This window comes from Meriones unguiculatus, chromosome 5 (assembly GCF_030254825.1).
Source record: "Meriones unguiculatus strain TT.TT164.6M chromosome 5, Bangor_MerUng_6.1, whole genome shotgun sequence".
Lineage (NCBI taxonomy): Eukaryota > Metazoa > Chordata > Mammalia > Rodentia > Muridae > Meriones > Meriones unguiculatus.
Window position 1 is genome coordinate 45,554,785 of NC_083353.1, and position 72,089 is coordinate 45,626,873.

General features: G+C 42.9%; 1 non-coding gene and 2 pseudogenes across 1 annotated transcript; 1 reads left to right on the top strand and 2 right to left on the bottom strand.

Moving 5' to 3' along the window:
- Positions 1-27,855: 27,855 nt before the first annotated feature.
- LOC132653985 (sperm motility kinase-like) lies at positions 27,856-28,759 on the bottom strand (annotated as a pseudogene).
- A 10,966-nt stretch (positions 28,760-39,725) lies between these two features.
- Positions 39,726-39,832, bottom strand: LOC132654476 (U6 spliceosomal RNA). Its single transcript, XR_009592117.1, has one exon. It is a non-coding gene; the product is annotated as a U6 spliceosomal RNA (small nuclear RNA).
- Positions 39,833-65,817: 25,985 nt separating this feature from the next.
- Positions 65,818-66,724, top strand: LOC132653986 (vomeronasal type-1 receptor 94-like; annotated as a pseudogene).
- Positions 66,725-72,089: the final 5,365 nt, after the last annotated feature.

A 72,089-nucleotide genomic window follows, 5' to 3' on the forward strand; every position in this document is an offset into this window, starting at 1 on the left:
GAATCTTCACCAACCCTTTATCTGACAGAGGGCTAATATCCAGTATATATAAAGAACTAAAGAAGCAGAAAAGCAATAAACCAAGTAATCCAATTAAAAAATGGGGAACGGAGCTAAACAGAGAATTTTCGAAAGAGGAACATTGATTGGCAGAGAAACACTTAAAGAAATGCTCAACCTCATTAGCCATTAGGGAAATGCAAATCAAAATAACCCTGAGATTTCACCTTACACCCATGAGAATGGCCAAGATCAAAAACTCAAGTGACAAAACATGCTGGAAAAGTTGTGGAGAAAGGGAAACCCTCCTCCACTGCTGGTGGGAATGTAACCTTGTACAACCACTTTAGAAATCCATCTGGTGTTTTCTCAGACAAATAGGAATAGCACTTCCTCAAAATCCAGCCGTACCACTCCTAATCATATATCCAAAAGAGGCTCAAGTACACAATAAGGACATTTGCTCAACCATGTTTGTAGCAGCTTTATTTGTAATAGCCAGAAGCTGGAAACAACCCAGATGTCCATCAATGGAGGAATAGATACAGAAATTGTGGTATTTTTACACAATGGAATACTATTCAGCAATCAAAAGGAGGAAATCATGAAATTTGCAGGCAAATGGTGGGATCTAGAAAAGATCATTCTGAGTGAAGTATCCCAGAAGGAGAAAGACAAACATGGCATATACTCGCTTATATAGACCTACAAGATATGATAAACATAAAGAAAACTACACACCTAAAGAAGATAATCAAGAAAGCAGACACGGGCGAAGATGATCAATCCTCATTTAGAAAGACAAATGGGATGTGCATTGAACGGATAACAGGGGTTTACCGCAAAAGGCATCTGAAAGACTCTATCTAGCAGTGTTTCAAAGCAGAGACTAAGACTCACAACCAAACCTTCGGCAGAGTGCTGGGAATCATATGAAAGAAGGGGAGTTAGTATGATATGGAAAGGATAGGAGCTCTACAAGGACCAAATATATCCAGTTACAGGATCTTTTCTGAGACTGACTCTCAACCAAGGACCATCTATGGATATAACCTACAACTTCTGCTCGGATGTGGCCCGTGGTAGCTCAGTAACCAAGTAGTTTTCCAAAGTAAGGGTAACAAGGACTATTTCTAACAGGATCTCAAAAGCAGGCTCTTTGACCTCCCCACACCCCCAGGGAAGGAGCAGTCCTGTTAGGCCCCAGAGGAGGACTTTGCAGCCAGCCCTGAAGATACCTGATAAAACAGGGTCAAATGAAGGGGGAGGAGGTCCTCTCCTATCAGTGGACTTGGAAAGGGGCAGGGAGGAGACCAGGGAGGGAGTGTGGGGTTGGGGAGGGAATGAGGGAGTGGGATACAGCTGGGATACAGAGTTAATAAAATGTAACCAATAAGAAAAATAAAATTAAAAATAAAAGTATGAGCAAGTCATTACGGATTATGGATGGGAGGTAGCCTGGGATGGGGCTGTGAGGAAAAGGTAGTTTAGAGGGTAAATATCTGCCTGTCCTGGGTGAAATAGGACTGTTATAAAATCTATCAGGTGTCTGTGTCTTTTATTGATTGTGATACAGGTCAGGTGTACTGCCGTGATAATTATAGGGACAATAATAAACATTATTATACCGTACAGTTAAAATAACAGCAACAAGTTAGGGCTGTCATAAACTTTCTGATCCCTTTCTCAGGTCTGGCAAGGGGACTCAAAGTGTGTGCTCAGCCCTCCCCAGATGGTTGTTATCCAGGACAGAGTGAGTGAGATCAACAGGCAGGGAAGATCCCCACTGGGAAGCACATTTCCATGCTCCCCTACAGGAACCTGTCACCTTCCACAAGCAGTAAAATTGCAGGCTGTAGAGATGCATTAAATTCTCCCTCAGCCTAAGCTGTTCAGGATCTCCTCAGGCCACAGTCCTCCCCTGCTATGTCCATCTGGGTAAGTGCTCTGCACCCAGGGCAGAATCAGAAGGTGGTAGGGACCCAGGGAGTCTGTGGGAGGAGGAGCCCTGGGCTACTGGGCTGTGGGAAGTTTTCAGCATGTGCAGAGGAGACACTGAGCTGTGACACCCCTCAGCACAGGGGACTGTGCTCTGCATGGACAACAAGAATACTTTTCCTCTTGGGATATTTCCTGCAACTCCTAAAATTAGTTAATTTTTTCTTTGGAAACATCATTGTTTCATATTTACATTTTGTTTTAATTAAGCAACTCACAGTGAAGAACTACATGAATTATCCTTATATGTAGAATATTTTAGTGATTTAATTTGTGTACCTATTATAAAAATTGATGTTTTTAATTTCATATCTTCATTAAATCCTTTTAGTTTTGTTATATTCTTAACTGAAACAAAACTATTTGTGATGTAAGTCACTCTGTATTTTGAGTAATTAAAAGTAATTCCAGTGTGTTTGGAAGGAAATCTCCTTACTGTATCAATATCTAGTAGAAAACATCGCCTACTCAGTTTCAGGAATTTCACGCAAATGCTCTTGGCTCGTGGTACACTACACAGTAAAACACGTCCTCTAAGAGGACGTCCTTGAGGAGGCGCTGGAATGCTAGAAATTTTATACACAGTGGATAGATGGCAGTTTCCCCTGCTGTTGCCTAAAGAGCCAAGATCCAAACCCCAAGAGCTTGAGAGGAACAAAAGTAAAAAGCCTGAGAGCACAGGGGACTGTGTTCTGCATGGGCAACAAGAATAGTTTTCCTCTTAGGATGTTTCCTAAAACTCCTGAAAGTTGGCATCTCCATTTTCTCCTTCTCTTCTTGCCTATTCCGTTTTGTTTCTGACATCTGATGAAATTGACATTGAGTAATCAAACGGATCTATTATATAAAGAGCATGGTAATGCAATGGGAATCACTCAGTAAAATGTATTTACAACTCTGCTGGTACATAGAACTCAGCATATTAATCTTGTAGAAGTTTCACCTTTCCTAATGACTCTTTGCCATTCTATTTTAGAAAATCTCAATTTAAATTTTTTAGGTTATTTTGTTATGTGTGTTACACTTTTTGGGTGTTTGTTTTGTTTGATTTTGCTGTGTCTATATATTTGTATTGCATGCATGCCTGCTGCCTGAGGACCTCAGGAGTTTTTGGAACCCCTGGACCTAGAGTTGCAGATGGTTTTGAGCTGCCATGGGAGAGGTGAGAACTGTACCTGGGGCCTCTGTCAAAGCAGCAGGTTCTCTCCACACCAAGCACCTATGTTTACAGTCTTTAACTGGCCATCCACCTTAGCTCTCATTTTTTAAAGTTACTTTTCATCTTACGTATTTTGTGGAATGGGGTAGGGTGTGTATGTCACAGGACACATCTCGGGGTCAGAGGACCACTCTTTGGAATTGGTTCTTCCCTTCTAGAATGTAACTCATCATGACTGGAGGGCAGCACTTCTGAACACTGAGGCTCCCTCATTTCTCCTGCTCTGAGCATTTACTAAGCTGGTGCATCGGGTTTTGTAACTCAGGCACTTTTGCTTTCCCCTCATATCTCACATTACATATAAAATGAAAGCATCTTACACCCTTGATATTCAAATGATAATTATTTCTTTACTATTTGACTTCATTTTTATATTATTGCATAATTTAGGATTATGATACTTGAATTAAACTAAATACTTGCATTGCATGAGAAAGAACTTTCAAGAAGACCCTTCATCAAATCTTCTGATGTATATCTGAGGCTTTGGTCACCTGAGTCTGAGAAGCATCACTGCTTCCTCAAGGAGGTATGAAATCCTACACACCTGTGCAGCCCATCATTTAGGATGAGTTGGATAATTCTTCTTTCATTAAAACCTCACAATGGGAATGGCCCTCAATCTATTGTAATTATAATTCTTAATAATTGTTTGCTTTCAAATGTGGAAAGAGACAAAACTTAGAACACATTTTTGGCAGCTTCTGATAACTGATCACTTCTCATGTAGGATTTTGTTCTGCTGTGACATCAAAACATATTTCAGATGCAGTTACAATGTGAGATTCACAAAGAAGGCCTAAATGGCTACCAGGATGCTTTGGAAAGGATTGCTTGGGTAGTCTATTGTGTTCCTACATACTATTCTCTGTTTGGGGCTGCGAGAAACCAAACAGATGTTTTTAAAACTGTATTAACTATCCCAAGTCACAAACATAAGGAACCTTCATGAGAATAAAGCCAGCAGCCTACACTTCCAAAGAGTTCGCCCTGTGCAGGGAACACCATGCTTGGTATGTAGACTTCATCTCCTTACAAATCTCCCTGACACAGTCACACAGATGTCATATGTTCTAACGATGTAGCTCAGCCCCAGACTGCTCAGGGTCACACACAGGATATGGCAGGAGTGAGTATGATGTAAAGAAGTCTGGATTCAGAGTTTCCACTCCTAAGGCTCCCTGTAGATCCACATGAAGAGCACAAAGTCTGAGGTAAATGAGCAGAAGAAAGAGACTGGAATAAAATGACTCTGGGTCTGTTTAAGACAAGGGCACAGCTTCATCTGAGGATCTTATTTCTACTTTCTTGCAATCATCATTGAACTTCACCAAAACCTGCAGAGCTGCTCTGTGTCTGGCAATCAACATGATGCAGATGAAAGACAAGTAAGACATTGCTTTTGCCTCAGGAAACCTCAAATAGGAAACAGTAGGAAAAGAAATATTTTCTTGACACATGACAATTGTAATGTGGGAGAAAGCTTCTATCTGGATGGGGCACATAAGTGTCGGAACAATGGAGAGAGTGGGCATCCCTTCTGGGCACTTTGAGATGAAGGCACTCTTAAGGGGTATAAGGCAGAGCTGTGAAATAAACATCTTTCTAAGGAGAGTGGAGCTGCCATTGTCTGCAGCTGATGAGCAAGGCTAGATTGGTGATAAGGAATCTTCTTGCTGTCCTCCCCTCACAATTGCTACCTGCTTCTTTCAGCCTTAAAGTGAACAAAATCAACAAACTGTCAGGTAACACCAAGGTAAGAAACACCATTTATGCTGGAGCTGGGATTGGGCTCTCAGGCAACAGCTTCCTTCTTCTCTTCCACATCCTCATGTTTATTCCTGGGCAGAGGCCCAGACTCACTGATCTGCCCATCAGTCTCTTGGCCCTAATCCACATACTGATGCTGCTAGTCGTGAGTTTAGTAGCTTCAGACATTTTTATGCCAGGGAAGAAATGGAGTGACTCCACATGCAAATTTGTTATGTTCTTGTACAGGTCTTTTAGGAGCCTCTCTCTTTGTGCCACTAGCCTGCTCAGCATCCTCCAGGCCATCACCCTCAGTCTCAGAAGTTCCCGTCTAGCAAAATTCAAATGTAAATCTCCACACCACATGCTAGGTTGCCTTCTTTTCCTGAGTATCTTTTATTCATCCATTAGCAGTCCCCTTATAACGTACATAACTGTAACGCCTAATCTGACCTCATCTGGTTTTACATACCTCAGTCAATCTTGCTGTGTTGTGCCCATGAGCTACTCTGTCCATCACACATTTTTTATATTGTTGACCTCCAGGGATGTCATCTTTGTAGGTCTTATGACCCTCTCCAGTGGGTACATGGTGATTTTCCTATGCAGACATAAGAACCAGTCCCAGCTTCTCCACAGTGCCAGCCTTTCCCTCAGACCATCTGCAGAACAAAGAGCCACACGGACCATCCTGTGCCTCATGAGTTTCTTTATGGTGATGTACACCTTGGACAGCGTCATCTCCTACCTAAGAAGTATAGATGTTGATCTGATTTTGTTTTGTGTCCATATTCTCACAGTCCATGGCTATGCCACAGTCAGCCGTTTTTTGGTTCTCAGTACTGAAAAGCACATAAGTAACATTTTTAGATCCATTGTATGGAAGGATGGTCAACATCATATTACTCAGGTATAGGTAAGATTCCTTAAGATAAGCCAGTATTCTGGCATTAGAGCCATGAATTGTAATGTAGTTTACATGAGCTTCAGGTTAAATGAAATTACAGATTTGTCTTTTTGCTGTTGTTAAACCTATTTCTTATGAGATGTGTGGATGCTACACATAAAAGACAAACCACATGCCAGATACATGAGTCTTTTGTACTTCCCAGTGTGTCTTTTGGGGAGACATAAAGTGACTGTCTTGTTAGGGTCTGGATTATCCACATCAATTTATAATACGTGACAGCTTATGATAGTCTTCATTTATTCAAATCCCGCAGCTATCTCTGTTTTGCCAAATGAGGTTTATAAATAGTTATTATTATAATTATCAAGTATCCAGAAATGTTCAAATCACTTAGCATACACATACACACACACACACACACTCAGAGTGAGAGACAGAGACACAGAGAGACAGAGACAAAGACAGACATAGAATCTATGTATAAAATGCAGTCCTGATGATGGATAAACAGAGTTCAGCTTCTCTGCACTGGAGTGTTACTCCAGCTTTAAAAGAGAAGGAGATTCTGCACATGGTCCCACACAGATTGGCATGAAGCCACTGTACTGACTGCAATGAGAGTCTAGTCAGAACAAATTCTGTGTGGACTACTGGGAGCAGGAAGAACTTGGAAGCTTTCTAGGAGTGGAAACAAAAGCAGACTCTCATCCTCAGCTCAGGAGGGAAGGCCATGGGCGACTTGCTGGGTGGAGGCAGACTGTAAAAATGTAATCAACGCCAAGCAGTATGCTGAAGATGGGAAATTCTTGTGTTGTGTGTGCTTTACCAAAATAACAATGTGTTCAGTTACCTTAACCAAGCAGTGAAGTATATTTTCCCTGAAATAATAAAGTGAACAATGGGGATGGAGAGATGGTTCAGGAGTTATAAACACTGGCTGTCCTTGCAGAGGACCAAAGTTCAATTCCCAGCCTCTAGATGAAGGCTCACAACTGTTAGTAACTCCAGTTCAAGAGGATCTCATGGTTTCTGGTCCGGCAGGCACCAGGCATGCATTCATGCACACAAAATGAAAATAAATAAAACTACTAAAGTAAAACAGAATTTTAAAAATGAAAAAAGTAAAAATATTATTTTTCAAGTTTTAAAACATGATAGATTTTCTTGAATAAAGAGGGTTTTCTCATAGTCCTCATCTTTTTAAAACTTCTTTCTTCATTATACTTTATTTAATTTGTATCCCCCCACGTGGGTCCCTCCCTCCTCCTTTCCCAATCCCCATAGTCCTCATCTTAATCTCAGGTCCTCAGAGCAAGCAGAGGAGTTCATCTGTAAGACCTGGAGTGTCACTGCTCAGGAGTTCAGGATGGCACCCTTCCCAGGAACTCTCACAGACCACAGCTCGATGCCAAAGCAAGAGGTTTTATTGCTATCGAGATAGGGTCGCCCCTCCAAAGACAAGAGACGACCCTGGACATGCATACCACAGGGTTTTTATACCTGAAAATCAGATCACTCTGCTCTATAGTTTACAGATGGTTGTAGATAGTTTACAGCTGGTTGCTTCTCAGAACAGTTCACCCCGCCCTTCAAGAGCACTCTGGGCATGGCTTCAATTCAAATAATCACAGTTGTTTCTCATTCCCAGGTGGCCCCTCACACCTTTGAGATCCAGGTTGCATCCCAGCCTGTGTTCAGCCTTTGAGCAATCTTCAGGCCTGCCAGCCTTGGCTACAGTGAAGTAAGGCCAGCCTGGGCTATATTATAACCTTCCCCAAAAGCAACAGAATTTAATTTGAAAAAGCTCTCAGTCTCCTCTCAGCTCCAGTGCTATTGTAATGCCAAGTTAATGGGACCCTCAGAGACGAAACAATGCAATAGCAAAAGAGCTTTATTAAGAGAACACTCAAACTCAGGAAGCAAGTCTCACTGATGCAGCAGTAGAGAAGTGGGACCTTGAGCCCTGAGTGAGCAGGGTTTTTAAAGGGAAAGTCTGTGATCAGGAGGTTTCCATGAGAAAAACAGGAGGTCACATGTTTCTAGAACAGCAAATGGGGGAACTATGCCTTGACATTACAGGATTAGGTAAAAGTTAGAGGGCTGATGTGACCTCTGAATCACAATTGCCTAAGGCATATGCTTCTCTTAGGCACAATTGCCTAAGACTTATGATCACAATGGCTATTCTTTTAATCTATATCTGAAACATGGGGAGAATTTTCCCACATGATTCTCAACCAATTCTCATTGATTATTGCCAGGGAGATTGTCTCTATTTTCTATGAAGTATTTATTCTGTGATATTTCCTGAAAGCTGTTGCTAGGAGAGTTAACTTTGTTTTCTGCCAGGTGCACATTTTGTGATATTTCCAGGTACCTGAATTCAGCTTCAGGTTAAGATGGCTCTTTATTTCAAAAATGGAGTTATACTCAGGCTAAGTATATCCAGGCTAACTTAAACTCTTTATTTTTCCCTTGCAATCCTTCCCTTGCGGAAGGATTTTCTTTTCTGGTCAAATTTGTTGAATGTTCTCTAGGCCTCATGTATTCTTATTGGCTTCTCCTTTAACTTGGGGAAATTTTCTTCCATGATTTTGTTGAAAATATTTTCTGGTCCTTGGAGAAGACAGTCTTCTTTTTCCTCTATTCCTATTATTGTTAGGTTTTGTCTTTTCATATTATCTTTGATTTCTTGGACGGTCTGTGTCAAGAATTTTTTGGATTTAACATTTTCTTTGACAGATACATCGATTTGTTCCATTTTATCTTCTACACCTGAGATTCTTTCTTCCATCTCTTGTAGTCTGTTGTTTATGCTTACCTCTGTAGTTCCTGTTTTCTTCCCTAAATTCTCTCCATTATTTCCTCCATTTGTGTTTTCTTTAATATTTCCAGTTCTATCTTCAGGTCTTGATTTGTTTTGTATACTTCCTTCACCTGTCTGATTGTATTTTCCTCTTTTTCTTTTAGTTCCTTCAACTCTGTTTCTTTTACTTCTTTCAGTGATTTAATTATTTCTTCTCTGAAGGCTGCAAACTGTTTGGCTGCATCTTCCCATATTTCTTCATGGATGGCCATAATCCGCTTGTCTTTAACTTCCTCCCTTTCTTTATTAATAGCCATGATCTGTTTGGTTTTATCTTCCTATAATTCTTTTTGTATTTTATTTGTTTCCTCTATTATCCTCTTCATCAGCATAGATGTAAGGTCATCTTCTTGATTTTCTATGATGTTGGGTTGTCCAGGGCTGCTCGCCCCTGGATGGCTGGGTTCTGGAGATGCCGTATTGCTCTGTCTTTTGTTGGTTGAGCTTTTACGCTGACCTCTACCCATTGGGCTGTACTAGGTGTTGGCTGTTAGTTTCTGTGCTTCCTGGAGTCCTGATGTAGGGAGAACCCCCTTGGCCTGAAGATGATTTTCCTGAAGGAGTCCTCCTCTGCTTTTTGGTTATGGTCACTGTATGGCCAGTGTTTCTCAGGAATTGCCACTGCTCACTTTAGGTGTATAGCCTTGAGTAGTAGCTGAGTAGTAGCTGAGGTCTTTGTTGGGCAGGGGGGCTCTCCTCTTACCCATATAAGTGCTCAAGACAGCTGCCCCACTGCTGGGTTTCCCGTTATAAATTTAGTGAGCTGCTGCTATTGTTACAGTTTTCCAGGTACAGTCCTCTTGAAGAACCTGCTGATTCCCTAGCTGTGGGGTTTTCTCCCAACAAGGAAACTCAGTCTGTTATCCTGGAGCACACAGTTCTGTCCGGGAAAGTAAGAGGGGCGCCCATCAAGTCTCTGGGCCAGAGGCTGAGTGTTCTGCTCTGGGCCTGGAGAATGTACACCTGGGTTGAGTTGGCGCCTGGGGGCGCCGCTTTGGTCTGGAGGCTGGGTGCCTCAGTCTGGACCAGAAGCTGTGTGTCCCTGTCTGGGATGTTGGCTGCAGGCACTGCTCTATTCTGGACACTGTGGGTGCAGCCCTTTTGAAGGACCACGGTTTCCCACAGTTTTGACAGTCTAGCTAGGGGTAACTGGTTGATCCTTGGCACAGTATCTGAGGGCTGCTGTAATGGCTCTCTGGCTTTTCTAGGTCTGAGGATGCATCTGTGTGCCCCAGTGCCCTAGGGGTACTCAATAATGGTGGCTGAGCACAGCACTCTTGCCTGCAGTAGAAAGCTAGAGCCTAGACCCTGCATGAATCCAGAAAGTCTTTTGGTGCTGGGTGTCCTGAGCGTTAGACCTGATGATCCCCCCGGCTGGGGATTTCCTCCTGCCAGGGACACCCAGGCTTTGCTTTGGGGACTGCCATTCTGTCTGGGGTGGCGGCGAGTAGAACCCACCAGCACAGATGCCCGCCCGTGGCTCTGCTTTTCTGGCCTTTGGGAGCCTGGGCGTCTACCTAAAGTGGGTAATTTTCCCAAGACCTTTTCAGGCTGGTGGTATCAGCTGAGTGCTCTGAGATCAGTCCAGCCATTTCCCTCCCTGTGGGTTTGCACCCAATGATGAAATTGAGTCTCTGGTGCCCTGGGGCCCACAGTTCTATCTGAGGCAGCGAATCAGGTGCACAGGCAGGGCTCTATGCAGGCGCCTGGGTCCCTGGCTCTGGCTCTGGCTGGCTCCAAGGGAGCCCGTGGAACCTGAATATTTTCCAGGGGATGTCTGGGTGACCTAAGGTTGATCCCAATTGTTTCCTGCTCCGTGGGGTTATCTCTCAACTGGAAAATCCAGTCTGTGATGTGTGGGCCCACAGTTCAGTCTGGGACAGTGACCGGATCATGCTGGAGTTTTGCTCTGTGCTGGCGACCAAGCTCCTGGCAGGACCAGGGTCTCTTCTGTGGTTTACTCGGGTGAGTTAAAGCTGATTGAACCCCCCCCCACCTTGGGGTATCCTCTCATCTGAGGAACACAATCACATGTGTTTTATGGCTGCGAGTTCTGCTTGCTGGTCACTGTGCCGATCCTGCTATGCTGCTGTTCAGAATGAGAGTCCTCCCAGCGCCGCCATCTTGGCCGCCCCTACAATTTTCTTAATTGGTTCAAATCATATGGCTTTGTTTCACTTGGTAAAACTAACAAAATAAATGCCAAAGTCTTTTGTCTTCCCCCAAAGGACTGAGAAATTGTTTCAAGTTCTCTGTTAGAATGCCCACTGTCATTGTCTATAATACCTGATAAACTTTAAAATATTTCATAACCTGAAACATAACTTTTTAAAACTCGTTTTTGCAATATCAAAATAAGGTACCCTTTTAGAAATGAAGTCACAAAATATAACCATAATTTTAAAAGTCAAAACCAGATTTTATCAATGCAAACAATTCAGTACTTTTAAAATCAATACCAAGTATATTATTTTGATGTTGGCTGCCAGTAAGAAAAGTTCTTGTAATCAAACACATGGAGGTGCAGTTTTAATATTTTATATAAATTTAGTTTTAAACATTATTATTTTTATTAACCTTGTTTTTAATACAGGACCAGAATTATATAAAGTCTTAATATATTTAATAATCAATAATCAGACATCAAAATATACATAGAACATAGTAAACATATATTTAAAACAAACAGACAAAACTATAAAACTAATTTTTACTCCCTTTAGCATTAATTTCAAGGGAGGAACATCTTGTTCCCTGTTGAATACTATTTTATGACCATAGAGGCTTGCAACTTTCTTCCCTGAGAAGCTGCTGTGGATACTTTAAGAGCCTCTTGTAGGGAAAGTAATCATCAGTATGGCCTTCATCTGTGGTTTCAACTCCTGTAGTGTCTGGGACATTTTTGTGCATTTCTGATATAATATGTCCGCACTCCTCTATGGCAGACAAAACTTTAAAAAGCTGCTGAAATCATCCCAGGTGGGCTGGTGGGTGAAAAGAACAGTTTCAATGAGATCAATCAAATCCCTAGAATTGTCAGAGAACTTGGATTCTGAGTTCTCCAGTCATCTGGTTCCCCGAGGGATAGGCTGCCAAGGGGCTCTGGGTTTTTGGTGCTGATCCAGAACCTGGATAAAGGGCTGGAGCTCGCTGAGTAGTAGGAGGAGGAGGGGTTGGAAAATTATTTCCATGGTTGTCTCAACCTGAAAAAGAGAGTAAAGGGGGTGTGAGGGTGCCAAGGCAGTGGCCTCTGGTTTTGTTTAGTCTGTGGAATTAGGATTGTTATTGGGGGTCAGAAAGGGCTTAATCCATGGAGGTAGATGAATCATTAGGTCTTTCCAGACTACAATATATGGAAATTGGTCTGGGTGCCCACATTTTTGCTGAAAAACACCATTTTCCACTGCAAGGATGGTGGGAAGATGGAAAGTTCCTTCTGGTGGCCAGCCCACATTAAAGGTGGGCCATTCTGAGCTGCAAAAAGTCATCATTTTTCCTCTCCTCACATCAACTGAAAGACCGTGAATTCTAGTCTCAACTTCTCCAAAATGTGTCAGAACCAAGTCAAGGGGTTTGGAAGTATTCTGTCCCATATCATCAGCCAGTCTTTTCATCAAGAGAATTCAGGATAATGCAAAAAAAGTAAGGAGAGCAATTTCAAAAAATAGTAAATCACATATACACAAAAAAGAACGAGCCATCCCAGACAAAAAACAAACTAAAGGCAACAACACACAACCTATACCTGGGCTAATATCTAAAATCACTAAAGCAAGAAGAGCTATGGCTTCAAAGGCAACTGCAAGACCACAAGCAATTAATCACAAAAATACAAAAGTAACTCCTGCCACAACACCAAGAAAAAGAAAATTAATCCTACACAGAAACAAAGTAAAACCAAAAACCTGGCATTTCCTGTACTTCTCTGCCACAGAAGTCCCAGAAACTCTATGAAAACCAATCCTCACTCTGGTTTCCCTATCCCAAGATTTCCAGGGAGGCAAAAACTTACAAGGCCAAAAATGTCTTTTTGACCCCTGCAGCCCTGGACCTCAACAGGTCTCTCTTGTCCACTTTTGGCCACCTCTACAACACCTCAAGGCTTTTCAGATCAATGAACAGAAACAAACACTTAAAGCAGGCAGACAACACAAAACAGATTTACCCATGGGATTAAGTTCTCTGGGTCGGGAGTCCTAGAGGTCCTGAGGCACCCTGGACCAGAACCCAAATGTAAGGCCAGGTTCAGGAGATCCTCAGAGCCCCCGGGAGACAACTCGATACAATAGCAAGAGAGCTTTATTATGAGAGCAATCAAACTCAAGACTCACTGATGCACCAGTAGAGAAGTGGGACCTGGAGCCCTGAGTGAGCAAGGTTTTTTAGGGAAAGTCTGTGATCAGGGAGTTTTCATGACAGCAAACAGGGAAGCACATGTTTCTATGACAGCAAACGGGGGGCATATGCCTTGATGTTACAGGATTAGGTAAAAGTTAGATGGGTGAGGTGACCTTTTCTGAATCACAATTACCTAAGGTATATGCCTCTCTGAGGAACAATTGCCTAAGACATATGATCACAATGGCTATTCTTTTAATCTATATCTGAAACATTGGGGAGAATTTCCCACCAGATTATCAACCAATTTCCCTTGATTATTGCCAGGGAGATTGTCTCTAATTTCTATGAAGTATTTATTCTATGATATTTCCTAGAGATGGTGCTGGGAGAGTTAACTTTGTTTTCTGCCAGGTGCACATTTTGTGATATTTCCTGGTACCTGAATTCAGCTCCCAGTCAAGATGGCTCTTTATTTTATAATGCAGTTATTCTCAGGCTAACTATACCCAGGCTAACTTAAACTCTTCACTATGACTTTCTAGGTAGTGTATATTATGAAGTTAAACTGTGAAACTCAGTATAAATCACACATAAAAGTCACCCAGCTGAAGGGGAATTTTAATCTAGCAACATGGCTACCCTGGCAGGAGATCACATGGGAAGACCTAGTTCTGTGCGATCTGGCTGAAATACAGACACACTCTTAGTACACACTCTTTTTTAAAAAATTTTATTAATTACACTTTATTCACTTTGTATCCCCCCCATGTACCCCACCATCCTCCCCTCCTAATTCCACCTTCTCTCCCCCTTCTTCATGCATGCACCTTCTCAAATCCACTGATAGGGGAGGTCCCCCTCTCCTTCCTTCTGATCTTAGTTTATCAGATCTCATCAGGAGTAGCTGCATTGTCATCTTCTCTGGCCTGGTAAGGCTACTTCCCGCTCAGGAGAAGGTGATAAAAGAGCAGGCCAATCAATTCATGTCAGAGACAGTCCCTCTAATGATTATTATGGAACCCACTTGGACACTGAACTGCCATGGGCTACATCTGTGCAGTTGTTCTAGTTTATCTCCTTGCATGGTACTTGGTTGGAGTATGAGTATCTGGAAAGACACCTCTGTTCAAATTCTCTGGTTCTGTTGCTCTCCTTGTGGACCTCCTGTCCTCTCCAGATCTTATTATTTTCCACTTCTTTCATAAGATTCCATGCTCTCTGCCCAACAGTTAGCCTTAAGTCTTAGCATCTGCTTTGATAGTATGCAGGGCAGAGCCTTTCATAGGCCCTCTGTGGCAGACTCCTAACTTGTTTCCTGTTTTCTTCTTCTTCTGATGTCCATCCTCTTTGCCTTTTAGGATGGCGATTGAGCATTTTAGTCAGAATCCTCCCTCCTGATTAGCTTCTTTATATGTACAGATTTTAGTAGGTTTATCCTATATTATATGTCAATATAAATGAGTATATACCCTGTGTGTCTTTCTGCTTCTGGGACAGATAATTCAGGATGATCCTTTCCATTTCCCACCATTTAACTGCAAATTTCATAATTTCCTTATTTTTCATTGCTGAGTAATATTCCATTGTGTAGATGTACCACAATTTCGGTATCCATTCTTCAGTTGAGGGACATCTGGGTTGTTTCCAGCTTCTGGCTGTTACAAATAAAGGTGCTAAAATCATGATTGAACATATGTTCTTATTGTGTACTTGATCCTCTTTTGGATATATGCCTAGGAGTGCTATGGCTGGATCTGAGGAAGCGCTATTTCTGTTTGTTTGATAAAGCACCAGATGGATTTCCAGAGTGGTTGTACAAGTCTACATTCCCACCAACAGTGGAGGAGGTTTGCCTTTCTTCTGAACCCATCCAGAATGTGTTTTCACTTGAGTTTTTAATCATGGCCATTCTGATAGATGTAATTTGAAATCTCAGGGTCATTTTGATTTGCATTCTCCTGATGGGTAATGAGGTTGAGCATTTCTATAAGAGTTTCTCTGCCATTCAATATTCCTCTACAGAGAATTCTGTTTAGCTCTGTTCCCCATTCTTTAATTGGATTACTTGGTTTGTTGCTTTTCAGCTTCTTTAGTTCTTTATATATACTGGATATTAGCCATCTGTCAGGAAAAGAGTTGGTGAAGATTCTTTCCCAATCTGTAGGCAGTCATTTTGTTTTGATGACAGTGTCCTTTGCTTTACAGAAGCTTTTCAGTTTCATGATGTCCCATTTATTGATTGTTGCTCTTAGAGCCCGTGTTGTTGGTGTTCTGTTCAGGAAATTGTCTCCTCTATTAATGAGTTCTAGGGTCTTCCCCACTTTTTCTTCTAACCGATTTAATGTGTCTCATTTCATGTTGAGGTCTTTGATCCACTTGGACTTTAATTTTGTGCTGGGTGACAAGTATAAATCTATTGCATTTTTCTACATGAAAACATCCACTTAAACCAGCACCATTTGTTGAAGATGCTATCTTTTTTCCATTGTATGCTTTTGTCATCTTTGTCAAAGAACAGTTGTCAATAAGTGCCTGGGATTATTTCTGTGTCTTCAGTTTTGTTCCCTTGATCCACCATTGTGTTTCTATGCCAGTATCATGCAGTTTTTCTAACTGTTGCTCTATAGTACAGATTGAGATCAGGGATGGAGATACCTCCAGAAGATCTTTTATTGTTGAGGATTGTTTTAGCAATTCTGCGTTCCTTGTTATTCCATATGAAGTTGAGAATTTTTCTTTCAAGATCTGTAAAGAATTGTGTTGGTAATTTGATGGGAATTGCATTGAATCTGTAGATGGCTTTTGGTAAGATGGCCATTTTTACTATGTTAATCCTGCCAAGCCATGAGCATGGGAGATCTTTCCATTTTCTGATGTCTTCTTCTAATTCTTTCTTCAGAGACATGAAATTTTTTTCATACAGATCTTTGACTTGCTTGGTTAGGGTAACACCAAGGTACTTTTTGTCATTTGTGGCTAATGTGAAGGGTGTTGTTTCCATAATTTCTTTCTCAGCCCTTTTGTCTTTTGTATACAAGAGGGCTACTGATTTTTTTGAGTTAATTTTGTATATGGCCACTTTGCTGAAGGTGTTTATCAGCTATAGGAGTTCCCTGGTAGAATTTCGGGGGTCACTCAGGTATACTATCATATCATCTGCAAATAGTGATACTTTGAGTTCTTCTTTTCCAATTTGTATTCCCTTGATCTCCTTCAACTGTCTTATTGCTCTATCAAGGACTTCTAAAACTATGTTAAAGAGATATGGAGAGAGTGGGCAGCCTTGCCTTGTCCCTGATTTCAGTGGGATTGCTTTAAGTTTCTCTCTGTTTAGCTTGATGTTGGCTCTAGGCTTGCTGTATATTGCCTTTACTATGTTTAGACATGTGCCTTGTATCTCTGATTCTCTCCAATACTTTAAATATGAATGGATGTTGAATTTTGTCAAATGACTTTTAAGCATCTAAGGAGGTTATACGTGTTTTTTTCTTTCAGTTTGTTATTTTGGTCTATCACATTGATGGATTTCCGTATATTGGACCACCCCTGCATACCTGGCATGAAGCCTACTTGGTCATAGTGGATGATATCTTTGATGTGTTCTTGTATTCAGTTTGCAAGTATCTTGTTGAGTATTTTTGCATCAATGTTCATAATGGAGATTGGCCTGAAATTCTCTCTTTTTGGGGGGGTCTTTGTGAGGTTTAGGTACCAAGGAGACTGTGGCTTCATAGAATGAGTTGGGTAGTGTTCTTTCTGTTTCTATTTTGTGGAACAGTTTGAAGAGAACTGGAGTTAACTCTTCTTTGAAGGTCTGGTAGAATTCTGTGCTGAAACCATCTGGTCCTGGGCTTTTTTTTGGATGAGAAACTCTCAATGACAGCTTCTATATCCTTGGTATATATGGGACTAATTAATTAATTTTCCTGGTCTTGATTCAGCTTTGGTAATTGGAATTGATCAAGAAAATTATCCATTACATTTAGATTTTCAAATTTTTTGGCATATACACTTTTGAAGTATATAAGTCCTAATGACTGTTTGGATTTCCACAGTGTCTATAGTTATATTCTCCTTTTCATTTCTGATTTTATTGATTTGGATGGTGTCTCTCTGCCTTTTAGTTAGCTTGGCTAAGGGTTTGTCGATCTTGTTGATTTTCACAAAGAACCAGCTCTTGGTTCCATTGATTCTTTGAATTGTTTTATTTGTTTCTAATTGATTGATTTCAGCCCTGAGTTTGATTATTTCCAGCCGTCTACTCCTTTTTGGTGTGTCTACTTCTTCCTTTTCTATGATTTGTAGGTGAGACATTAAGTTCTTTGAATGAGTTGTCTTGAATTTCTTCTTGAAGGCACTTAGTCCTATGAATTTCCTCTCAGCACTCCTTTCATTGTGTCGCATAAGTGTGGATATGTTGTGCCTTCATTTTCATTGAATTCTAGGAAGACTTTAATTTCTTTCTTTGTTTCTTCCCTGACCCAGCTGTAATTGAGTATCAAGTTGTTCAGTTTCCACGTGTATATAGGCTTTTTTCTATTTCTGTTGTTGTTGATGTCCAGCTTTATTCCATGGTGATCAGATAGGATACAAGGGATTATTTCACTCTTCTTGTATCTGTTGAGCCTTGCTTTGTGACCAACTATATGGTCTATTTTGGAGAAGGTTCCATGAGGTGCTGAGAAGAAGGTAAATATTTTGTGTTTTGGTTTAAGGTTCTGTAAGTGTCTGTTAGGTCCATTTGATTCATGAACTCTGTTAGAGACATTGTTTCTTTGTTTCATTTCTGTTTTCTTGACCTATCCTTTGTTGAGAGTGGGGTGTTGAAGTCTCCCACTATTAATGTGTGGAGATCTATGTGTGGTTTAAGTTTTATCAATGTATCTTTTACAAATATGGGTACCCTTGTATTAGGGGCATAGATATTCAGGATTGTGATGTCTTCCTGGTGGATTTTCCCCTTGATGAGTATGAAGTGTCCTTCCCCATTTCTTTTGATTAATTTTGGAAGAAAGTATATTTTATCAGATATTAGAATGGCTACTCCTGCTTGCGTCTTGGGTCCATTTACTTGGAAAGCAGTCTTCCAGCCCTTTACCCTTAGGTAATGACTATCTTTGTGACTTAGGTGTCTTTCTTGTATGCAACAGGTTGCTGAATCTTGTTATCGCATCCATTCTGTTAGTGTCTCATTATTGAAGAATTGAGTCCATTGATGTTGAGAGAAATTAATGACCAGTTGCTGTTAGATCCTGTGATATTGATGTTGGCTGTGGTCATATATTTGTGTGCTTGGTTGATTTTTGTTTTACTGTAGTGAGGTTAATTATTTCCTGTCTTTTCTTGAAAATACGTAGGTGTCTTGAATTGTATTTTTCCTTCTAGTGTCTTCTGTAATGCTGGATTTGTGTGTAGGTATTGTTGAAAGTTGTATTTTTCATTGAATATCTTGTTTTCTCTGTCTATGAGGATTGAGAGTATTGCTGGTTATAGTAGCCTGGGCTGACATCTGTGCTTTTTTAGATCCTGCATGATATCTGTCCAGGCCGTTCTGGCTTTCATAGTCTCATTTGAGAAGTCAGGTGTGATTCTGATGGGTTTGCCATTATATGTTACTTGGCATTTTCCCCTTGCAGCTTTTAATATTTTTTCTTTCTTCGGTATACATACTGTTTTGATTGTTATGTGGCGGGAGGACATTTTTTTCTGGTCTAATTTATTAATTTTTCTGTATGCCTCTTGTATTCTTATTGGCCTCTCTTTTAAGTTGGGGAAATTGCTTCAGTGATTTTGTTGAAAATATTTTCTGGGCCTTTGAGAAGGGAATCTTCTTTTTCCTAGATTCCTATTATTCTTAGGTTTTGTCTTTTTATGTTGTCTTGAATTTCTTGGACGGTGTGTGTCAGAAAGCTCAGATGAGGAGGTCGTTGCGGACAGAAGACAAATTAAACAGACACCATAGCAAAGCACCCTGGCTATGAGGAAGTTAAACTGAGCCTCTCCACCACCAGAACTCAAGGGGAGTGTGAGAAATGTGCATTTCCAGGTCCTCATCAGACTTACAGAGCCAGAGCAACTGCCAACACTTCTGGGAAAGCCAAAGTCAGAACCACTGGTGCAGAGTATGGATGGCTGTCTAATCAGCCATCACCTCTTGGAGGTGGCTGGAAAGGGACATCTGGTCGCTGAGGAGGCTTGACTCACACTGTTCTGGGCCCAGTATTTCCCCAGTACTGCCTGTTGATGGCCACATGCATGGCTTTTCCCTCAGGGAGCTCTGTCTACCTACACACACAGTCCTGCCAACAGGGAGAGGGGTCAACCAACCAAGAGGTGAAGGAGATAACCTGAGTAGGATTGGAGGCATGAACAGGCCTGACTTGTTGGAGGACCAGTGAGAGTGTAGGCTTGGTCTAGAGTGGGCCTGGGGTTTCCCTACTGCACAGTTAAGAACTGAATTTGATTCTTTCAAACAACCTTTCCATCTCAGAGCCATCATCAAACTCCTAAACCTCCAGCCCTTTGTGGAGAAATACTTGTGAGTCTGGAATAGAAATTGTTTTATGGCTGGGGACAGCCAGACGAGGAAAGAGCTTTCTGTGTAAGCCTGGTAATCTGAGTTCCATTCCTGAAATCCACCTAGAGGCAGGAGGATAAGGCAGATTCCACAAGTTTGTCTTCCAGCCTCCACAAGTGCACCATAGCTCATTTGTATGCCTTCCCTCCCACACACACTAACAATCAACACATGATTGATTTGAAAAAAGACAACAAAGAAAATGTCTAGCTGGATTTTGTTACTAAGAGTTCTGGGTAGGCTTGACGGAGCCATGCCTAGTGGTCAGCTGGTGATGGAGGCGATGGTGGAGGAGATGGAGGTGGTAGAAATGATACCAGAAGGGAATGAAGACAGAAGAAGAGACCATGGCGGTGGTGGCAGTGCCACAGGTGATAGGAACAGTTGTAGAAGTCGTGTGAGGATGGGTGACTTGTCCTCAGTGTGGGTGGCAGAATAAGTGAGGAGGGGGTAGGCAACATATAAAAAAAAGAGATGAAGGGGCCTGTGGTGGTGAAGCAGTAGAGGTAGAGCAGGCAATAAAGGTGGTGGAGGTGGCAGAATTGAGGCACGAAATGGTCAAGGTGACGGAAAGTGGTAATGATGGAGATGTATACAGGATAGAGATGGCTGTATTTTTCCAGATGGAGATGGAGGTATTTGGTCAAGTTTTGATACCAGTGGTAGGGACTGACCACATGGTAGTCAGGGACAGAGATGGTGGGGATGACAAAATGGTGGGTGGTAAAGTTGGCTAGGATGATGGAGAGGGTATATATGGTAGAATTGGTGGGTTTTATTGAGGTGATGGAGACAGTATGGGTGATGGGCTTGATGCAGATGGTGGAGGTAGTCAAGGTGATGGAGGGCCATGAAGATGTGGGAGCTGAAAACAGAGGGGTCAATGGCAGTATCAGAAGTGGTGGGGATGATGGAATTGGTGGAGGGATGGAGATAGTGTAGGTGATAGATGGAGAAGGATGGAAGTAATCAAGTTTACGGCTACGGAGTTGGTGGTAGAGGGGGTAAGGAGACATTTATGTGTGAATTATGTGAAGCTCGGTGAGTGGGTAATTCCTTTCCATATTTGATGCAAAAAGGGAAAATTAACTTTTTCTTTAGAATAAGCAGTGAAATCCTTATAATACAGTCTCAGCAGAATCAGGGAGGAAAACCCATGCTCAGCTACTGCCAGTGTCATTTTGCTCTGGGGTTTGTGGAGTTCAGGGTAGGGGCAGAAAAACCCGGATGCTCTGCTAAGTCTGACCGAACACTGTTGGATGTGTGATTTGTGAACACAGCCCTAAGACTAGTTGGGAAAACCTCCCAGGATTAAACTGGTTCACCCAAAGGCAGAGGGTGGTGGCTGTGGAGCAATAGGCTAAGACTATTGAACTCCTTTGGTTTTCCTGATGAGAGAAAATGGATCCCAAAGCCTTTGCAATGGCTTTGCAACCCTCCAGGGTGCTGGCCACCATGGTTGCTGTTGGAGCCTTAAGGATTGCATTCTTGCTAAGAATCCTACAATGACTGTGTCCCCATTTTACAGATGGAAAACTGCGGCTTTTTGATGGTCACCGTTTTTTGTTTTTTGTTTTTCAAGACAGGCTTTCTCTGTGTAGCCCTGGCTGTTCTGTCGTTTACTCTGTATACCAGGCTGATCTCAAACTCAGACAGCCACCTTTCTCTGTCTCCCAAGTGAGAGATTAAAGACTTACACCACACACACACACACACACACATACACACACACACACAAAAAAAAAAAAAAGACCAGGTGATCAAAAGACCATATAGTTCAGTTCAAAAATTGATTCAAAAATCAGAATTGTATGTAATCTTTATGGTATTAGTAGATTTCCCTGAATCTTAATATAATTGCTGGCTCTCAATATGTAGGATGAGTTGTTTGGCATATAGAAACTGCTGACTTTATTCCTGATGGTTTAGAATTAACTTTATTATTTTTGCAACTGCAAAAGGCTTAACAAAAGTAGAAACCCTCCGTTACATATCACGCGGATTCGGTCTCATACAGGCTTTCCAGGTCCATTGGTACAAGCAAATGAGGAAACTGATCAATTACAACACCTCAACATTTCATGAAAGACACAATGTGAAAAGTAAAAGTTAATTTTTTTTTCTATAACTTGGGCAACAAGCAAGGAAATAATAAAAAATGTCCCACATGTCCTCTGTATAACCACACTCGACTGCGTGCTGGAAGTAAGCCTGGGGATACGAAAAAAGTGAAATATGGCAGATGGATGTGTTTCATTCTGCAGAATTTGGAAAACAAAGGTATGTACACCGTACCATAGGTGTATAACCAGGGTTTCAACGGGCAACTGCTTTAAGTGCTGAAAAGGCTTATTGTGTAATTACACAGTTATTGGAAATAATGGAAATTTTGGGGATACCTTCACAAATTAAGACAGATAATGAACCTAAATATATATCTAGTAAGATGAAGCAATTCTTTCCCTATTATACTATAAATCTTTATACTATAAATGATTTATAAAACTTTATACTATGAATCATTTATAAAATCTTTATATTATAAATGATTTATAAAACTTTATACTACAAATGATTTATAAAATCTTTATACTATAGTATAAAATGATCTTTTTATAACTTATATTATAAAAATTTATAAATCATTCATACTATAGTATAAAGTTCATTTAAATGATCTCTATATAATTTATACTATAAAGATTTATAAATCATTTATACTATAGTATACTCTAAATGATAGTATAGTATAAATTATAGTACAGTATAAATGATTTACAAATCATTTATACTATAGTATATTATAAAGGATAGTATAAGTATAAATTATATCATTTATACTATATATAGCATCATTTATACTATACTATCATTTATACTATATATAGTATCATTTGTACTACACTATCATTTAAATGATAGTATAATATAAAGGATAGTATAGTATAAATTATACCATTTATACTATATATAGTATCATTTATACTGTACTACCATTTATACTTTACTATCCTTTATAGTATACTAAAGTATAAATGATTTATAAATCACTTATACTATACTATAATTTATACTATACTATCATTTATTGTATACTATAGTATAAATGATTTATAAAACTTTATAGTATAAATTATATAGAGATCATTTAAATGATCTTTATGCTATAGTGTAAATGATGTATAAATCTTTATAATTATATAAGTTATATAAACATCAATTTATACTATAGTATAAAGATTTTATAAATCATTTGTAGTATAAAGTTTTATAAATCATTTATAGCATAAAGATTTTATAAATCATTTATAGTATAAAGTTTTATAAAATCATTTATAGTATAAAGATTTATAGTATAATAGGCAAAGAATTGCTTCATCTTACTAGATATATATGTAGGTTCATCATCAGTCTTAATTTGTGAAGGTATCCCCAAAATTTTCATTATTTTCATTATTTCCAATAACTGTGTAATTTACACAATCAGCCTTTTCAGCACTTAAAGCAGTTGCCCGTTGAAACCCTGGGTATACACCTATGGTATGGTGTACATATGTTTGTTTTCCAAATTGTGCAGAATGAAACACATCCATCTGCCATATTAAATGTCCATCCTATGGGCTTAGAGTTGCTCAAGAGTGTTTCGGTTGTGGAAGTACATTGGGGACATGCTGTTGAAGACAGAAGCTATCTTCAAGGACCTTTGTCCTACATTCAAGTTCCGGGAAGCGCCAGGATGGATGGACCATACATGGTCAATCACACAGACATCTGTGTGTCTCACGATGTGATACTTGTTGCCACAGTCTAGGGAGAAAGAACACAAGAGATGAAGTCTTACCACTGTGATACTAGGATGGAAAGATAAGGCTTCCCAGAACTCTCCCCAAAGGCTGTTGCAAGGCTGATTAACTGTGCAAGAATATGCAAAGGGCAGAGACTTGAAGAAATGGAAGCAGCCTTAAGATCTGTCCAGCTGGTACATACACGAGGTAGGGGCTTGAGGCTGCCATGACACAGGGACACAGTGGGTTGCTCCTCCAAGAGTCTCTAGTTAGACTTGTCAGGACACCTATCACACCCTCACAGTGTGGCATGTGGTGGTGAGTGTGGGATCCAATGTGAATGGTCGCCTTGAAGGAACAAGAATAGATATGCAAGAGGTGAGTAACTAGGGCAGAATTGGTGTCAAGAGAGGGCACAGCTACCACTGCAGTCACTCCAAGACTGAGTTTTCCAGGCTTTGTTCTGAGTTGGGTCTGAGGACTCAAGCAATGTAACCTGTGATGGGTTTGGCATGTGTGTGGGTGCTGGGCACTTGCAAAAGGATGGCAGGAGGCTCCTTCTAAAGAATTCCCATCAGGCTGCTTGTAGGCCTCAATTCTCAACCTGGGAACCCATCTTGGGGCAGGTAGGACAGGCAGACTGGAAACTATAGCACTAGGGAGAGATTAGTTACAAAGGACAGAAGGAAAAGTGAATAAAATGAAGTGAAGTAATGCACTCACCTGGTGCTGAGGGTGGCTCCAAGGACCCTTTTCATTGGAGTCATGTTCTTACATGAGGCAGCCTTTGTCTTAGCAGGTGGCAGGCAGCAGCAGCACAGATGTCTGAGGCCGTTCATGATTGTCTTCTTCACCCGCTTCCAGCGTTGACGCTGGTTGTGGGGGGAAGCTGTGCTAGTGTCCTGAGGCTGGCCAGGTGTGATGTTATCCTCGGTCCCTTGCTGAGGGAGAGCTGTGCCAGCTTCCTGAGGCTGGCCAGGTGTGATGTCGTCCTCGGTCTCTTGCTGAGGGAGACTTGTGCCAGCGTCCAGAGGCTGGCCAGGTGTGATGTCATCCTCGGTCCCTTGCTGAGCGAGAGCTGTGCCAGCTTCCTGAGGCTGGCCAGGTGTGATGTCGTCCTCAGTCTCTTGCTGAGGGAGACCTGTACCAGCGTCCTGAGGCTGGCCAGGTGTGATGTCGTCCTCGGTCTCTTGCTGAGTGAGACTTGTGCCAGCGTCCAGAGGCTGGCCAGGTGTGATGTCATCCTCGGTCCCTTGCTGAGCGAGAGCTGTGCCAGCTTCCTGAGGCTGGCCAGGTGTGATGTCGTCCTCAGTCTCTTGCTGAGGGAGACCTGTACCAGCGTCCTGAGGCTGGCCAGGTGTGATGTCGTCCTCGGTCTCTTGCTGAGGGAGACTTGTGCCAGCGTCCAGAGGCTGGCCAGGTGTGATGTCATCCTCGGTCCCTTGCTGAGGGAGAGCTGTGCCAACTTCCTGAGGCTGGCCAGGTGTGGTGTCGTCCTCGGTCTCTTGCTGAGGGAGACCTGTGCCAGCATCCTGAGGCTGGCCTGGTGTGATGTCGTCCTCGGTCTCTTGCAGAGGGAGAGCTGTGCCAGTGTCCTGGGGCTGTCCAGGTGTGATCTCGTCCTCGATCTCTTGCTGAGGGAGAGCTGTGCCAGCGTCCAGAGGCTGGCCAGGTGTGATGTCATCCTCGGTCCCTTGCTAAGGGAGAGATGTGCCAGCTTCCTGAGGCTGGCCAGGTGTCTTGTCTTCCTCATTCTCTTCCTGATGGAGACCTGTGCCAGCGTCTGGAGGCTGGCCAGATGTGATGTCATCCTCAGTCTCTTGCTGAGGGAGACCTGTACCAGCGTCCTGAGGCTGGCCAGGTGTGATGTCATCCTCGTGCTCTTGCTGAGGGAGAGCTCTGCCAGCGTCCTGAGGCTGGCTAGGTGTGATGTCGTCCTCGGTCTCTTGCTGAGGGAGACCTGTGCCCGCATCCAGAGGCTGGCCAAGTGTGATGTCATCCTCGGGCTCTTGCTGTGGGAGAACTCTGCCAGCTTCCTGAAGCTGGCCAGGTGTGGTGTTGTCCTGGGTCTCTTGCTGAGGGAGAGCTGTGCCAGCATCCTGAGGCTGGCCAGGTGTGGTGTTGTCGCCCTCGTTCTCTTCCTCCTTGGTCTCTTCAGTTATGATGGTATCCTCCTTGATCTCTTTTGTTGTGATGGTATCTCGTATGTTGGTGTCTGGTATGATGGTGCTTCCCTTGTTCTCTTCCTCCTTGGTCTCTTTAGTCATGGTTTCCTCCTTGATCTTTTTGGTCGTGATGGTATCTCTTATGATGGTGTCTGGTATGATGGTGTTTGGTACGATGGGTGTCTGGTATGATGGTGTCCTCCTTGGTCAATTTTAGTGTGATGGTGTGTGGTAGGATGGTTTATTGGGGCAGGTGGGACAGGGAGATTGGAAACTATATCACTATGGGGAGAAGTTTTACTTTGTGGAAAAGATCATATTTCCTGCCAAGAAACAGGGAGTAAAGGACAATCACTACCCAGAGGGCAGTCTGTGATGTTTATGCAGGCTGGGGGAGAGAGCAAGGGATCAGTGTGCCACATAAAGCTTTAGGGCACCTCTGCCCCTCAGCCCTTCCCCTCTGAGGAAGACCCAGTGGAAAGCCAGCCCCTCCTGCCTGGGATTTTACCTGGACAGATCTGCACTGGGATAGGTCCTGTGCAGAATGCTCCTGTGACCACACTGGCTTCTGGACATCTGGCCTGGCTTCCCCGAGAGGCTTTTCACATCTCATCCAGGCTGATCCCCAACCCATGGCCCACAAGCCATGGAGATGGGGCCTGTCGTCTTTAGGACTTCAAAGCAAAAAGACACAGGTAAGTGACTCTTACTGACTTTGAAGCACACAGAACTTTCTGTGCTTGCCCTGTAGCACCAAAGTGCCCTACTGGTCTCTCAGCAATCTCTGCTGACTTTGCCATGCCCCACCTGTTCCTCTTCCTGCTTTATCAGCATATGTATACAATCTACTTCTTGCTTAACCAGCCTGAGGTCACATTACTGGGATTTCTATGGTATTGGTCTTTCTGAAGTGACAGAGGTTGTTAAGATCACAGGTGTGCCACAGTGGGCAAATTATCATTAGTTACAAAGGACAGAAGGAAAAGTGAATAAAATGAAGTGAAGTAATGCACTCACCTGGTGCTGAGGGTGGCTCCAAGGTCCCTTTTCATTGGAGTCATGTTCTTACATGAGGCGGTCTTTGTCTTAGCAGGTGGCAGGCAGCAGCAGCACAGATGTCTGAGGCTGTTCATGATTGTCTTCTTTATCCGCTTCCAGCGTTGACGCCGGTTGTAGGGGGAAGCTGTGCCGGTGTCCTGAGGCTGGCCAGGTGTGATGTCGTCCTCAGTCTCATGCTGAGGGAGACCTGTGCCAGCGTCCTGAGGCTGACCAGGTGTGATGTCATCCTCGGTCTCTTGCTGAGGGAGACCTGTGCCAGCATCCTGAGGCTGGCCAGGTGTGATGTCGTCCTTGGTCTCTTCCTGATGGAGACCTGTGCCAGCATCCTGAGGTGTGATGTTGTCGTCCTTGGTCTCTTCCTGTGGGGAAGCTATGCCAGTGTCCTGAGGCTGGCCAGCTGTGATGTTGTTCTCCTGGGTCTCTCCCTCCTCGGTCTCTTCCTCCTCCCTCACTTCAGGCATCGTGTCCTCCTTGATGATGTTCACTCTCAGGGCAATGATTGCTTCCTGAGCATCGATGTCTTCCTGTGTTAGAGTCTTTTCCTCTGCGACTATAGTAGACTCTATCTCTATGACTGTTGTCATCTCCGATAAATCCTCAGAGGAGGAGCTTGAGCTGTCCTCTTCCTCCAGGAAACTCCAGGATTCAGATTGGTGGCTGTAGGACATGTGGCTCTCTAAGTCACTTGTACCCTCATTCTGGGATGTTCTAGAAGAGTTGGTGTATAGACCCAGAGATATATGGTCACTATCAGTGTGGCTGTCACGTGATCCAACCTGTGAAAAATAAATATTCATTTCCAGGATGCTGCCCTTGATGGACATAGCAATAGGACAGCCCAGGTGGAGAGGGTGTGTGTCTGGATGGCAGCATAGGGTGGCAGGCATGCTTTGGCATCTGGCAAGTTTCCTGGAATAATGCTCCTCCCTTTTTTCCTGGCCCTTAGATGGCAAGGTAAAGGTATAGGGAACAGGTTCAGCTCTCCTTAGGGATCCAGGATAAGTGTAAGGCTCTGTCAGGTGGAGGACAGTGCCTGTCTGCCTGGTTTTCACAGGATTCACCTGGTTGTGGCCATAGTCTCCCGCAGGTGACTGGTGTTGCAATATAAGATAAGTTGCCATCACCTCGTCATATTTTTGGTCTCTCAGGGATTCAATGATTACTTCAGGCTTATAGCCCATGACTCTCATGGTCCCAACAATGCTAGGGCTCAGGGTGCCTGGGAGGCTAGGGGTGGAAGTAGGTGGTGAACGTGCCTCACTGGCCCTGATCATGGGGCGCCTCAAGATGTCCTTGATGGTGGGCCTTCTTCCGGGATTGATTATCAGTAATTCCAAGATGACATTGAAAATGTCGATAGAAACATGCTTAGGAATGGTGAAGTTGCCTGAGGTGACCTCGTTCCTCATGCCTGCCACAGATTTGGCTTGGAAAGGGAAGTGCCCAGCCACCATGAGAAAGAGGAGAATCCCTAAACACCACATGTCGATGGGGTAAGCATCGTATTCCCCGGGTGCAAAGAGTTCTGGGGCACAATAGGGCAGAGTGCCACAGAAACCCCGCAGCTTCTGCCCAGGAGTTACTTTCACAGCGAGGCTAAAATCAATCAGCTTGGCATTCCCCCTGCAGTCCATAAGGATGTTGGTGGCTTTTATATCTCTATGGACAACTTGATTGTTATGACAGTAATTCACTGCATGCACCACCTGAGTAAATATCCTTTCAGCCTCGCACTCCGGTAGAGACCCCCGTTCCAGGATCCTCCGCAGCAGCTCTCCCTCTGAGGCATGCTCCATCACCAGGTAGGTGATCTCTTCCGTCTCGATCACGTGAAAAAGTTTGATAATATTGGGGTGGTTCATGGATTTCATAACGCTTATTTCACTGTTAAAAATCGAGTTGTACTTCTTCTTATTTCTAAGGAGTTTTACAGCCACACAGGTCACAGTGGGAACATGGAAGGCGAGTTTCACTTCAGAAAAATGTCCGTGTCCCAGAGTCCTCATCATTCTATAGTCGGTGTTGAAGGGGTCCTCCACAGAGGAGCAGGCCTCCATGTCCTGCTTCAGAGTCAGGCCCTCCTCCTTCATATGGCTAGAGCCAAAAAGTTCAATGAGAAAGTTGACAGACTTAAAATCAGGCCTAGGAGAGTATTTAGAGCTATGAATTCCTACATCCAAAAGACTAGGAAAGGAAGGAAGGAAGAGGTCAGACACATTTCAGACCACCTAACTGGGTACTTAAATGCTTAGATAGACAAGAATGAAGTATGTTCCAAAGCAGTGTAGAGCAAAATATGACAGATTGGTTTGACAGGAATCAACTGCAAACTGGCAGAACCAACCAAAGGATTCTAGAAACTAAGAGCCACTGATAAGAAAGGACGGTCATCCTCTAACCCTGAGCTCACCTGTACTGGAAGAGAGCAGGCACGAATAAAATTAGATGCGAGAGAAGTATATAGAACAACAGACACCTCCCAAGCCCAGCGGTGTCCGTGCGGGGCAGCCAGCCCCTGAGTCCAGGTACAACTAGCTCTGCAAAGGACCTACCGAAATTTGGTTCTTAGGATCCAGGTCAGGTGGCTCACAATTACTCCGAACCCAGCTCTAGGAGATCCTACACCACGGGCCTCTGAGGGCATACATACACATGTTCACATGCCCACACGCAAGTGCACTCTCTGCTACTACACATCAATTACATGGTGATAATGTCTATCTAGATAATGCTACAGGTAGTTATGATCTCCCACAGAAGAGCTGTACATCAAACCTAGTTCCAAGAGTACATGCTCTTGAAATGGTGGGCCAGCTCTCCAGATTACCCCATTCGCAAAAATCTTTACTTTAAAACAAAGAGGGTCCCTTACATGAATTGGAGGAGACTTTCTGTGTATAAAATAAACATAATAAAATGTTCTCAGATAGAAAACAGAATGAACTTACTATGATGGTTCAAAATCTTCAAAAATCCAGGAATGTCTTGTCACGGTGCAGAAATCCAGTTACTCTCTATTCTGCTCTGTAAGACAAGAGGAGTGGAGAATGGTGTGAGTGTGTGAGGGAGGGAATAGAAAGAGAGTTTATGTTTATTAAACAAACATAATAAAATATTGTAGGTTAGAGAACAGAAGGCACTTACTATATGGTGGTCAAAAGAGCTTCTAAAATGCGAGTATAGTCTGTCACGGGCACAGAAGTCCAGTTGCTCTCCAACCAAGAGCTTCTGTTCTGTAAGACAACAAGCAGGCTCAGCCAGAGCCTTACGTGGATAGGTGTCACAATGGCTCCTTGTGGTGTCAGAGCAAGGAATGGACAAGTGGTCACTAGGGACATCCCCATGGTTCCCTCACATTCTGTCCTCAGGGACGGGAAAGCTGGTCTAGGGCAGTGGGGCAGTAGGAGCCTGAGGAAGCTTGTTACACTCCAGTGTCTGTCCACAGTGATGCCCAGAGGCGCACCTCTTCCTGCTAGGCCCACTGTCCAAGGTCCACAGTTTGCCCCACGTGGTGCCACCTGCTTGGAACAATGTTCAAACACTTGATTCTTTGTGGGACTTTTGGCACCCAAACCTTAAGGAGGACACACACACACACACACACACACACACAAACACACTCTACATCTAGACATGACACAACTAGCTGTGCCCTGACTGAGAGTCCTTCAAGGGTCAGCTGATGGACCTTAGACAAGAGGTTGGGGTGAAAGTCAGGAAAGTCTCATAAAGGATAAACACTCGGCAGTTGGAAAAGCTAGAAAAGTGGAGGCAGGAGGATCAGTTCAAGTCCTCTTTGGCCACACAGGGATGCTGAGGCCAGCCTGTGCTACAGGAGACCCTGCCTCACCAAATACAAAAGCAATAGCAAAGAGAAGATGAGAAAGGACTGCTTTAGTTTTCTGCATGACCTAGGTTCCCAACTGCTTCAAAAGTTCAAGGTTGCTGTTACAAGCGGGGCCTAGCCACAAGTGCTTGTGACAACAATGCTTGAGGGTGGAGGGCTGATCAGCCATTTCCATGCTCCTGAAGCTAGGCTGCTGTCACTTCCCACCAAAAGTCATCAGTTTTTCACATTAAGTGGACCTCACAGCACCCACCCAAGCTGCGGGACATACGCCAGAGAAACTGGGTGGAAGTTTACAGGAGGTCAACAAGGATGTTCACTCTTCAGAGAACGTGCATCACTCACTTGAGCACTGGATAGCAAGTCTAGTCAACTAAACCATCACACAATGAAAGGGAGACACAGGTACCGTTCAGCAAAGGGCACCAAAGCGCAACTTGCCAGTTCTGTAATCAGATATAAGATTTTTGGAAGTCACAGACCATAGACCCTCCTCTCATCACCAATACCTTGGCAAAACAGAAAGGAACCTGAAGGGCTTTGTTGCTGGACCATGAAGGTTCTGTTACCCACTGCCTTTCCCCAAACATGAACAGATTAAGGTTGGAGGAAGGAGTTTTATCCAAGCCTAGACTTGGAAATTTGGGTAGATTGCCCTTGACAATAAAAAGTCCCCTGCTTCTCCAAAAAGACAGGTGCTTATTTTGGGGCTTGGGGTCTGTGCAGTGCTGGGCAGATAATTCCAGCACTAGGCAGTTTTTGTTCCTGAATATGTTCTTTGACCTGTAGGACCAGCAGAACTCAAGAGCACAGGCTCAACCCTTTGCTTCAAAATCATTATTGCCCTCCCCTCCGGTGCCTGATAACACCTTAGCTCGGTGCCATAATCGCCCTCCTTAAAACAGAAGATAACCCATGAATGTACAGCTGCAGGCAGAGAGAAGGACAGAAGTAGGCTGGAGGGATAGGGTATGGCAAGTCTCACCAAGGAAAGTCCCATCCTTCCTCAAAGAACAAGCTCCTTTTAGACTTACACTTATTCTATCCCTAAATTCCTTTTCAGCTGCCCTGTTCCACAATCACCATCACAAGATCTGAGCTGACGCTTGTCTCTAGCTCCTTTGTTGGACTCATGCCTCTTGACCTGCCAGGAAGATCCTGAGATAACCAGCTAGGAGGAGACTTTGTGCTAGAGCCCAGAGACACATTGGTGTCCTTCCTTAAGAGACCATCCCGTGTGTCCATCAGTCCTCTGGACAGGAGTCCATGGCACTTGGCCCGTACTTGTACTTGGGAAGCAAGGTGCTGAACAGCAAAGGGAAAGAGTGAGGGGCTTGGAAGGGGTGGGCAGTAGGCAGTGTCATCAGGGGAATGTATTCAAAGTTCTCCATGTACATGTACGGAAGTGCCACTGGGTGATTGATCACTCGTGTTGTGTAGTTGATATAAATACTGTGATAGCGAGACACAATCAAAGTGAACATGAGATAGATGAAGAATATAACGGTAAGCATAATCATGCCTGAAACCAATGAATGAATAAATAGATGCGATTGCCACAAAACTGACAGTGTTAGAGGGAAACTCAATCTGCTGAGGGTCAACAGGTCTGGTTGTCCTAGGGGAGCTGGCCAATGCTGTGATTCACCAACTCTCAAACCATTCAATCTAGCAACCAATGGCTGCCACACTTGATGGGACCAAACCCAGTCCCAGTGAGTTCTCTATGTGGCCAGGTTCCACCATTCCTCACGAGGACTCTTTGTGATGTCAGAGCAAGGAACGACCTAGCCATGCCTGGGCACCAACCACACCGATTCCCCAGTTTCTGCCTGCAAGGACAGGGAAGGCATGGTAGTAGGAAAGGCAGGTAGCTGAAGGAGTAGGGACCTGAGCCAGCCAGCCAGTTCTGTCCAGTTTTCCCTTGGTGCCAGTGACCCTCTTCCTCCTGTAAGACCCCACTTCCCCACACAGTGCCACATGCCAGGGCCCAGTGTTCAAACACGTGACTCTTTGTGGTACATTTGCCGTCTAAAGCAGCAGGCTCCAGAGGGTTGTCCTCAGGTGCACTGTGGACACTGATGCCCATCCTTTACTGCACAGGTAGCATGCTGCCCTTTTCCCCTGCTCACTGGCACTCTAGCAGCTCTCTGCCTACAAAGCTCAGCACATACACACTCATCAAGGACATCAGTTCCTTTCTCATTCGACTCAGGTGAACGAAAAATGGAGAGTGGCCTCGGGCTGAGGTTAGGATGCTGTGGTGGCTAATCACTGTTGTCAAAATGAGTACACCAAGAATTAACTGAGAGGGTGGCTCTCAGGAGTCTATGGGGTGACCCTACCTGAGACTCCTATCAGCAGGGGATATGGAGCCTGATGTGGCCCCCTCCTGCAGCCATGCAGGACTTCCAGTCAAGGGGGCCAGTGGAGGGAACTCACCCACCCACAAAGCCTTCAACCCAAAGTGTGCCCCACCTACAGGAAGTGCAAGATTAAACAGGGAGCCGAGATGGAGGGAACTGGCAACCAATGACTGACCCCACTTGAGACCGACCCTAGGGGAGAGAGAGGCAACCTTTGACTCTACTAATAATACTGTGCTCTGCTTGCAGATGGGAGCCTAGCATAACTGTCTTCTGAGAGGCTTCATCCAGCAGTGAATGGAAACAAATGCATAGACCCACAGCCAAACACTAGATGGAGTTTGGGGAATCTTGTGGAAGAGTGGGAGGAAGGAGTGAGGGAGCTGGAGGGGTCAAGGATACCACGAGAAGACCCACAGAGTCAACTAAACCAGGTCCATGGGGGCTCACAGAGACTGAATCACCAACCAGAGGGGGATGTCTGGACTGGACCTTGGCCCCCTACACATATGTAGCAGAGGTGCAGATTCTCCTTCATGTTGGTGCCCTAACAACGGGTGCCCTAACAAGGGCTGTCTCTTCCTCTGTTGCCTGCCTTTGGATCCCTTTGCCCTAGCTGCTTTGCCTTGTCTGGTGTCAGTGGGAGAGGATGCATGCAGTCCTTTGGGCAACTTGATGTGCCAGGGTGAGCTGGTGCCCATGGGGGACCTCCCTTTCTCTGAGGAGAATGGGAGTGGGGAATGGTGTGAGGCCATGTGAGGGAGGGAATAGGAGGACAGTTTATGTTTATGAAACATACTTTACGGTAGTCTGAAATCTTCAAAAATCCAGGAATGTCTTGTCACGGGTGCAGAAGTCCAGTTACTCTCTAACAAGAACTTCTGCTCTGTAAGACAAGAGGAGTGGAGAATGGTGTGAGTGTGTGAGAGAGGGAATAGAAGGAGAGTTTATGTTTATTAAACAAACATAATAAAATATTGTAGGTTAGACAACAGAAGGCACTTACTATATGGTGGTCAAAACAGCTTCTAAAATGCGAGTATAGTCTGTCACGGGCACAGAAGTCCAGTTGCTCTCCAACCAAGAGCTTCTGTTCTGTAAGACAAGAAGCAGGCTCAGCCAGAGCCTTAAGTGGATAGGTGTCACAATGGCTCCTTGTGATGTCAGAGCAAGGAATGGACCAGTTCCCTCACATTCTGTCCTCAGGGACAGGAAAGCTGGTCTAGGGCAGTGGGGCAGTAGGGGCCTGAGAAAGCTGGTTACACTCCAGTGTCTGTCCACAGTGATGCCCAGAGGCGCACCTCTTCCTGCTAGGCCCACTGCCCAAGGTCCACAGTTTGCCCCACGTGGTGCCACCTGCTTGGAACAATGTTCAAACACTTGATTCTTTGTGGGACTTTTGACACCCAAACCTTAAGGAGGATACACACACACACACACACACACACACACACACAAACACACTCTACATCTAGACATGACACAACTAGCTGTGCCCTGACTGAGAGTCCTTCAAGGGTCAGCTGATGGACCTTAGACAAGAGGTTGGGGTGAAAGTCAGGAAAGTCTCATAAAGGATAAACACTTGGCAGTTGGAAAAGCTAGAAAAGTGGAGGCAGGAGGATCAGTTCAAGTCCTCTTTGGCCACACAGGGATGCTGAGGCCAGCCTGTGCTACAGGAGACTCTGCCTCACCAAATACAAAAGCAATAGCAAAGAGAAGATGAGGAAGGACTGCTTTTGTTTTCTGCATGACCTAGGTTCCCAACTGCTTCAAAAGTTCAAGGTTGCTGTTACACACAGGGCCTAGCCACAAGTGCTTGTGACAACAACGCTTGAGGGTGGAGGGCTGATCAGCCATTTCCATGCTCCTGAAGCTAGGCTGCTGTCACTTCCCACCAAAAGTCATCAGTTTTTCACATTAAGTGGACCTCACAGCACCCACCCAAGCTGCGGGACATACGCCAGAGAAACTGGGTGGAAGTTTACAGGAGGTCAACAAGGATGTTCATTCTTCAGAGAACGTGCATCACTAACTTGAGCACTGGATAGCAAGTCTAGTCAACTAAACCATCACACAATGAAAGGGAGACACAGGTACCGTTCAGCAAAGGGCAACAAAGCACAACTTGCCAGTTCTGTAATCAGATATCAGATTTTTGGAAGTCACAGACCATAGACCCTCCTCTCATCACCAATACCTTGGCAAAACAGAAAGGAACCTGAAGGGCTTTGTTGCTGGACCATGAAGGTTCTGTTACCCACTGCCTTTCCCCAAACATGAACAGATTAAGGTTGGAGGAAGGCGTTTTATCCAAGCCTAGACTTGGAAATTTGGGTAGACTGCCCTTGACAATAAAAAGTCCCCTGCTTCTCCATAAAGACACGTGCTTATTTTGGGGCTTGGGGTCTGTGCAGTGCTGGGCAGATAATTCCAGCACTAGGCGGTTTTTGTTCCTGAATATGTTCTTTGACCTGTAGGACCAGCAGAACTCTAGAGCACAGGCTCGACTCTTTGCTTCAAAATCATTATTGCCCTCCCCTCCAGTGCCTGATAACACCCTAGCTTGGTGCCATAATCGCCCTCCTTAAAACAGAAGATAACCCATGAATGTACAGCTGCAGGCAGAGAGAAGGACAGAAGTAGGCTGGAGGGACAGGGCATGGCAAGTCTCACCAAGGAAAGTCCCATCCTTTCTCAAAGAACAAGCTCCTTTTAGACTTACACTTATTCTATCCCTGAATTCCTTTTCAGCTGCCCTGTTCCACAATCACCATCACAAGATCTGAGCTGACGCTTGTCTCTAGTCCCTTTGTTGGACTCATGCCTCTTGACCTGCCAGGAAGATCCTGAGATAACCAGCTAGGAGGAGACTTTGTGCTAGAGCCCAGAGACACATTGGTGTCCTTCCTTAAGAGACCATCCCGTGTGTCCATCAGTCCTCTGGACAGGAGTCCATGGCACTTGGCCCGTACTTGTACTTGGGAAGCAAGGTGCTGAACAGCAAAGGGAAAGAGTGAGGGGCTTAGAAGGGGTGGGCAGTAGGCAGTGTCATCAGGGGAATGTATTCAAAGTTCTCCATGTACATGTACGGAAGTGTCACTGGGCGATCGATCACTCATTTTGTGTAGTTGATATAAATACTGTAATAGCGAGATACAATCAAAGTGAGCATGAGATAGATGAAGAATATAACAGTAAGCATAATCATGCCTGAAACCAATGAATGAATAAATAGAGGCGATTGCCACAAAACTGACAGTGTTAGAGGGAAACTCAATCTGCTGAGGGTCAACAGGTCTGGTTGTCCTAGGGGAGCTGGCCAATGCTGTGATTCACCAACTCTCAAACCATTCAGTCTAGCAACCAATGGCTGCCACACTTGATGGGACCAAACCCAGTCCCAGTGTGTTCTCTATGTGGCCAGGTTCCACCATTCCTCACAAGGACTCTTTATGATGTCAGAGCAAGGAATGACCTAGCCATGCTTGGGCACCAACCACACTGATTCCCCCAGTTTCTGCCCATAAGGACAGGGAAGGCATGGTAGCAGGAAAGGCAGGTAGATAAAGGAGTAGGGACCTGAGCCAGCCAGTCAGTTCTGTCCAGTTTTCCCTTGGTGCCAGTGACTCTCTTCCTCCTGTAAGAGCCCAGTTTATGTGCAAATATGCGAAGCTCAGTGAGTGGGTAATTCCTTTCCATATTTGATGCAAAAAGGGAAAATTAACTTGTTCTTTAAAATAAACAGTGAAATCCTAATAACACAGTCTCAGTGGAATCAGGGAGGAAAACGCATGCTCAGCTACTGCCAGTGTCATTTTGCTCTGGGGTTTATGGGGTTCAGGGTAGGGGCAGGAAAACCCGGGTGCTCTGCTAAGTCCAACTGAACACTATTGGGTGTGGGATTTGTGAACACAGCCCTAAGACTAGTTGGGAAAACCTCCCAGGATTAAACTGGTTCACCCGAAGTCAGAGGGTGGTGGCTGTGAAGAAATAGGCTAAGACTATTGAACTCCTTTGGTTTTCCTGATGAGAGAAAATGGATCCCAAAGCCTTTGCAATGGCTTTGCAACCCTCCAGGGTGCTGACCACCATGGTTGATATTGGAGCCTTAAGGATTGCATTCTTGCTAAGAATCCTACAATGACTGTGTCTCCATTTTACAGATGGAAAACTGCGGCTTTTTGATGGTCACCGTTTTTTGTTTTTTTGTTTTTCAAGACAGGCTTTCTCTGTGTAGCCCTGGCTGTTCTGTCATTTACTCTGTATACCAGGCTGATCTCAAACTCAGACAGCCACCTTTCTCTGTCTCCCAAGTGAGAGATTAAAGATTTACAACACACACACACACACACACACACAAACATACACACACACACACATAAAAGCCAGGTGATCAAAAGACCATATAGTTCAGTTCAAAAATCGATTCAAAAATTAAAATTGTATGTAATCCTTATGGTATTAGTAGATTTCCCTGAATCTTAATATAATTGCTGGCTCTCAATATGTAGAATGAGTTGTTTGTCATATAGAAACTGCTGACTTTATTCCTGATGGTTTAGAATTAACTTTATTATTCATGCAACTGCAAAAGGCTTAACAAAAGTAGAAACCCTCCATTATATATCACGCAGATTCGGTCTCATACAGGCTTTCCAGGTATATTGGTACAAGCAAATGAGGAAACTGATCAATTACAACACCTCAACATTTCATGAAAGACATGATGTTAAAAGTAAAAGATAATTTTTTTTTCTATAACTTGGGCAACAAGCAAAGAAATAATAAAAAATGTCCCACATGTCCTCTGTATAACCACACTCGACTGCATGCTGGAAGTAAGCCTAGGGATATGAAAAAAGTGAAATATGGCAGATGGATGTGTTTCATTCTGCAGAATTTGGAAAACAAAGGTATGTACACTGTAACATAGGTGTATACCCAGTTTTTCAAAGGGCAACTGCTTTAAGTGCTGAAAAGGCTTATTGTGTAATTACACAGTTATTGGAAATAATGGAAATTTTGGGGATACCTTCACAAATTAAGACTGATAATGAACCTACATATATATCTAGTAAGATGAAGCAATTTGTTGCCTATTATAATATAAATCTTTATACTATAAATGATTTATAAAACTTTATACTATAAATGTTTTATAAAATCTTTATACTATAGTATAAAATGATCTTTATATAACTTTTACTATTATAAAGATTTATAAATCATTTATACTATAGTATAAAGATCATTTAAATGATCCCTATATAATTTATACTATAAAGATTTATAAATCATTTATACTATAGTATACTCTAAATGATAGTATAGTATAAATGATATCATTTATACTATATATAGTATCATTTATACTATACTCCCATTTATACTTTACTTATATTACAATTTATAGTATAAGTATAAATTATATCACTTATACTATATATAGTATCATTTATACTATACTATCATTTATACTATATATAGTATCATTTGTACTCTACTATCATTTAATTGATCGTATAATATAAAGGATAGTATAGTCTAAATTATACCATGTATACTATGTATAGTATCATTTATACTATACTATCATTTATAGTATATATAGTATCATTTATACTATACTATCATTTATACTATATATAGCATCATTTATACTATACTACCATTTATACTTTACTATCCTTTATAGTATACTAAAGTATAAATGATTTATAAATCACTTATACTATACTATAATTTATCCTATACTATCATTTATTGTATACTATAGTATAAATGATTTATAAATCTTTATATTATAAATTATATAGAGGTCATTTAAATGATCTTTATAGTATAGTGTAAATGATTTATAAATCTTTATAATAATATAAGTTATATAAAGATCATTTTATACTATAGTATAAAGATTTTATAAATCATTTATACTATACAGTCTAGGGAGAAAGAACACAAGAGATGAAGTCTTACCACTGTGATACTAGGATGGAAAGATAAGGCTTCCCAGAACTCTCCCCAAAGGCTGTGCAAGGCTGATTAACTGTGCAAGAATATGCAAAGGGCAGAGACTTGAAGAAATGGAAGCAGCCTTAAGATCTGTCCAGCTGGTACATACACGAGGGAGGGGCTTGATCACAGGTGTGCCACAGTGGGCAAATTATCATTAGTTACAAAGGACAGAAGGAAAACTGAATAAAATGAAGTGAAGTAATGCACTCACCTGGTGCTGAGGGTGGCTCCAAGGTCCCTTTTCATTGGAGTCATGTTCTTACATGAGGCGGCCTTTGTCTTAGCAGGTGGCAGGCAGCAGCAGCACAGATGTCTGAGGCCGTTCATGATTGTCTTCTTCACCCGCTTCCAGCGTTGACGCTGGTTGTGGGGGGAAGCTGTGCCAGTGTCCTGAGGCTGGCCAAGTGTGATGTTGTCCTCGGTCTCTTTTTGAGGGAGAGCTGTGCCAGCGTCCTGAGGCTGGCCAGGCCTGATGTTGTCGCCCTCGTTCTCTTCCTCCTTGGTCTCTTCAGTTATGATGGTATCCTCCTTGATCTCTTTTGTTGTGATGGTATCTTGTATGATGGTGTCTGGTATGATGGTGTTTCCCTCGTTCTCTTCCTCCTTGGTCTCTTCAGTCATGGTGTCCTCCTTGATCTCTTTTGTCGTGATGGTGTCTCATATGATGGTGTCTGGTATGATGGTGTTTGGTACGATGGTGTCTGGTATGATGGTGTCCTCCTTGGTCAATTTTAGTGTGATGGTGTGTGGTAGGATGGTGTATTGGGGCAGGTGGGACAGGGAGATTGGAAACTATATCACTATGGGGAGAAGTTTTTTTTTTTTTTAAATATGGAACACTTCACGAATTTGCATGTCATCCTTGCACAGGGGCCATGCTAATCTTCTCTGTATCGTTCCAATTTTAGTATATGTGCTGCCGAAACAAGCACGAGAAGTTTTACTTTGTGGAAAAGATCATATTTCCTGCCAAGAAACGGGGAGTAAAGGACAATCACTACCCAGAGGGCAGTCTGTGATGTTTATGCAGGCTGGGTGAGAGAGCAAGGGATCAGTGTGCCACATAAAGCTTTAGGGCACCTCTGCACCTCAGCCCTTCCCCTCCCCTCAGTGCTGGAGGCTACAAGAACTCATACCCTGCATGGCTTTTACATAGCTGTTGAAGATTCAAATTCAGTCTTTATGCTTGTGCAGAAAGCACTGTTACCTCACCCCTACCCAGCCTAGACCCCTCCACCCCTCCAGCCTCTCATTGGGTTTCAGAAGATTACTGTGTTTTCTTCTTGTTCTGAATGGTCATTCTACACCAATTAAGAATTCTCCACTGTGCCATTCCTCAACCCCTGGCAAACACCATTGCATTTTCCTTTCTTGAAAAATTACAGTACAGTACTCTCAGTTCCACCCCTAGATATACAGAAGCTTGTCATTCTGTGACTGACATGTCACGGGAAGTATGTGTTCCTCTGTGGTGGACCTACACCTACAGGTGGCTTTCCTTCCTGTTTAAGCTGAGTAATAGTCCATGATATATAAAGGCCACACGTGGTTGGTACATTCATCTGCTTACGGACAGAGAGTTATTTCCATCGTGGCTGTGGTTAAGTGCTGTTAATATAAACAAGCAAGCATCTGAGACTTTGAATCAATTATTTTTCCATAACTATGAAAGAACTGTTGATGAATGATATGCGATTTTGTGATAATGCATCCATATTTAATTAGGTAAAATACAAAGTGTTAAGGTGATTGGCTTATTAAAAAGTGCTACACAGTGTAGCTTATTGATAAGTGCACAGAGCACCCTAATCTGTGATGTGTAACAGGTGGCCCCTGCTGACACCAAGCAGAAATGCGCATGAAGACATTTGGCTCAAATTTCCACAGGTGTTGTAACCCACATTTCAATGGAAGCAGTTTAACAAAGCAGGAGTCATTTGTTCAGTTTTCTGGAGGAGCATGAACACTAGCCTGGGATTCACCATCTGTCAGCGAGCATCTGTCAGTTGGCTCCTTAAGTGAACTCGTCTTTCCCTCACTAGGTAAGCATTTGCTGTCCTCCCCACCAAGGATCGTAAGAAGCAAACAATTCGTTTCTCAGAGCCAATTAACAGCAAGGGGCTGACGGTGGTGTAGCCATTGGAGACCATCATGTGGATACTGTGGTGGACTGGGTCACTCTCCTGCATCAGTCTTGAGGCAGATATGATGCAGTCCAAACAGTACATCAGGACGAAGAAGTTCATGATCAGCAGGATGGTCCTGGTGGCCCATTGCAGTGGGGACACTTTTGCAGAAAGGCTGGTTCTGTGAAGGTGCCGAGCCTGTTTCTTGTGTCTGCACAAGAGAGCCACCATGTACCCACTGCAGAGGGCCATGAGACCTAGAAAAGACACATCTCGAAATATCCTCAGTATGGAAAATAAGGGTCTGCTGCTATACTCCATAGGTAAAATAATGCAAGATTCTGTGACAAATATGAGACCATGTGAGGTGACATTGTACTCAGCAACATAGGAGAAGGAGAAGTGAGCACCACAGGACATGTAAAGGCCCATAGCACAGGAAGGGGGCACAGGCTCTGCTGTGGGGATTTAGGTTTGAATTTTGCCAGAAAGGTGCTTCTGGGACTGAGGATGATGGCCTGAAGGATGCTCAGCAGGCAGGTGACACAAAGAGAGAGGCCCCTCAAAAGCCTGTGCAAGTGGAACAGGGAGTTACACTTGATGTCATTCTACATATTCTGAGATGCAAGAATGTCAGCAGCTGCGAACCCAATGACTGTTAGCATCCCAAGGTGGATGAGGGCCAAGAGACTGATGAGTGGGTCAATGATCCGGAGCCTGCTTTCAAGAAGGAACTCAAAAAGGTGGAAGAGGAAGAGGATAATGTTGAAGGAGATCCCAATGCCTACCTCAGAGAAAAATGTATAATGTGTCAACAACTCCATAAAGGGTCTTGATTCTTCTCATTGTATGAGACAAGGAAATAGAGTAAACATTTGAGAAGAAAGGCAAGAGAAATTATTCATCACAAACAGTAACAGCAACATTGATACCAAACACTATTGCCTTTAGGAATATTGGTGGGCCCAGCCCAATACACCCCTCAGTACTCAAGTTTTCCTGAGTGCCAAACATTCTCATTGTCAGTCATGCCTGGATTGTGTACCTATAGGTGGGCTCCCTTGCTGCTTCAAGTTTCCTGTGTATTAAAATGATCATGTATTACAGAAATGATTCTTTACCACTGCCTCATTTTGAGTTTTTTGGGGGCATTGCCTGGTTTTTGTTTTGTCATCTTGTCAGGTATAGGAAAAGCTTCAAAAGTTTTGATTATTTCCCCTTTCTGTTTCCCTTGTTGCACTAAAACACCATAATCAAAACTGGCATAGAGGAGGACAGGGTTTATTTGGATTAACTCTCAGGTCATAGACCATCGTTAATGAGAGGTGAAATCAGGAGCACAAAGCAGATAGTCAAGTCATAGAAACAGTCAAGTGCAGAGAGAGGAGGCTAAAGCCAGGGCTTGGAGGTTAAGAGCTCTGGCTGGTCTTGCAGGGCCTTTGAGTTCAGTTCCAGCATCTAAGTCAACTGGCTTACAGCCACCTGTCACTCCAGCAATAGGGCATGGATGACCTCATCTGGCCCCTATGGCACCTGCGCTCATCTGCATATAATGCAAACAAATAATTAAATATAAAATTAAATAAATCTTGAGTTAAATTATAAGGAAATGTTGATGAAAGACATTAGATAGAGTATTTACTGTAATATACGTATTTGGCCTGGAGAGACGGCTCAGTGGCTAAGCCTACATTTAGAATATATGTTTACATGCCGAATTCTGCCCTCTGTGAGCACTGCACATGCAAACAGCACACTGATATATACACAGACATAACACACACACACACACACACACACACACACACTTCAAATAAGTAAATACAATACAATTTAAGGCGCCTGTTTATGTTTTCATTCACATTTTTTAAACAGGAAGACAATGTTGCTGTAAATTTGTCCCCTCACTAAGGAAAAGGAATTTCATCAGAAAGTTAAGGTGTGTAAGGTGCTTGCTTTCTGTAGCTTCTTCTGTGTCCGTGTACTTAAGGATCCATAAGTTCCCCAGAGAAGAGGGATGTGTTTAGCACCCATGAACAAGTTATGCTATTTAAAGTTTCAGAACTGAGGTAGACAATTGTAAAAATCTCAACAAGTGGACTTCTCTTCCATTTTAATTGGCATAGATTTTTACTTAGATGAGGGGTACAGTATCTTAGTTCAGCACATCTCTGTGTCCTGCTCTGACCAAGTCAGGATAATTTCCACCTTTTCAAATACTGTCATTTCTCTGTGTTTGACACCTTCAGGTCTTTGTCTTCCTTTGGAACATGCAAGCACTTGGTGTGGACAACAGCTATGCTGCAGTGCTCTAAGGCATGATCACCATGACCTCACACAGCCTCTGCTCTGAACCTAGCTTTCAGTCCTGTTCCACTGTCTCTTTCTGGAATTGACTGACCATTCTTCTTGCTATTTTGTGTAATCAGCTTTCATCTTGACTGAGAACAGACAGTTTGCTCCCATCAAAAGCTCAGCAAAGATGTCAATCATAGACATTTATCTGTTTCAGTCTTTAATGGGTCACAGTTGATCGCTAGGACCCAGCACAACCTTTGTGACATGCATGTATTTTAGTACATGTGTTTAATAAAAGGGAAAAAGGAATATTGAAATATATTGTTTGTATATATTATACACTGGTAATATCATAAGAGTAACTTCAGATCTAGCTCCCTGCTCCTTTACCTCATTTTAAACACAAGATTACAGACATAGCAATATAATCCTCATACCATCCCAAACTTTAATTACTTGTGAATCAAAGGTGGTGGATGCTGTCATTTTCAGTGTGGTTTGGCTAACTGCCCTTACAGATATTAAGGGACAGGTTTGTCTGGGTGCTGTGGGCCTACAATAATGATTATGATTTGTGAGTTTACTTTATAATTACCTTAAAGCCACTGCAAAGGTTTTTCTACAGGTTAAATTCACAGATACAGCAAAGGGAAAAGGAGCCCTTTTCTCCAGAGTACAGTCCAGTTATACTCTGTTGGCATCCCTGGCACCAGGTCACATTCCTCAATGCAGCCCCAGGAAATGCTGTAAAAAATATTCCATTAGTCATCTATTACAGACAACTAAACCAGCAATCACGTTCCTCAGGCAAACATGGCTCACATATGTAAACATCATGGCTCATTAAAGGAAAGACACACAATGACTTCTGAGCCAATATACCACTGTTTTCTTTAAAAGAAAAAAGACTTTAAAATGTTTCATTTTTACTTTATATGTAAGTGTAGTTTGCCTCCTGAATTGCTGAAGTGTCCCTTGCCTAGCCACTGTGTCCTGCACCAACAGTGCATTTTGCACATGGAGAAATCACACTCTTTCTGCCTCTGCTGCTCTGAAGAAAGGGAAGGAGATCACAGTCACAGAAAATGAATTTCTGAAATGTAACATCTGAATAACCCGCATCTGGGAATTTTGTGCATTGGGATGGAGGTGTGGGCCTCTGCATGCAGATTAGAAAGCATGCCCAATATAGAGAAAGAAGCAGCAAGGAGAAATCTGCACTTTCATTGGTGAGAGCCAGCAGCGAAGGCTGGACCTCAGAGCAAAGTGTTGCTAAAAGTCACATCACACAGGGATCTAAGAGCAGTCTCTTCAGTTCCACAGAGTGGCATCCCATGAGAAGCTAAGTCCTTCACCATCCTGTGAGACATAGAACCTCACATGGCCCCAAACTAGGGACATATTTCATAGACAGTGGACTTGATGCAGTAGTCAGGACAGAAGCAGAGAGCAGAAAGCCCTAACAGACCCTGCTCGAAGTTTGGTCACTTATGACCTTTCTGGTGGACAGAATCCAGGGTGAAGTTTGAGGGCAGGATGTCTGTCTTCTCCTCTGCAGCACGGGTTCAAACATATCTGTTTCTGAATGAGAAGATGGTGCATAGTGTGGTTGCCCCACACTTACACCTCATGTCCAGACTCATGCCCACAAAGGACTTTGGTTTGCAGTGATCATGTTGCCTGACAGCAGCCTGTCACACCGTCACCACCTAAGGTGAAGCAAAAGTCGGCAAAAGGCCTGAGGAATGTGGCTGTACTGTTTGTGGTTGGGATTGGACTGCATTTAAATGGAGAACCTGTCCTTCCTATTGTGCTGTTCTGCTTGGAAAATTAGGGACACTGGGGAGACATGGCTGGCACCACAGTGAAGGCAAGACAGCCACCAGCCAGGTGTAGACGCTGCATGCAGAGATACCATGGAGGGGCTGCAGTCTGGGATGCTATGAGCCAACATCTGGGAGGGTTCAATTAAGGACCGGCAGCTAGCTCCGAAGACAGCTAAGAAATGTCCACTGCATTTGTACATGGATAGGATTGTGAGGTTTAGCTTAGGGTCACACCCGCAGTTAAAATATTTGTAATAACCACTGTTAAAAATCTCTCTGTAGAGTCAGTGGAAAGAAAATACTCTTTAAACATAAAGAAATAAGAAGACTTAGAGGAGTGCTCTACAGACTCCAGCTGTTGACACTGGTTCCTGCCACAGCCCATCCTGCTTCCCCCACCACCCAGTGACTCCTCCTGAGCAACTGTGACCTCCCTCCCAGTGTTCTCATTGTCTCAAGGACAAGGAAAGTAGGTCAGTTCCTGTCCATCTCTTCACATAGGTTCTTCAAAAGATGAGGTTTGGGGAAAACCAAGTAGAGGCAACAGGACAGGGTGGGGCTCAGTTCTTCAAAGGTTTCCTGGAACTAAGAGATAGTTGGGCATTTCTATTCTGAAAAAGGAATGTTTATACAGAGACTGGAACACAGAAAAGATTAATGGACGCAGGTATCATCTCCATTAGGACCATCTTCACTGTATAGATGACAATCATTGTCCTGGCTAAATCATCATCACAGCACCTCAGGTGACTATTCCAACAAGCAGAGCAAGGTGAAGGGATGACATAAAATTAAACAGGGAATGCAAAGATTCTTAAGAAATTCTAGTAGGTAAAAGTCAGTGAGGAGGTGACTGTTAGACAAGGTTTGAACATACAGCCCATTTCTTTTCCTAAGGCTTTCAGTGCCTCTAAGTAGTCACACTACAGAAGCCAGGGTAACAAAAATGATTCTTTTATAGCACATATGCAACAGAAGTAAAATTAAGTGCATTCGTCTGCATTCGAAATTAAAACCTCACCTCCTCACAAGATGCGCACAAATGAGCAATTCTGAAAACCTCTAGATGTTATACCAAACAACTTAATGTCCATAAAGTAAAATTGGTAATTTACTTCAGCAAAGTAAATAGGAGTTAAAATTAACTGACATCCTATAAAGGTTATAATTTTAGGACCTTAAGCAATTGAACATCCTGGGAAGAAAACATGTCAGAGCTCAGGTCTCCTCCACAGGTGCTGAAAACCTCCCTGCCTCCAAGTACTCCTCCTCCCACAGCCTACCTGGGTCCAGGCCACCTCCTGACTGTGCACTTGGGTGCAGAGCAATTACCCAGATAGACTCTGTGCAGAGGAGATCCTGTGCAGCTTTGGTGAAGGGGTTTTTAATGCACCTCTGCAGCCTGTAGTTGTAGCTGCTGTCACTGACAAGTTCCTGCTGGAGAGCATGGACATCTGACCTCCCAGAGGAGCATCTTCCCCATGGAGCTGACTCTACTGTCTTGAACAGCAGCTGTCTGGGGAGAAGAGAGCACAGACTTTTCTCCAAGTTTCCTTGCCATGTCTGCATGATGGATCAGGTCACAATGTCGTCAATCCACTCTTGCTAATTTCCCCACACCTCTTCCCCAAGGGTGCTGGCTTCTGTCCTACTCTCTGGAACAGGCCACTTGCCATCCAGTTGCCATCTGGATTCCTGAAAGACTTCTGGGGCTGGTGTAACAGAGGAGGTGGCCTTTGTCTCCCTGGAGGAAGGGAGGGATTGGGATGGGAGGAGAAAGAGAACCACGGGGGGAATACAAAGTGAGTAAAGTGTAAATAATAATTAAATATAAAATAAAATAAGCAAAGTAATTAAAGAGCAGTCCAATTAGATTGTGTCAAAGGCAGTCCCTCTTCCCATACTATGGAACCCACTTGGACACTAAACTGCCATGGGCTACATCTGTGTAGGGGTTCTAGGTTATCTCCATGCATGGTACTTGGTTGGAGTATGAGTCTCAGGAAAGACCCCTGTGCTCAAAATTTTTGGTTCTGTTGCTCTCCTTGTGGACCTCCAGATGCCCCTCAACTGAAGACTGGATACAGAAATTGTGGTACATCTATACAATGGAGTATTACTCAGCAATGAAAAACAAGGAAATCATGAAATTTGCAGGTAAATGGTGGGATCTGGAAAGGATCATCCTGAGTGATCTATCCCAGAAGCAAAAAAACACATACGGTATATACTCACTCATATAGACATATAATATAGGATAAACCTACTAAAACCTGTACACCTAAAGAAAGTAATCTAGAGGAGGATTCTGAATAAAATGCTCAGTCCCCACCCAGAAAGGTAAAGAGGATGGACATCAGAAGAAGAAGAAAACAGGAAACAAATTAGGAGCCTCCCACAGAGGGCCTCTGAAAGCCTCTGCCCTGAAGACATTCAAAGCAGATGTTGAGACTTATGGCCAAACTTTGTGCAAAATGCATGGAATCTTATGAAAGAAGTGGGAAATAGTAAGATCTGGAGTTTCCCCAATTTAAGATAACACTGACTATAAAGATGTCAAATAGAGACATTATTAGATGGAAATATGTTCATCTATCACTGTCTAACAAAAAGTTGTTAGACTTTCACAAAGGCCTTTTATGTATCTATTGACATGATCCCATGGCTTCTCTTTTCGAGATCTCTTTCTTTTTGAGGGCCTCTATCTCTGTCTATTAACTAAAACATCCTGGGAAGCAGGTCTCAGGCATTGTCATCTCATAGAAACTAGGATATAGCCACTAGTCCAGAGAACTTGTTAATGGCCAGATGTCCAGAGTAGGTCAGGATGGATGTTAAGCCTGGACCTGTTACCCACTGATGGAACTGAGAAGATTGTTGGCCTCAGAGAGCCTTTGTTACTGGTTTGTCAAACTGGGAGGGAAGTGTTTACTTCTCAGGGTGTTGGGGAATTGAGCAAGTAGTAGAGAGTAGGTGTTTAATACTTCATAAGTGCTTCCTAAGAAATCCAGGAGTAGACTTGTATTCTCTCCAGAAGACAGCCTGCAGAAAAGCTCTTTTGCCTGGCCCATGGTGGACACCTCAGACAGATGTCTGTTGGTGAGTGTGGATGTTGTCACTGTAGACAAAGGTGGAAGGAGTCAACACCAGTTACTGCTGCTCTCTGGCTTCTGACTCAGCATAAAACTTACATTTTCCATCATTCTCTACAAGAAAAAGATAGCTCTTATTCTTGAGAGCTCCCTGAAAGCCAACATTTGGTTTACACAAGTCCCCTTCCCCTTCCTTGGCAGAGCTGAATCAGTAAGATTTTGAAATGAAAACAAAGGATTCTGGTCCATGGTGACCGTGTGAGTACCATAGCAGACCACACTGCCCACATGAAGGATTATTCCTCCAGGGCCAAGAAAATCTCTCAGTTTCAGTTCCTCCCCCTAAGTTCCTCCCAGCCCCCAACTGAACATCACAAGGCACTGACTTTCCTCACTGCTGTCTTTTCTTGTGCTTAGGCTTGGAAAAGAATCTAAACCCTGAAGACCAGCAACCTGTCTCACTAATTTCCTCCTTAGAGCTCTGAGGCTTGTTGGATAGAGGCACCGGAGCCCACTGAGTACTCTTCTGAGCCCTGCTCAGGCTCTTGCCTCCTCAGAAGGCACCCAGGGAGAAAGTCCTTCCTATAGATATCAATGCTGCAGTTCAAGATCCCTGGACATCCCTGCCTCTCCTGTGCCTTGTCTCTAGATCCACAAATGCTGTTCAGAATGACAACAGTAAGAGAAGGAACATGACAGAGCTTGGCATTGTTGACACAGCCCAGCAGCCCTGTATTGGTCATGGGAATGATGATGAATACTGTCAGCTTCATGGGACCCAGAATCCACAGGACCCTCACTCAGCATGTTCTGGGCATGTCTGTGACAAAGTCTCTTGACTAGTGTACTTTTGGTGGGAAGACTCACTGACTGTGGATAACCCTGGGCTTTGTTCCTAGGCTGGGTGAAAAAGAAGCAGCTGAGCACCACAGTTCATCTTTGTTCCTTGAATCTGGAAATTTTACCAGCAGTTTCATGTTCCTGCTATAATGTCATTCCCCTCATGATGGGCTGCACCCTCAAACTACCAAAATAAACACTTTCATTCTAAAACAACTAACTAACTAACTAACTAACTAACTAACCCAACTAATACCTCTCCAAAGAGGTACCCCGTTCAGTGTGAGCTTTTTCCTCTGCTCCTGGGATCTCCCTGTAGGTTGTATGTGGTCTCTCCTCATCTGGCCTTCTCTCTAGAACCAGAATCACCTTCCTGTCATAAGGCCATTGACTAAGGCCAAGGACACAAGTGAGGCTGTGACAGCTTCCCCCACCTACTACAGGCTGCAGAGGAATTTTCCCAGATTGGGGTGCCTGACTCCCACAATGCCTTGCGGCTCACCTGGGTTGGTCACATTCAGGATCCCTGCTGCTGCCATTGGTCAGAAAACCTGAGTGGAACAATAAAGCCATGACATCATTGGGTTGCCCCAGAGAACCCAAACCCTAGCCTGAGCTGTTGCATTACCTCTCCCAGGGGAAGGTGGCAGAGTTTTCTTACCTGCTTTCTGTAGTTTGTACTCAGTCCCCTCCTGAGTTCTGGCCCTGGACCCTTGGTTTGCTCACTCCTTCATTTCCCATCCTTGTGCATCTAACTCTTGGTTCCTCCTTACTCCTGAGATGTCGCCACCTTACAAAGCAGAAGAGGAAGAGAAATTAAGTAGATAGATTTGAGATGAGGAGAGACTAGTGGGGTAATCAGGACGCTGCAGGTAACAGAGGCCCAAGTGAGTGCCCAGCTGAACCTTGTGGTATGAAGTTCTCTCCAGGATAGACTTAGTTAAAGATATTCCTCCTGCCTCCAAGTCCCAGCATTTCAGATTTTCTCACCTGTGTGAAATGCTTCTCTGCTCCTTCCTGGAATGCTCTAGGGTCTAGAATGTAGGAGTCCCCTCCTATAGCATGTTGATGCCAGTGCTGTGCAAACCTGATAGCAGATCCACTGGGGAAAAGAGCCCCTACAGTCCCTGTCCTGCAGTTTGTCTTGTCTTCTTCTTTGCCAACAAGGCTCTCTCTGACACCAACTGTACATTCCCTGGACCAAGCTAGGAAAGGTCCCCATCTTAGCTCCTGCAGTAGCAGGCACAAATTAAATTTATGAAGGTCCCTGGTCAAAGGAGCCAGACATTCTGGAAGAGCATTTAGACAACCGAAACACTCTCTGAATTAACCTGGTATACTGGTGCCTGACAAGTGTGAGTGATGGAGTAGCCCTCCCCCCCTAACATGAGCCCCAGCACAGTCAAGTACATGAAGTCAGCTCACAGCCTAAGTGGTGTTTAGCAACATAGCACAGCTTAGGAAAACCATGGCTTCTCCCTGCAGAATAGGGCAGTGGTTGTAGTTCCAGAGATGGAAACTGGTTTTAATCCCTCAAGTGAGGCATCCAAATCTCCTTTAAGCCCACTTTGCTGTGGCATTGGTGCTGGGTGGGTCTGTGTGACCTCATCAAATCTTTTTCCTAATTTATTTTTTATTGATCACAGTTTGTTCACATTGTATCCCAGCTGAAACCCCTTCCCTCATTCCATTCCAATCCCACCCTCCCTTCTTCATCTCCATCCATGCCCCTCCCCAAGCCCACTGATAGGGGAGTTCCTCCTCCCCTTCCCTCTGAACCTAGCATTTCAGGTCTCATCAGGACTGTCTGCATGGTCTTCTTCTGCTGCCTGGTAAGGGTGATCCCCTCTCAGAGGGGATGAAACAGCTACTGAATTCATGCCAGACAGTCCCTGTTCCCATTACTAGGAAATCCACGTGGAGACTGAGCTGCCCTGGACTTCATCTGTGCAGGGGGTCTAGGTTATCTCCATGCATGGTCCTTGTTTCGAGTATCAGTCTCGGAAAAGAATCCTGGGCCCAGATTGTTTGGTTCTGTTGCTCTCCTTGTGGAGCTCTTTACACTCCCAGGCTTTCTATCTTCCCCTTCTTTCATAGGTTCCCTGCACTCTGCCCAAAGTTTGGCTATGAGTCTCAGCATCTGCTTTGATATACTGCAGGGTAGAGTCTTTCAGAGGCCTCCTGTGGTATGCTCCTATCTTGTTCCTGGTTTTCTCCCTCTTCTGATTTCTGTTTTGTTTGACTTTCTGAGTGAGGATTGAGCATCTCACCCATGGTCCTCTTTCTTGTTTAGCTTCTTTAGGAGTACAGCTTTTAGTATGTTTATCTTATATTATATTTCTAATACCTCATCACATCCTACTCATATCTCCAGAACAGAAATGGACAGAGGACAGGGACAATAAGAATGACAGAATCCTACTACACCTGTATCTTGACAACTGTGGCAGTCACAGGTGTCCTTCTTTGCTTTCTAGTGTGATAAAACCATGAACAGAAACATCTTGGGGAGAAAACAGTTTATTTCAGCATATACTTCCCACATTACAGGCCATCACCAAGGAAGCTTTTTATGGTTATTTTATATAACTTTGTTTTTAGTTTCTCTCTTAACTCAACTATCACAAAACAATTGAGACTCATATTTGTTTAATATGAGTAGTTATACTGAGCAGTTATTACTCTATTCTTAACTCTCTAAGCTAATCTGGTTTCCTCCCAGCACGTATCCCAGAGATACTTGCACTTTGTAGCTTTCCTGCCTAGCTGCTTCTCCTGGTGTCTCTTAGACTTCTCCCTTGGCTAAATCCCCTACTTCCTCCTCTAACTCCTCCTCCCCTGGCTGGCAGGCAGTTGAGCCCTATTCTCTCCCCTGCTCATCAGTTTGCTGTCAGCAGCCTCATGGGCATACCTGGGACTATTGAGGAGCACAGTTTATATAACCTCGAGACAGGTGATTCTCAGAACAAGGATTTCATCCAGATGTGAGGGGTACAGAAGGCAGCATTTGAATAACACAGTAACCTTGTACCTACAGAAAATCAGGGCAGAAACCCAGGGCAGGAACCTTGAGGTAGGAACTGAGGCAGAGGCTACAGAAGAACACTGCCTGCTTACTGCACTTGCTCCTGCTTGCTTGCTCTCTCATACCACCTGCCCAAGGATGGCACCTTCCACACTTAGTGGAACCTACCACATCCATCATGAATTAAGAAACTATCCTGCAGATTTGCCCATAAGACAGTCTGATGGAGGATTGAGGTTCTTTCTTCCCACACGACCCTAGCTTGTGTCACCTTGATAAAAATTCAGTAGCAGTGCAGCCCACTTCCATATAACCTGTGAAAGGACCTTTCAACATGCTTTGAAGGGACCAAATAAAATCTCCTAGTTATCTTCAGTAGTCAACTTGATACATTGACCTGAGTAAGTCTCAATAAGAGAAGTTGTCGTTTTAAAAACAAAACAAGATCCCAATCATTTGAGTTTACCAATAAAGAGTCAGGAGCCAGATGCTGGGGTGAAAACCTGCTAGCTCAGAGAAGCAGCTCACTTTATTTCAACAATATCCCAGTAGGATAAAGCCCTTTGTTCTCAGTTCAAGTCCCTGAGGAAAAAGCTCTTCCTATTCAGCTCATATCTCAGAAGGAAAAAGTGTTCTCCTTCTCCATGTTGTCTTACGTACCTTCCTTCTCAATGTCCCTCCTGTCAGTTTAATCCCTGTCAGCTGGTTGGTTGCTTTGACTCTTGACCTAGGGTTAACTTAAATCCAATTTACAGAAAGCTCTTGGATTAAAGGTGTGTTCTAGTTTTGAGCCATACCACAAGAACTTGTTAATAATACACAGAAAGCTCTAGGCTCAAATACTGAGCCACACCACAATTAGATACAGGTATTTACAGTTCACAGCCTTAGGACTCACAATGGAATAAAATACCCTGCAACAAATGGTAGCTAAGAAAGCCAGGGGTAGAAAGCAGATGGGCAGCCTTCCTCTGTGGTTTCCGTTTCAGTTCCTGCTTGAGCTCCTGCCCTAGCTTCCCTCGCTAATGGCCTATAGCCTGTAAATTGAAGCAAACTCTTATCTCTACGAGTTGGTTTTGCTCACAGTGTTTCATCACTACAGGAAAGCAAATCAGTACATGGAGCAACTTGAAAAATGATGGTGGGTCTTAGCTTGCTTGCGACAGACAATGATGCAGTCAGAAAAGACTTGAAACATTGGCCATTTAAAGAAGTATTTCCATAAAACATCCTTCATAGTGAGAACCACACTATAAATATAAAAATGCAGCTCCTTTCAGTGCACAGTGTCAAAACTGAAAGCCAGATGAAACTCTGCATGCAGTGGTGGGAGAACATCATTGTTTAGTTTTGCTTCCTTTTCTCTGTGTCCAGTGTTAGGATATTGTGGACCAAGGGTCTCAGGGAGGTTTTCCTAGGGCTCCATGAACTTGATGATTTTATTTGAAAGACTTCCCACAGAGCATAGTGGAGCTGAAAGCAATAATTTATTACAGAACAATATGAGGCATTCACAGTGGCAAAAGTGAGAAATATGTGCAGTCCATCATGGAGGAAATCGCTGTTCAGGAATGCACAGCAAAGAACCCATTGTTTGACTGTATGTGGAGGTAGGCTTGATACTTTCCCAAAGCCTGTGGAACAGAAGGCTCCTTTTGGTTTATGGTGCTGGCATGCCCATCCACACTTATACTTAAGGAAGGGGATCATAGTATGTTCCTGTTCCTTGGATAACTTTTGTCTAGGTAGTTTGTAAACTATGGAGATAACAGGTTACTAGCAGTTCAGAAACGCAAGTCCTTTGAAAGAATCAGATGCACCTCTCATATCCCACTATTTTGACTCAAAATTATGTCATAGCAACTTTCAAAGAATCCTGGAAAGAAAATAATAATACTCAGATAAGAACAGACATCTTTAGCACCTGTAAATACCTCTTTTTATTGGCCTGAATCCCTGCTACCTTTGTTGTCCTCCATTTTGTCTAGTCTGCATTTATCCTTTCATGAGGTTTTTTCATATTCTAAGCAGAAAGAATTGTGGTACTTACTCTCCCCTTCCTTAGAGTTAGTGTGCTAACAAGGACACATGATGGGAGATTCAAAGCTGGTTTGGAAGGAAAGGATGGGAACAGGCATGATGGCAAGTGTTGAAATATCTATTACTCCACAAACGAACTGAAACCTTCTCCTTAGGGAAAGTGAAGTAATGTTCTTTATCCTGTTTTCCCAAGCTTCAACAAAGCTCTTCCTGCTATGATCTGTGACTCCTGGTTTGTTTGCTGGTGATTTTAGTGGAATCATTTTAAATTTCTCTCCCTTTATTTTGATGATGGATATAGGCTTGCTGTATATTGCTTTTGTGTTTAGCTATGTGCCCTGTATACCTGACATCTCCAAGACTTTAAACATTAAGGGGTGTTGGATTTTGTCAAAGCCTTTTTCAGCATCTAATGAGATGACCATATGATTTTTTTCTTTCTGTTTGTTTATATGCTGAATTACATCGATGCCTTTTCTTCCTGAGTTCTTAGATGGAACCTTGAGTTTATGACTTTTAATATTTTTTCTTCCCCTTAATACCTGATGTTAGTCACATGGTCTAAATAACTATAAAATAGTCTCACCTTACAGCCTTGATTTTTAAATAACTCTTTTAATATTTTAATACATTTCACTGTAAAATATGAAAATTTCAATTTCCTTATGTGTGCCAGAGGGCAGATTTGTAGAGTTGGCTCTCTCTGTCCAATTACATAGGTTGTGAGAATTGACTCAAGATCAAGTTTTCTACCCACGTACCTATTTGACAGCCCTTACGGGTGTGTCTTGTCTAGACTCAAAGCTGGGGTCCTCCTGTCTCTCTCTTAAACATACCGACCAGTGCCCACCACCACAAGCACTGCTGTTGGTTACATCACCTCCTCCGTATGTGTGACGCTACAGTGAAAGTTAATGCATGTGTTCCCTCAGAGACATTCTGCCAGCAGACCATTTGACAAACTTCCTGGTGTAAAGTTTAGAGTCAGGACCTTTGAGTCTGGAGAAATAACTTGATGGAGAGATGACATCAGAATCCTAGAGCATATACCATTCATGTTGGCTTGGATGCTTTCCCTTCCATTGGAACCATATAATGGAATGGCTTGGAAGCTCATGTAACTGCACTTCTATTTGCATTCACACAACCCACTGTGAATTCTCATGCGAAAGGAGAGGAAATGTTATAATCTGCTTTGCTAATATTTGACCACATGTGTCTGTTCACCTCGACTTCTGGTATTGAAACATGGTCAAGGTGAACAGACGCATGTCAGGATTCAAAGAGACAAAAGCCCATGGGAGCACAGCAGAGGATTGCACAGAGATTACATCATTTGCTTTCTTTCCCCGTGTCTGTTTCTTTGTTTCAGACAGGGACAGAGCTGAGCAGTCATTAACGGAGCTGCCTTAACTCTCCCAGGCCACATGCACACATACCTCATGAGGAGAGTGGCAGCTGCACTTCATAGAGAACACAGTGGGCTGGCCACACTTCCATGTTTGGTGTGTACACTTCATCTCATGTCACTCCTGTTGGTCCCAGACACAGGCACAAGGCCATCCACGTAGTCCACAGGAGTCGACTTCAGCCTCAGAGCGTTCAAGTCACACTCTATGAAGGTGTCAGATTGTGGGTGAAATTTGAAGAAGTCTGTTTTTGGAGTTCACAAATCTCAACTTTTGTAAGAGAAATTCATTAAGAATATTTGCTAGTAGAGTGAAAGAATGAAGAGAGAACTGAAATAAATGGCCCTATCCTTGTCAAACCCACAAACATACTGTCTTTCGATTTCTAATTTAATGTAATCGTCCTCATTCAAATCCACCAAAACTAGCTGTTTGTGTACCTGACAGCAAGAGAACAGCAGATGAATGCAGGGACAGTTCCCAGAGATGCTTGCACAGGAGGCAGCGAGAAAGGGAGTGTATTCTGTGATGCACAGCAGTTGTTAATTTATATGAGGGCTTCTGGGGCTGGGGTGAACTGAAGTTGAGGTTTTAAGTGGAAAATGATGAATTGGGCTGAGCTGATAGGCTTTCCTGAGGTGAGGCATGGTTAGATCCATGGCCAAGGCTGTGTCTGGCATGAACAGAATCTTTTGGTTTTCCTGCAAGGTTTGCTCTATGCTTCTCAACCTCATAAGATGTATCAGAACAGCAAACTGTCCACTAACAATAACCTCAGAAACCCCTTCTTCTCTGACATAAGCATCAGGAGCTCATGTAACAGTATCCTTCCCCTCCTCAATGTCCTCACATTCAATAGTGGACACAAGCCCAACCTCACTGACCTGCCCATTGGCTCATGGGACCTAATCCACCTCCTGCTGCTGCTGGTTGTAAACGTCATAGGTAGATATTTTCATGCTTCAGAGAGGACAGGATGACATCATATGTAAATTGCTTTTCTTCTTAAACAGTTTTCTAAGGGGGTCTCTTCCTTTGTACCTCTTGCCTCCTGAATGATCTGCAGGCCAACACCCTCAATCCTAGACACTGAGGGTGACAAACTGCTTGGCCACATGTTACAACTTATAGTGGTTGTTTGTCCTGTCTTCTTTCTATTTGTCCATTTCTAGCAACCTTATCATCTGTCTCCATGGTTGTTACCATTAATTTGACCTCACACCACCTACTCTATATTACTGAATACTGCTCTTTTGTATGCCTCAGTTTCCCCAGGAAGTACATAATATCAGCACTGTTCATCTTCTGGGAAGCATTGTTTTTGGTGTCATGGCCCTCTCAAGTAGGTCTGTGGTGGCTCTCTTGTGCAGGCACAGAGAGGAGGCCTGGCATCTTCACAGCACCAGCCTTTCTCCACAAGGCTTTCTTTTGGCCCAAAGCAAAGGGCCACATGGACCGTCATGCTGCTCATGAGCTTCTTCATGCTCATGTCCATCTTAGATGGCTTTATCTTCTGCTCAAGACATACGTTCAAAAGTGATCCAATATTCTACTGTATCAGATTCTTGTGAGCCTTTGGTACACCACTGTTTGTCTTTTCCTGTTCATCAGCAGTGGAAAGGATATAATCATTGTCTAAAGGTCCATGTGTGAGAGAACAGTGACTATTTGATTATTTAGTGATGGTGAGAATCCCCAAGATCCTAAGATGAGGCTATCTTGGCACCAGAACCGTGATTCACTTTTTTTTTTTTTTTTTTTTTTTTTTTTTTTTTTTTTTTTGAGATCCTCTTTTGGTTTATTTGCCATGTGAGTATCTTCTTTTTTTTTTTTTTTTTTTTTTTTTTTTTTTTTTTTTTCAATGCAGTTTATTCAGGAACCTTGAACAGACATCTGACCCTGGGGAAATCAACCTGCTGTGTTGTAGAGACTTTCTGCAGGGGCTTCAGCTCACAGCACACTGTGTATCAAAGCCTCAGAAGACTGCCAGTCCTACCTCAGGGCTCCAGCACCTGCCTTCAGAGTGAAGGGTTGTCTGTTAGGTAAAAACTCCACATTTGTGGGTGAGGAGATGACCAGTGCATAAGAGCACTTGCTGGGCAAAAATAATTACCAGGGCTGGATGACTAAGGGCTTCATCTACAGCTCACAGTGTCATGTTTTGTACCAGGGCTCATAATGTGTTTCGTAGAACTGTTTTGGCACTGAAACACAATTGCATATAGTTGCAGATCCAGTTCCTGCCTCTGTCAGCGAGGATGAACCTGAACATTCAGGCTGCTCGTGGAGCAGAGCACAGCTTGTCCTCAGCCTCAGCTGTGTCCCATCTACCTGTGGTCACCCTGGCTCTCCAGCTCTGCCTTGAGTGCTCTGCATTGCATCTGATTTCTTTCACAATTAACCTTCAGATTTCACTCACAACTAAAATCCTGCAACTAGAAGTTTGGAAATACTGGAGAAAACAATTAATAAAAAAGCTGCTCCAAGGGAACACTGACCTGGGTAAAGGTCACACCCTGTAGATGGAAGACCCTTGGGTGGGTAGGAAATTCATGGGAGTTCCTGAATCTCAGAAGAGAAGCATCACAGGGAGCTAAATTAATTAGAATTATATCAAAAGTTCAACGTGAGAAAAGACATGGTTGTCCATTTGGTGCAAACTTTCTGATCACTCCAGCAGGTGTGGCAAGGGAGCTCAGATAAAGTTTGTTCTCAGCCCTTCCCAGATGGCTGTTATCAGGACACAGGGAGTAAGATCACCAGGCAGAGAAGATTCTCCACTGGGATGCCAGGTCTCCATGACCCCATCAGGAAAATGTCACCTTCTACAGACACAGAAATAACATGTCACAGAGAGGCCTTAAATTCTCCCTTCACCTAAGATTTACAGGATCTCCTCAAGCTCACAGTCCTCCCCTGCCATGTCAATCTGGGTAAGTGCTCTGCACCCAAGAGCAAATTCAGAAGGTGCTAAGAACCCAGGAAGGCTGTGGGAGGAGAAGGTTAAAGAGGGGTTTTCAGCAGCTACAGAGGAGATGCTGAGATCTGACAGACCATCAGCACAAGGGACTGAGTTCTGCATGGGTAACAAGAACGTTTTCTTCTTAACATACTCATTTCCTTAATTTATAGACTTTCAAATTACTATAGAATTCATGTTCATTCCTGTGAACTAAGTAACTCCCACTGTATACCTGGATAAGCTGTTTAGTTACATTTCTTTTACTGATTTACCTATTCCTAGGATAAATTATCAGGGAAGTGAAAGTTCTGGAGAGCTTACTTTCCTGAGTAGTGCATCTGTAACTTTGGTGTGCACACAACTATTTTCATGTAACTTCTTCTGTGCTGTGAGGTATAAAAACTTCCAAATTCTGTGTAAGTAATAGAGGCTGTAGATTCAAATTCTCATTCCACAGATGGAGCTCCCCACAGGACTGCAATGTATATTCTAGTGTTTGCTCATGGCCTCGATTCTTCTCAGCTCAATTTCAGAGATCACAAAGTAGTAGTGTCGGCCCTTAGCCTCTGCTGGCCTGATAGGAAGTGTCGTTAAATGGCTATGATGATGAGGTTTCCAGGACACTAACTATTAATGCACAGTGACAGTGGCAGATTCCCTTCCCTGTCTCACTGAGATCAGGAATTCTGGGAAGAGCTGGTTCCATGATTTGTCTTTTCTCTATGTTCTCCCCCATGTACTCTGTGCAATTTTTTATGAGAGAAAAACATGAATCTTTATTCTTTGAGGAAACTTTAGAGAACTGAACCCCCTCACCCTGTCCTGCTGTCTTTATTTCATTTCCAGGCTTATCCCAAAGCTCATCTTTACATGAACCTATGTGAAGAGATGGACAGGAACTGACCTCCCTCTCCTGTCACTGAGGCAATGAGCACACTGGGAGGGAGGTCACAGCTCTTAGCAGCAAAGCCAAGCCTCTCCTAAGGCTCCTTGGATGCTGGGGGAGCAGGTTGTGCTGCAGCACTGTGCAGGGTCCAGTGTTTCTGCCTGGAGTCTGTGCCATGTTGCCCCTCAGGGACATCCACTCTTGCTGTTTCTGGAGGCTGATTTGGAAACCCTGTAAGACATCCTCACTGATACTCTGATCTCAGAGATGCTGTATAAAGGCTTCAAAGTTCAAAAACACAATTCTCACCCAGGCTTTCTGAAACAGTCATGATTCATTAGCCCAAAGGTTCTTCATGATTTGCCTATAAAGTTACCACAGTTCATTTATTTCTGGCATCTCTGGAATCAGCACTGGCATATGCTCAATGATGGTTTTGCCTTACCCGAAGTATCAGCCATTTCTCCCTAGTTTCTTTCTAGTTTTAAAGTTAGGATTGTGCCAAAGGTAGACATCCTGATTGAATAACCTCCAGCCATTTTCATTGAGGAGGGACAGTGTCTACACCAACCCCCTGTATGTGCCGATGCTATGAATTGTAGGTTGTCCATGATTTGGGTAACTGTGGGCTGACACAGGCTAAAGTCATGGCTTCTTGAATTCCTGCAGTACAGGGAGTTCAATTCCTCCCCCTACCCACGAGCAGCTGTAGCCTTCACAATTGGCTTTAACTGAGGAGCTCTCAGGTTCTGCTTGGTCATTTCTTGATCTGTGCATGTTTTATTTCCTAATCTGCACAAAAACCTTCCATTCCTATTCTCCAATAGCCTCTTCTACTAGGACCTATTTCACAAATGAGTGACTTTTTCTGTTTCCATGTACTGAGTTTCATGCCTCTGGGAAGCAGCCTATTTTGTTGCATTGTATAAAGTGCAATCATAGTACATGTTACAACAGGCTATCCCAGTCCTGTGACAGCTTACTCCCTCCTTTCCTCTCCTCTTGGCTGGATGAGGTGGCCCTTAACCCATTTTGCATATCAGAGAGTGTGGGTCCCTTGAAGTGGTCCTTAACGCATTCTGCAGGTCTGAGAGTGTGGGTCCTATCTCCTGGTTTTTAAAACCATACTCAGCAAGGCAGATGAGCTGATAAGGGTCATCTGGGTGGAGACAGGCTAGAGGATTCTCTGTGGCTTGTTCCTGAGGAGAGGAACACTCACCAGAAGGTTTTCTATAAAAATTATAATCTGCCTGGAATCTGCATGCTTTATTGGTCCTTATTGTATAAGATTTAGATATATCTGTCAGTGCATGTCATCTTTAGCTATTTGGATGACTAGAGACATGTAGGTCCCTCCTGGCAAGCTTGTATGTTTTCTCTTTAGCTACTATGTTATTTCATTTCCAGGATATAAGTGGTTTCAAAGCCGGAATCCCTGAAGCCGTGATGTTAGGAATATCAATGAGGATGCACATCCTCTGTAGCTGCATGACTCTCCTATGAGTTTTAGGTTTGTAGGGTTGTGGTTTCTAAAGAGATGGTGAAAACAGCACAGCCTGTGCCCCACTCTGCAAAGCTGACAGCTCACTAGCTGAGCAGTCTGATAGTGTGATGTGCTCATAAAGACCAAGTTTCTTTTTCTTCTTTTCTTGTTAGATCAGTGGAATTAAAGAAAAAAAGTGTGCATTTTCAGAAATGACATGAGAAAAAGCATTTTAGAACTCTTTTGCCTTTTAGTTAGCCAGTGCTGATACACATGCAATGCAAACTATTAGTTAAAATCTACAGGTGTGTATTCCTTCCATGAAATAAGTATAGAATATGCACCTGCCTCTCAGTGCAGAGACCATAAAATGACATTCAGAGTGTGTGCTTCCGATGACATTTGTGAATGTAGTTTGTAATTCTATAAAGCTGTAAATAAAGTTTGGAAACAATGGAGCCCCATCAGTCTCTCCATTGTTTTCCTGGGCTGTCACAGCACAACTCTAATATCTGAGCTGTTCAAAATAGAGACAACTGCCATTTTATCTGCTCATTGGAAAACAGAACTGCCCCCAACCTACTGTGTTCTACTTCTTGTGACTGGGATTTGGAAAACAAACCCATGAGCTTTATAAAGAATAATTGAGCACCACTCATTTAATCAACACTCTACTGCTATCTGGAGTACATGGTCCATAATCTTATAAAAGATTAACCTTTTCTAATTTTGCTACAGAACATGTATTTCAGAAAATCTGCTTTATTCAATGTTTTCACCAACCATCTGCTTCCAGTCTAAATCCTGACATGGTACCCTGTACTTGTGAAATTTTATCCCCTTTGCCTGTCCTTAGTATCTTCCATGACAATGTCCCATGGTTGTCACACGCCAGTAGGATTTTCCAGGTGTGGTGACAATGTCACATGGTTTACAGAAGTATAAAACAATTTCACCCTACACATATGACAGTCACTGATAAGTTTTTATTATGTCACAGGAATTTATTTACAAAATTACATCTCCTGAATGCATGGTGTCTGTGCTGGAAAGTTTTATGGCAGCTTGAAACAACCTAGAATTATTTCAGAAGAGGGAACCGCAGTTGAGGAAACATCCTCAACAGACCGGCCTGTGGGCAAGCACCTGGTACAATTCTTCATTGATGTTGATTTCATATCGATGGCCATTCTCACTGTGAACAGTGCCGTCCCTGCCTGCTGGTCCCAGGTGCTACAAAAACTAGGTTGAGCAAGCTGTAAGTAGCAAGCTGGTGTGCAACAATACTCCATGGCCTCTCCATCAGTTCCTGCCTCCAGGTCCCTGTCTTGAGTTCTCTCCTAGCTTCCCTGACTGAGAAACTACAGGCTGTGTGGTGAAATAAACCCTCCTCTCCCCACAGCAACAGAAACCCTGAGAAGACAGAAAGTGGTATTATGTGGTGAGGTATGACTATGACAGACCTGACCTTAGCTTTTTGGAGAACTGTGGAAAAGTTTTGAAACATTGGGCTGTAAAATACATAGAGTGCTGATACTCCACAGGATTATATGGTGAGATATTAGAATGTAATGCTGAGAGCAGAGCAGATGATGGAAGCTTGCTTTATGCAGTTCCATAGGGAAGTTTGAGAGTCCCTTAAAGATTATATGAGGGTTACTCATGTTTTGAGTTAAGAAACACTAAACTGTTTGGTTCTTGTCGAGCTCCTGTCCTCTCCAGTCATACTATCTCCCCCTTCTTTCCTATGATTCCCTGCACTCTGCCCAAGGTTTGGTTATGAATCCCAGCATCTGCTTTGATACACTGCTTGGCAGAGTCTTTCAGAGACATGCTTTGGTAGGCTCCTGTCCTGGGCACAGAGGTCTATTCTGAGACTGTTTCTCCAACTAAAGACCATGCATGGATATAACCTAGAGCCCCTGCTTGGATGTAGCCCATGGCAGCTCATTATCCAAGTGAGTACCCTAGTAAGGGGAACGTGGATTGTCTCTGGCACGACTTCAATGGCTGGCTCTTTGACCTTCCTTCCTCCCCTGAGAGAGGAGCAGCATTGCTAGGCCACAGAGAAGGACATTTCAGCCAATCCTAAAGAAATCTGATAAGCTAGGGTCCGAGGAAAGGAGGGAAGACTTTGGCTGTCAGTGGACTTAGAGAAAGGTAGGGAGGAGGTGAGGGAGGGTGGGATTGGGAGGAAATGAGGGGGGGGCTACAGCTGGGATACAAACTAAATAAACTGTAAGTAATATAAAAATATAAAAGTTTAATTAAAATAAAGAACCACTAAAATGAAACGTTTGACTTGGTGAAACAATTAAAACCCTCTGAAGTATTTTCTCAGCTTCAGCACACAGACACTGTGGTCTAAATACTGTTGAGGCTGCATCACATGCTAGTAGCCTAACTTGGTAGCTCAGGAGACTCTGAGGTGTTGAAGGCCAACTTGGTCTATGGAGGGAGTTCAAGACAGCCAAGGATACACAGACAAACCTTGTGTCAAACAAACAAACAAACAAATAAACAAAGAGTTTCTCTGGTGGTACTGGTTCTGAAACATGGAGGGATCATGGAATCAAGCTGTGACTTGGCTCCATACAACTGTGTTATCGTCCTTGAAGACAGCCAAGAGGACACTGATGAAGCCTTGGCCCCTTTGCTGTGCAGAGCCAAGCCATTTGGAGATGTCAGTATCACACGCCAGCAGCATCTGCTGTGGGGTGAGCCAGTTTGAACTTAGGAGACAGCTGTGTGGAAGGCTTTGCCAGCAGTGTGGAGGAGCCCAGAAGGTCACTGGTGAGTCCCAGAAGCCTTGCACTGAGAGTTATGCTGTTAGACTTTGTTGAACTTGATTGTGACTGTGCCCTGGTTCTTTCCTTTTAAATAAGAAAATACTTATTTATTGATATTTTACAGGAGCCCACAAAGTCTCTTGACTTTGAACTTCTAAAGGGATTTTGGAGACTTCAGGAAGTTTGGAGTTCTAGAGAGACGGTGGGTTTTTAAGAGAGACTTTGAAAATGTTAGAGAAACTAGAGGTTTTAGAGAGTTGTATTTTGTAGAGTGTTTGAATGTGGAAAGTGACTTAAGAGATTGAAGTTTAAAAATAAAAAAAAACATTGAAGTTTTATATTGCAATGTTGACATTAGTTTAATATCCTGGGAACAACAAAATTGAGAGACAAAGTTATAGTGTAACAGAGATGTGTTTAGTGTCAGGTAGATAGGGGGTCAACTGTGGCAGCTGTTTTTGTCTTTTGTTTGTTGAATCAACACACTAGACTCTTTTGGGAAGGGAACCTCAGTTGAGAAAATGCCCCCACTAGGTTGGCCTATGGGCAAGTGTGTGATGCATTTTCTGGATTGATGATCAGTGTGAGAGGGCCCACATAACTGTTCCTGTGGACTCTGGGCTCAGGGTTCTGGATACTTAAGAACACAGACTGAGAAAACAATGAGAACCAAGCTAGTAAGAAGCATCTTTTTGTGACACGTGCCTCAGTTCTTGCCCCAGGTTTCTGCCTCAAGTCCCTCCCCAGCTTCCCTGCACAAGGGATTATCAGCTGTAAGATGAAATAAAGGCTTCCCAAGCCAATTTGGTTTTGGTCATGGTGGTTTATTTAGTCTGTGTCTAAATCAAAGAAACTACAATAATTCAACAGCATGTACACCACATTTATTAATATAAACCTGGAGCCAGCATATCAGGTACCTGGTGAGTACAGCTCCATTATGGAGAGAGGGAATGTTGACTCCTATGGAGTCTGCCTTTCAAGAATGGGTTGGACCATTTTTCTTTAATTAATTCTGTAATATGGGACAGCTCCAAGTCTGCTATAACTGTAGTTCTATTTACTCCCTGAATTCACATGCTGAAGGAGAAAGACATGGCATATGTCCCTGCTGACATTTGCCCACTCTGCCATTCTCTTGGAGCAGCTCTGGACTGAGAGCAGAACCAAGCAAGATGCAGATACAGAGCAGCGATCAAAGACTGAATAGTCCACCAGAGTTCTCTAAAAGGACTATGTGCCAACTTGCTACTGTTTTCTGATTTATTTGTCTTTTATCTACTCTGTTTCAGGAAGGGACAGTGCTGAGCAGTCATTATGAGCTGCCTGAACTCTCCCAGAGCACAAATATAAGGCACTGTATGAGAAAACAAGCTGCCAACACATCCACACAGACGATCATGTGCTGGAACTCTCCCATGTTTGGTGTGTGAACATCATGTTCTTGCTCACCCAACTTCTCTCTGCCAAAAATACACTGATGTCCACGTGTTCAAGAGGAGGTGACTGGAACCCCACCTCAGAGTATTGAAGGACACACTTGGAGGAAACAGCAGATCATAAATAGAATAAGAAACATCTGGATCATAAATTACAACCTCCAACATTTTCTATAGAAATTTTCTAAGAAATTAGGATTTTCAATAGAGTACAGATAGCCCTGAATAGAATAAGTGCATACCCAATCCATGGGACCACTTTAATTGGGAAGGTCTTGTTTTTTTCTTTCACACAATCCTCCCCATTCTATAAATTACCTGGCCTTCAAGATGTTGTGGGTGAGAACCAAGTAAGATGCTGCTCCTGCTCCAGCAAAACCCAAACCTGCAAAACATGAAAGCACATAATTGCTGCAGTTTTTAATGTTGAGGGAGCTCACACACTGGTGTAGCCACCATGGGACACAGGGTCCAGCCATGGCTCAGCTTAGGACAAGTGAGAGCAGGAGGATGGTCTGTGGGGTAGGAACTAGAATGGAGGTCTTCAGTGGAATAAGCATTCAGGAGCATCTGCATGTTTTCCTGAGGCCAGAAGACTGGTCTGGAGTGGTGTCTGAGGTCTTCCTCATGGTGAGTCATTGTTTTACTTTTCTCCTGAGCCACTCTTTGTTTCCACATAAGATGACTTCACACTATTCTGACATAAGGAACACCTTTTTTTCTGAAATTGGCATTGGAATCTCAGCCAACAGCTTCCTTCTTCTCTTCTACATCTTCAAGTTCATTCGTGGGCACAGGCCCAGACCCACTGACGTGCTCATTGGTCTGCTGGCCATAATCCACCTACTGGTGCTAATGTTCATAGCATTCGTAGCCATGGACATTTTTATTTCTTTGAGGGGATGGGATGACACCATATGTAAACTCATTGTCTACCTGTACAGAATTTTTAGAGGTCTCTCACTTTGTACCACCAGCCTGCTGAGTGTCCTCCAGGCCATCATCCTCAGTCCCAGAAACTCCTGTTTAGCCAAGATCAAGCACAAATCTCACTATTACATCTCATGTGCACTTCTTTTTCTGAGTGTCCTCTATATGCTCATTAGCAGTCACCTCTTAGTATCGATTATTGCCACTCCTAATTTGACTAGGAATAACTTCATGTATGTTACTAGGTCCTGTTCCATCCTACCCATGAGTAACCACATGAAAAGTACATTTTCTACACTGCTGGCCATCAGGGAAGCCTTTCTTATTAGTGTTATGGTCATCTCGACTTGGTACATGGTGGCTCTCTTGTGCAGGCACAGGAAGCAGGCCTGGCATCTTCACAGCACTAGGCTTTCTCCAAAAGCATCCCCAGAGCAAAAAGCTAACAGGACCTTCCTTCTGCTCATGAGCTTCTTCGTGTTGATGTCTGTCTTGGATGGCTTTATCTCCTGCTCAAGAACCATGTTCCTAAATGATTCAACATCTTACTATATCCAACTCTTTGTGGGCCACATCTATGCCACAGTCAGCCCTTTTGTGTTCTTGAGCACTGAAAAACATGTTGTTAACTTTTTCAGGTCTATGTGTGGGAGGACATAAATGTTTGAATATTCATTGATCATTGATGGGCACATTTCTTTATAAGAGGACCCAATACACTGACATCAGAACTGTCAGTCAGTGTTCACATGCTTCGGCGTACATGAAAATATAATGTTTTTTTTTTTTTCTGTTAAAATTATTTACTAACTTGTGTGGTCACAAAATGTAGCAGAAAATTAAACCACATCCCTTTTGTGATAAAATAGGGCATTTTTTTTTGGATCAGACCATAAATAATTTTGAATTTTTTATTATGGTAAATAATATATAGAATAAATGAGCCATTTTACCAGTGTTCAGGTATGTGATTTTTTTCACATTAATTTCATTCACAATAATACATGACCATTATTAGCATTTTGAATATTTTTCACCAATCCAACAAACTCTTGTAACTATTAAAAACTTTAAAAACACTCTTCCCTACCTTTCAACATGCATCTTATTTTCTATACCTATTAATTTACCCATTGCAATCATTTAATACAAAGTAAAAAATAGGGCATTTTTGTTTCATTTTATTTTATCTTATCTTATTTTTTTTCTTTTCTTTTTTTTTCTTTTTTTTATCAGTTACATTTTATTAACTCTGTATCCCAGCGGTGTCCTGATTCCTCATTCCCTCCCAGTCCCTCCTTCCCTCCCTCATCTCCACCTTGCCCCTTTCCAAGTCCACTGATAGCGGGGACCTCCTCCCCATTCATCTGATCCTGTTTTATCAGGTATCTTCAGGACTGGTTGCAAAGCCCTCCTCTGTGGCCTAACAGGACTGCTCCTCCCTTCGGGGGTGGGGAGACCAAAGAGCCAGTCATTGAGTTCCTGTTAGAAATAGTCCCTGTTCCCCTCACTTCGGGAAACCAATTGGTTACTAAGCTACCACAGGCTACATCTGAGTGGAGGTTCTAGGTTATATCCATACATGGTCCTTGGTTGAATGTCAGTCTCAGAAAAGACCCTGTGCCCAGATATATTTGGTCCTTGTGGAGCTCCTATCCTTTCCCCATCAGACTAACTCCCCTTCTTTCTTATGATTCCCTGCACTCTGCCAAAGGTTTGGTCATGAGTCTTTGCTTTGAAAACACTGCTAGTTAGAGTCTTTCAGATGCGCTCAGTAGACTCCTGTCATACGTTCAATGCACATCCCATCTGTCTTTCTAAATGAGGATTGTTCAAGTACACAAAAAGGACACTTGCTCAACCATGTTTATAGCAGCTCTATTTGTAATAGTCAGAACCTGGAAACAACCCAGATGTCCATCAACGGTGGAATGGGTACAGAAATTGTGGTATTTTTATACAATGGAATACTACTCAGCAATCAAAAAGGAGGAAATCATGAAATTTGCAGGCAAATGGTGGGATCTAGACAAGATCATTCTGAGTGAAATATCCCAGAAGGAGAAAGACAAACATGGGATATACTCACTTATATAGACCTATAAGATATGATAAACATGATGAAATCTATACACCTAGAAAAGATAATCAATTGAGCAGACATGGGGTAAGATGATCAAACTTATCTTATTTTATCTTATTCCTCAATGTGTCTTTAAGGGAGTCCTATGAGGTGGCTCTCATGCATCATGGCCGTGGACAGCTCACAGTATTTTGAAGGATGTAACCATGTCTAAAACATTTAAATAATTCAATTTCCTGTGTTATAGCTATTGTGACAAATTAAATAAGGAGGCATTTCTTGCCATAAATAGTTATACACTCCAGAAAGAAAGGAATTATTCAAAGAACGTTCAGAACAGAATTCTTTGCAAGAAGCACATGTGATGTATACAGCATTGCGAACAACCCCTGGATTTAAAATTCTCAGAGTTATCAGAACTTTTGCCCCAAACACAGCCTCTGCACGGCATAGGACCGCCTTCAGTTTTACAGTGCAAGGCAATTAATTCCAGCACTGGGCACTGAGGTGCCCTGGAAAACAGGAAAGACCCACACCACTGGCCAGCTCCCTAGAGGTTCAACACTCTACACTACATTTCTTTCAAAACCAAATTCCTCATCCTTTCATCTCTGCTATAAATAGATTGGGATAAAGTCTGTTGCTTGGGGAAACATTTATACTCATGAGGCAGTTTATCAAACTCTAATAAGGTGGTTTAATAAGCCAAACAAACATATGTCATCTAGATTACTATGCAGGGGACATGGCAACACAGGGGGCATGAAAAGCCTTGTTTAAGTTAATTTGGGACTCAGCTTTTGGACTGATGTCCCCTGGGCCTATTGTTCCCATCCAATGAACTGCTTCCTGGCTTCAGGCCTGGTTGTCACATCTCTTGGTTGTTTTCTGTGTCAGTTGAACATAGACAAAACACGAAATGTTAAAGGGTAGGAAATTTTTTTTCCAAGCAAATGGACCCAAGAAGCAAGCTGGGGTTGCCATTCTAATATCTTAAAAACAAAAAGACTTCTAACCAAAATTAATCAAAAGAGATGGGTAAAGACTCTTCATACTCATCAAAAGGAAAATTCACCCCCCCAAAAAAATGTTAATTCTGAACATCTATGCCCCAAATTCAAGGGCACCCACATTTGTAAAAGAAACATTCCTAAAGTTTTAACCACACATTGAACCTCATACATTAAAAGTGGGGGACTTCAATACACTACTCTCATCAATAGACAGGTCATCCAGACAAAAACTAAGCAGAGAAATAATGGAACTAAAAGCCATTGTGAGTCGAGTGGACCAAACAGAAGTCTAGAGAATATTTCACCCAAACAGAAAAGAATATAAGCTCTTCTCAGGATCTCACAGAACTTTCTCCAAAATTGACTACATATTCAGTCACAAAGTGAGTCTCAACAGGTATAAGAAAATTGAAATAACCAACTGTAGCCTATCATACTCTCACAGATTAAAGCTATATTTCAACAACAAAAGAAATAACATAAAGCTCACAAACTCATGGAAACTGAATAACTCTCCTTTCAATGACCACTGGGTCAAGGCATAAATAAAGAGGTTAAAGACTTCCTAGAATTCAAGGAAAATGAATGCACAGCATAACTGAACTTATGAAACACAATAAAAATGGTAGTCAGAGGAACGTTCAGACTTCATACTAGCAACCTCTTAGCACCCCTGAAAACTCTAGAATGAAAAGGAAGCAAATGCATCCAAGAGGAGTAGAGGAAAGGAAATAATCCAACTAAGGACTGAAATCAATAAAATAGAAACAAAAGGACCAATACAAAAAAAATCAGTGAAACAAATAATTTGTTATAAGAGAATATAAATAAGATAGACAACCCCTTGTCCAAACTAACTAAAAGGCATAGACAAACTATCCAAATTAACAAAAGAGAAAATAAATAGAATGACATAACAACAGATACCAAGGAAATCCAAAGAATCATTAGGTCATATTTCAAGAACCTCTGCTCTAGAAATACGGATAATCTGAAAGAAATGGACGAATTTCTTGATAGATACCACTTACCAAAGATGAATCAGATAAACAACTTAAATAGAATTCTAGCTTCTAGGGAAATAGAAGATGTCATTAAATGTCTCCCAACCAAAGGGAAAAAAAAATAAAAAAGCCTAAGGGTCCTATGGTTTTAGTACTGAATTTTCTGTATTTTGAAAGAAGAGCTAATAGCAATACTCCTCAAATTGTTCCACAAATTAGAAACTGGAGGAACACTCTCAGATTTATTTTGTGAGGCTATAATCACCCTGACACACAAACCAGTCCAAATCAACAAAAACAAAAAAGAAAATTACAGAGCAATTTTCCTTATGATCATTGATTCAAAAATACTCAATAAAATATTTGCAAACCAAATCCAATAACACATTAAAAAATCATCTATCATGATGATCATACCAGGGATCATCCCAGGATGTATAAATGGTTTAAAATACAAAAATCAGTCAATGTAACCCAACACATAAACGAACTGAAAGAAAAAACATATGATCATTTTATTGGATGCTGAAAACGCCTTTGAGGAAATTCAACACCCCCTCATGATAAAAATCTTGATGAGATCAGGAATACAGTTACATACTTCAACATAAAAACAGCAATATATAGCAAGCTGATAGTCAACATCAAAATAAATAAAAACTCACAGCAGTTCCACGAAAATCTGGAACAATACAAGGCTGTCCACTTTCTTCATATCCATTCAATATAGTACTTGAAGTTCTAGCTAGAGCAATAAGACAACTAAAAGAAATCATGGGGATACAAATAGGAAAGGAAGAAGTCAAAATATCATTATTTACAGATGATATGAAACTATACATAAGCTACTCAAAAAATTCTACAAGGGAACTCCTACAGCTGATAAACACCTCAGTAAAGTGGCTGGATACAAAATTAACTAAAAAAATAATCAGTAGCCCTTCTTCTTTTTTTTTTTTCAATGCAGTTTATTCAGGAACCTTGAACAATCATCTGACCCTGGGTAAAGCCAGCCCACTTTAATTAACCTCTGGGTAGCCAACCTCAGCATGCCACGTGGGCAATGCAGATAGGTCCTCATACATGGAAGCAAGCCAGATCCTCAGGCTTAGCCAAATGTGCAGTTGTTTGTGACAGAGAGCACTCACCATCGGGAAAGTGGAAGGCGGAAACCAGCTCCATCTTGCAGGCGCGGCATTCCGCAGCTCTCTACAGTTCCCCCTTTTTGTTTTGGATGCATCAGGCAAGAGTAGAGGTCTGATCTCTGATATTAGAAATAAATTGGGACTTTGTACTGATGTTCATTTAGGTGTCATCCACCCAAAGAGCATCAGACCCGTCGGATACCTTTTTCTCAGAGGCGGGACCTGGGGCATCAACCCTCATGCAATCAGACATGCTCTTCTCTGGGTCGAAAGCGGCTGACCCTGAGTGCAGTGCTTATCCTCGCATCCTGAGCGTAACATCTTGGCTTTTTATGGTAGCCAACCATGCTTGGGGAGACTGTCCTGCTTCAATGGCTGTAAAGGCCTGAATGGTCATGGCTGCATTATGCTGTTGTGAGACTCTAATCTTGCATATATACCACAGGCAAACCAAGGTGACCAACACCAGAAGGCCTGCTAACGCTCCCATGCCCACCCATTCCTTCAGATGATTCATGGCTGCAGCAATCCATGATGATAATCCTGTGGCTATTCCTGTGTCCACTCTGGTAGAATTTACCATGACAATGGCCACTCTCAGCTGCTCCATCATAGTATCGAATTCTCCAGTCCAATTACATAAAATATAGCTAGACAATTGTTTAGACAGATTTGTATCACAGGGAAAATTCTCATGTTTTATGCTAGTGACTCAAAGTCCAGCATACTTTCATTGACAGCCAAGTTGAGCGATTTGCCATAGGGTATCAATTTGCTCCTGCACCAGGTCAGTCCTCTG